At 39.7% G+C, this 68,128-nt stretch overlaps 1 protein-coding gene, 1 non-coding gene and 1 pseudogene across 2 annotated transcripts; 1 reads left to right on the forward strand and 2 right to left on the reverse strand.

The window, feature by feature from the left end:
- Positions 1 to 12,547: 12,547 nt before the first annotated feature.
- LOC117022357 (protein FAM136A-like) lies at positions 12,548 to 15,079 on the reverse strand (annotated as a pseudogene).
- A 2,122-nt stretch (positions 15,080 to 17,201) lies between these two features.
- Positions 17,202 to 59,129, reverse strand: SPATA18 (spermatogenesis associated 18). Its single transcript, XM_033106080.1, has 14 exons — positions 59,004 to 59,129; positions 58,525 to 58,873; positions 48,854 to 48,959; positions 48,621 to 48,736; positions 37,719 to 37,831; positions 33,189 to 33,284; positions 31,107 to 31,571; positions 29,107 to 29,419; positions 27,268 to 27,426; positions 26,244 to 26,419; positions 22,473 to 22,596; positions 20,579 to 20,662; positions 18,143 to 18,188; positions 17,202 to 17,844 (listed from the first exon to the last, which is right to left on the reverse strand). The coding sequence occupies exons 2-14, from the start codon at positions 58,609 to 58,611 to the stop codon at positions 17,837 to 17,839; spliced, it is 1,893 nt and encodes a 630-aa protein (XP_032961971.1). The 5' UTR covers positions 58,612 to 58,873; positions 59,004 to 59,129; the 3' UTR covers positions 17,202 to 17,836.
- Positions 27,908 to 28,014, forward strand: LOC117022689 (U6 spliceosomal RNA). The gene has a single exon (XR_004423093.1). It is a non-coding gene; the product is annotated as a U6 spliceosomal RNA (small nuclear RNA).
- Positions 59,130 to 68,128: the final 8,999 nt, after the last annotated feature.

A 68,128-nucleotide genomic window follows, 5' to 3' on the forward strand; every position in this document is an offset into this window, starting at 1 on the left:
TAGGCAGAAGAAGAAATCAGCAAACTTGAAGATAAGCTCCTTGAAATTATTGAGTCAGAGGAGCAAAAAGAAAAAATAAAGAAGAAAAGTGAAGATAGACTAAGGGGCTTATGGGGCACAATCAGGCAGGCAATATACACATTAAAGGAGTCCCAGAAGTAGGGGAGAGAGAGAGAGAGAGAGAGAGAGAGAGAGAGAGAGAGAGAGAGAGAGAGAGAGAGAGAGAGAGAGAGACCGGGAGTCTATTTGAAGAAATAATGGCTAAAACCTTCCCAAATATGAGGAGATAAATAGAAATAAAAGTTTCAAATGGTGTAAGAATTTAAACTAGAATAAATTCAGAGAGACCTACAACTACACACTTCGTAATCAAACTGTCTAAAGTCACAAACAGAGAATCTTGAAAATGACTTTACATGTAGTAAAGCTCCTATTAGATTATCAGTGGTTTTCTCAGCAGAGAGTTTGCAGGGAAGAAGGGAAAGGGATGATATACTCAAACAGCTGAAAGAATAAAACTGACAGCCAAGAAAACTATATTTGGGAAAACTGTCCCTCAAAATGAAGGAGGAATTAAGGCTTGCTGAGGTAAACAAAAGCTGAGGTAGTGCATCACCACTAAACCTGACCTACCAGAAATAGTGAAGGGATGAATGGACACCTTCCAAATGAAGCAAAAGGATGATAAATAGCAACATAAAACCATATAAAAGCATAAAATAATAGTTTATACTGGTAAATATATAGACCAGTATAAAATCCAATAATATTGTAATTTGGTGTGTAAGTCACTTTCAAATATTGTATAGGATTTAAAAATGAAACCATAAAGAGCAATTATAAAATATGTTAATATATAGAAAATATTTTTAAAAAGGTAATGTGTCACCAATAACATAAAGTAGAGGAAGGGAGGGGTAGATGAAAAGGAGTAGAGTTTCATATGCAATTGAAGTTGTTATCAGTTTAATGTAGATTATTATAACCTTAATATTTTCACTGGTTGCAATGATAACCAACAGAAAACATCTATAAAATACACATAAATGGAAATGGTAAACAAATCAAAATATATTAATAAAATTTTTTTAAAAAACACACAAAAATGGCAGCAGGAGAGGAAAAAAGAGACAAAGAAAGATACAAGACAAAAATATTAACCAAATGTTGATAGTAAGTACGGACTATCAGTAGTTACCTCAAAATAAATGGATTAAACACTCTAATTAAAAGACAAATTGGCAGAAAGTATTTAAAATTTCCAACTATATTCTATCTACAATAGACTCATTTTAGATCCAAGGACACATATAGCCTAAAAGTGAAAGGGTGCTCTGGGTGGTGAACACACAATGTAATTTATAGATGATGTGATACAGAATTGTACACCTGAAATCTATGTAATTTTACTAACAATTGTCACCCCAATAAATTAAAAAAAAATAATAATAATAATAAGTGAGCCCAAAAGCGGACTGCCCAGGCCTGCATCCCCTCCCCAGGGACCATCCAGGCTCATCCCCCTAGAGATAAATCAAGCTGTGCAAACACCCTTAGAAAGAGGATATAAGGCCCTAACCAGACTGATCTAGTTTTAATGCCTGTGCAAACTGCTGGAGCCTGTCCGTTGTTTGAACCCCAGCCTCATTATAATACAATTAAAATAAAATGAACATTATGGATTGCCCCCGTCCCATCGTGGGTTTTTCTATATGCAGTCTGGGTAAGAACATGTGCAGAAAGAAACTGTATAACCAACATATGTCAATCAAATGACCTCAGTCTACGTCACATCTCCTATAAGAAAATCTACCTACCCTTTCCTATATAAGAAAAAGCTAACGTGAAGTTAAGTGCACTTGTCTGCCCCCAGCAACTTCTCTGCCAGAGCCTTTCTTCTCAAATAAACTTTCTAATTTATAAAAAAAAAAAAAAAAAAAAAAAGTGAAAGGGTGGAAAAATACATTCTATGTAAACAGGAACCTAAAAAGAGTAAGAGTAGCCATACTTATATCAGACAAAATAGACTCTAAAACAAAAATTGTCACAAGAGAACAAAAAGGGTTATTACATAATGACAAAAAGCATGAATTCACTAAGAAGGCATAACAGTTAAAAATACACATGCATGGAGGTGGCTGGTTAGCTCAGTTGGTTAGAGCATAGTGCTAATAACACCAAGGTTGCCAGTTCGATCCTTGCATGGGCCACTGTGAGCTGTGCCCTCCTTAAAAAAAGAAATACATGCATTTAACGTTAGCTCTCATATATATATGTACAAAGCAATACAATACTAGCAGGAGACTTCAGTAGTTCACTTTCAGTAATGGGTAGAACAACCAGGCAAAATATCAGTAAGAGCACAGGGAATTTGAACAATATTATACCAACTAAATGTAACAGACATATATAAAACACTATGTAACAAGAGCAGAAAACACATTCTTCACAAGCACACTTAGAACATTCTCCAGGATGGACTACATATTAGGCCACAAAACAACTCTTAACAAATTTAAGAAGATTGAAAGTGTATAAAGTATCTTCTCCAACTACAATGGAATGCAATTAAAAATCAATAGCAGGAGGAAAATACAGAAAAATGTGGAAATTAAACAACTTACTCTTAACCAGTGAGTCAACGAAGAAAGCACATAGCAGAATCTTTCTTTTTTAAGGCTGAATAATATTCCATTTTGTATATATACTACAATTTCTTTATCTATTTATCTGTCAATAAACACTTAGGTTGTTTCCATATTTGTGTATAGTGAATAATGCTGTAATAAATATGACAGTACAGATATATCTTCAAGGTTTAATATCATTTCCTTTGAGTGTACACCCAGAAATGGGATTGCTGGATAATATGGTAGTTCGACTTTCATTTTTTTCAGAAACTTCCATACTGTTTTCCATAATGGCTGTACCAATTCACATTCCCATCAACAGTGTATGAGGGTTACCTTTGCTCCACATCCTCTCCAACATTAGTTATTTATTGTCTATTTTGATAATAGTTATTCTAACAGGTGTGAGATGATATATCATTATGTTTCTGATTTTTATTTCACTGATGATTAGTGATGTTGAGCACCTTTTCATATACATGCTGGACATTTATACTTCTTTTAAAAATGTCTATTCAGTTCCTTTGCCCATTTGTTGATTGGGTTTGGTTTTTGGCTATTGAGTTGTAGGAGTTCCATACATATTTTGCATATTTATCCCTTATCAGATATATGATTTCCAAATATTTTCTCCCATTTCATAGATTGCTTTTTCATTTTATTTATTCCTTTGCTGTTCAGAAACTTTTTAATTTAATGCAGTCCTACTTGTTTATTTTTGCTTTTATTGCCTGAGCTCTTAGTGTCAAATTAAAAAAAAAAATTCCCAAGGCCAATGTTAATGAGAATTTTTTCCTAATTTTTTTCTAGGACTTTTATGGTTCAGGCATTACATTTAAATATTTAATCTATTGTGAATTGATTTTGTGTATAGTGTAAGATAAGGGTCCAATTTCATTCTTGTGTGTGTGGATATCCATTTACCCAACAAAATGTATTGAAAAGCCTATCCTTTCTCCATTGTGACACTCTTATTGAAATTTCGTTGACTGTACATTTTGGGATTTATTTCTGGGCTCTCTTTTCTGCTACAATTGTTCTACATTTCTGTAGAGATCGAATATACAGCATGATGACTATTATTAATACTATATTGAATACTGGAAATTTTATAAAACAGTAAATTTCAGGTACTCTCATCACATAAAAATTATAACTATGTGTGGAGAGCATATGTTAATTAGCTTAACTGTAGTAATCATGTCACTATGTATACGTATCACCATTGGGTACTCTCTAAATACATAAAATATTTATTTAAAAAAATAAGAACTATTCAATCTAAAACATATTTGTTGTAAAATTGCAATAGACGATGGCTTGTAACTGAATGAAGGGAGTCTCTAATATGTTTTCGCACACAAGGGAGTACAGTCATTAATGGTGACAATGTGATAAAAATCATACAAACAGATATGCCTTGATATACAGAATTAAATACTATGTGTAAACTAATGTATGCAAAATTTAACTGAATATAAAATATGCAAGAAACTAAACAAAAGCTATGAGTGAAATCTGTTCAAGAACTCAAGCCTTTCAATACAGAAATGTTTACTAAGAAATTTATGACAATATAAAATAATTTTTCTCAAATATAAAATTAAATATGAGAAGCAGTCACACATGTCTAAATCTCTCCCACACAAAAAGACATATATATACAACAAAATAAAATTGTATGAACACACAATCAATACATAAAACATAGCACAATACAAACTTAATTTACAATAAATACTACTTTTAACCATCTGACATTGACCAATGTGAACACTAGGATTGTATTACATACGATAGAGTAACCACATTTCTTAGAATGTGGACCCTAGACTTAGGAAGATCTGCTTTCAAATACAGATTCCACCCCCTTAAAATTTGTAAATTTTTGACATTTTACTTAACCTCTCTTTGTCTCAATTTCTTTGTAAAATTGAAAAAGTACACATCTAACAGTATTATTAAGATTTAATAAGATTACATGTGCTTTAATGTTGTATCTATATATAGTGAGAGCAAATTAAATATATGTTTTTAAAAATGAGATTTAATATAAAGTAATTCTATGAAATTCTTATAGCATTAATTTTTAGCTAATAATAAAATCATCAACAATTTGTAGTAAAAGTGCATGAGCTTTGGATACAAAAAGGCTTACAGACTAAGTCTGGCTTTCTTCACTTACTGTCTTGGATAAATTAATTAGCCTATATGAGATTTAGTTTTCTCATATGCAAATTGTGAATAAAAGAATTTGCACTGAAAAAACTTTTGAGAAATTCAAAATGAAATAATTTAAAAACAAAAACTACCGGGAATGAATGGTCAGCCAATTTTTTTCTATAAAAAAAAAAATAATGTTGATAGTGGGAGAAATTGAGCAGCCTTTTCTCAGCGAATGGTCGATGATGGGATTAGCACACTATAATGCATATAAAACAGTGTTTAAGATGTCTTTGATAATTCTACGTGTGTGAGTTGAGCGTTATTTCAGTGAATGAATATAGTGCATATAATACAGTGTTTAAATACCCATGTATATAAGATGTTTCTGAGAATTAAACTTGCACGTAAAGTCGAGGAGTGTGTTATTTCAGTAAATGGATGTGACGACACTATACTTCTTAATAAATGGCCTTTAAAGACACATGTATAAGATATTTCTAAGAATGATATATGAAGAACTAGTTGAGAATAATGTATGTCAGTGAATGGATGTGGTAACAAACTGTAATGCATGTAAAAACAAAGTTTAAAATGCATGTATAGAAAACAATTCTAAGAATGCTACTGGATGGTAAAGTAGAAAAGAGTGCTTTTTTAGTGAACAATGTAATCACCACACCTTCAATATACAGTCATGTGCTGCTCAATCATGGGAGACATTCTGACAAATGTGTCGTAGGCAATTTTGTCATTGTGTGAACATCATAGAGCACACTTTCATAAAGCTAGGTGGTATATAGCCTACTACACACCTAGGCTATATGGTATACCACTGTCATATATATGGTTAGTCATTGACAAAAACGTTGTATGTGCTGCATGAATGTATATAAAATAATGTTTCAAAACATAAAATGTTTCTAACAATGTTACTTGGCATAAAAATTTGAGAATACTGTTGTTTGGGTAATTGGATGTAATCACCACACTGTTACACGGAGTATTGTCATGATGATGATTTATGGCACACTTTAAAACACACCTTCTATCAGCGGTAGCTCACACCCGACTGACTGCAGCAAACAAGCTGAAACTTGTCACACACTGTTACTAAGGTTTGATGCACCGCTTCCTGTATTGAAGACCCCTGCCTTTCCGTTGAATGGCACTTGGTAGCAGCACTTACCGTATTTTGTGATCACAATGGAAAGACTCCATGTCACACATTGCTTCTGGTATGGCAATTTCTGTCAAATATAAACCTTACGGTGTGTCCTCATCCACGTTATGCACCAGATCTGGCACCATACAACTTCTGGCTCTTCCCCAAAGTCAAAATGACCATGAAAGGTAAATGTTTTGAATCAATTCAGGAAATCGAGGCAACCACAACAGCGCAACAAAAGACACTCATGAAAAAGGACTTTCACAACTGCTTCAGAAAGTGACAAGAACAATGGGATAAGTGTGTTCGAAGAGAAGAGGAGTATTTTTAGGGGGATTAATGACAAAGTATCTTTTTCTGTAATAATTTTGTTTTACTTAAACATTCATCGTATTTGGTGATCACACCTCATATGTTGCATTGTGTGTTCACCACCAGAGTCAGTTCTCCTTCCATCACCGTATATTTGACCCTCTTCTCTCTTCTAACATCCTTTTCCCTTCTAACCCTCTGGTAACCACTAAACTGTTGTCTGTGCTCACGAGTTTTTTTAAAAAACCTCTCCTTGCTATATCCCCTCAGTGGTCAAATTTCCAAATTGGCCTGTATATTTCTGATAGCTCTTTCCTTTTCCCTCTTAGCTTTGGCCAATGAGAGCTAAATCACTTTTATATAAATCACTTGTTTATAAATGGGAACTTGTCAACAGCAGGAAGATTTCTATCTATGATATGGTAAAATGCTTTTGTTTGTTTGAGTTTTAAAATAAAGCCTATTTCCAAGGCAAATTTTGCTTTCCTGCATTGTTTTGCATTAATTGGAAAACAACTCGGATGTGAAAAAATATTTGGAAAAGAAAATGTTGCCTTGAGCAAATGATGTTTTCACAAATGTTTGCCATAAGTGCTTAACAGAGAGCTGTGCCCTCTACTGTTACTTTAGAAGTATCATCATGTAAAGTGAAATCTTAGAAAATTGAGTTCAAAATGTTTTCATTCAGGGAACTGCTTGACTTGCAAACATGTAAAACTCACCCTACCAGTGTCAACTGAGGGCATTCCTGCTGGGGTTGCAGTGGAAAGAGGTGATATACATACAGGAACAAAAGCACGTGAACGTGTCCCCATCACCTGCTCCCTCTGTACACCTACAACCCGCCCAGGACCTCCACGAAGCTAAGCAGGAGCCCCACTCCGAGGTGGAGACCCCGAGGGGGCCGTGGCTGGCAGAGGGGTCATGAGCACAGGCGGATGGTCTTGCTGGATGTCCAGACGTGACTGACCCTCCTGCCCCAATCTTCAGAACTCTGGGCTCCTGGGGTGCTCAGGGCCTGTAGACTGCTGCTTCCCCTCCCCACATGCAGGTCCCAGGTCTCCAGGTCTCCACTCCTCCCCCCACCCATCCCCAACAGCACCATTTCCTAGGCCCTGCCCTGCAGCAGCCACCCCCACATACTTCCCTCCCCCAGGCCTTCAGTCCTTGGTGGGCTCTGAGCCTGGCCCCCACTCCCACGCAATAACAGGAAGTGCTTCCTTCTGGGGTGGAAGGGAAGCTGGGAGACTAGAGTTGTGCCCTTTCCAGAACACCCCGTCTCCCAGCCCTCCCTGACTTGGCTTTGGAGTTGTTTCCATGGTAACAGGACCTGATGTATAGCATGCAGTATATATCTATTAGAAATAAAATGCTTGTGGCTAAAAAACACATGTATTGCAAATATTGTGTAAATACAGCCTGTGGATCTATACCTTGTTGCTTCCATAGCTACCCTGTGTAGCAGCAGCTCTGCGGCCATCGCTACATTCTGCCCCAGCGCCGCATAGTGGAGAGTGGGGTCGCCATCCGCGTCCTTCATGTCTGGATCCGCTCCATGTTTTAGCAGGATTGTTGCACACTCCTCTTCCGGACACAGCACCACCTGCCAGGATGATGCCATTAAATAAACGGTAAATTCTGGGAATTCAAAGTAAGCATTCCGCAAGTTTCCTCAATTAGTTAGAGTTTAATGAGATAAATTCATTTTTATTCTAAACAATTAAATCAAATCTGTCTTGTGTTGACATAGTTGGCTACTGCATACCTTCATCAGAGCTGTCCTGTTCTCGTTGTCAGGGCGGTTCAGCTCTTCCTGCCCCCAAAGAAAGGAGAATCTGCAAGACGGATCCTTTCAGGGACTTTGCTAAACCTTTGTGTTTGCACCTTATGCCTCCCTGTTTGGTCCCAGAAAGATGACTGGACAGTCAATGACAGGTAAGATTCCTCACAGAAGGAACAACTGAAGCCAGACGGACGCAGTCGTGGGGACCAACAGGAGAATCCACGGGATTCACAGAGGTGGGCACAGCCCCCCACCTTCCTCAGGCTAAGGAGAGCCTCAGCCTCTGTGGCTGCATTCCTTCCCAAAACCTGCAAGGAAAGTGATTCTATGAGGTGCTCTCCATCTATTCATATGCATATAGGTTTTGTCCCTTGGGGAAGTTGAGACTTATGGTCCAGCTGTCTGCAGGCAAGGGTGATTGACTCGAGGTTTTCTATTATGATGTATAGAATTTACAGATCTTGAGATTGACAAGCTTTATCTCCTTTGCTTCCCCACCTAACTAATAAAAGTTATTGCGCAGGCCCAACCAGGTGCCACAGCCCAGACGTTGTGGCTGCGGGTCCCTGGGCCTCCACATTTAAAATCTATTCATGGCTGCTGTCTTTTCTTAACCCTGCGCCGCCCCCCTCGCTCCCCACAACTCTCATCGCGCAGGACAGGACAGCTTTGTACTTACCTGCTTTTTGAATAAGGCCTGTGAAACTAGAAATCTCTTTCTCTTTTCAGTATATATGTTAAGAAAGAAAGGAAATTTGCTCCTTTTGCCTCAGGATTTCACCAATTTATTCAGTCTAGAATGGCCAGAAAAGATCCACCTTTCCAATCCTTTCTTTAGTTGGTATTATATTCATTTGTCAATTTGTGACAACTGGACCAGTATTATTACAGCTGATCCTTACACTTTTTTTGTGATCCATACACTTTTTTTGCAGCCACCTTAAATCTGTCATTTAAATCCTTCAACTGAGTTTAGATTTAGTTAATCTGTTCATGAATAACCACACTACTGACAGTTCATTTTTGGCAGTGTCACGACACTTGTCTGTCCAATGATTTTGCCAATATTTGAGTATTTAATCATATTTTTGTCCTCATAAAACTGCGTAAAATATATAAAAATGAATTTACCAACAACCAGAAGCATAGATCATACAAACATAATACAATTACTAAACTTAGACATCATTAGACATTCTGAGAAACATCCTTACTTACTACATCAAGTGAAATAATAAAATTAAAGAGAATATATAAAACATTAGAAAAATCATGGAGGGTTATACTTAAAAATCAAAGATAAATCAATCAGTAATAGCTTTGACAAATTTCTTGGGATGAAATCCTTATGTTACAACACATTAAGACTATTATTACATTTTTATGCTTTTCAGTTCCACATACATTTGAACCTAAAAACCTATGAACTGGTGAAAATTGCCCCTTAATAACTACCTAAGCTTGCCATCTAGTGGTAAAAGTACCTACTGTCTTTCCAGTCTATCATTTCAAAAGGAAAAAAATCCAACTTTTACTATTGCGTTTTTCTGAGTTTTCAGAAATGGATTCCAGCAGAGAAAGACTATTTGTGATGCTCTGGAGAATATTTTGGCCCTTTTGTCACAAGCACTGAGTACAAGCTTTCGGTAGTGCTTCTATACATTATGTACCTCCTAAGTAGTGTACATAGCTGTTTCCAAGTGCAGAAATTTTTCGATCTTTGAAATTTAGCAAGTTACGATTCTACATGACACAATATTTTACTCTAGATGAAGAGTACTTTTCAGATTATGGTCCCAGGGTTATGGCTATTGTTACTGAAACTCTTGACGAGTAAGATAAAGACGCTAGGCAAAAAGTGGAAAATGTCTGGCAGATTTTGAAAAGAATGACTATGTAGATAACATTCTTACAGAGTATTAGTTATGAGAATAAGTGCAATATATATAACAGACAAGATGTACATAACAAGAATGCTTTTATAAACAGTATTTCCAATTTTTATGGATTTTCCACTTTTTATGTATGGTATTAATATTTCATCATCATATGAAATCATTTCCAAAAAGTGTGAAATTCCCCTAATGGTATATAAACAGGCATTTATATATTTTGATCAGTATACTGCAATATTAGAAAACACTTTTTGAAGTGTCATTGTTGCATCAACAGCTATGTTCATTGTTTCCTTAGTGTTAATTCCTCATCCATTGTGTTCCCTGTGGGTAACTTTTGCCATTGCTTCTGTGATTGTGGGAGTAACCAGTTTCATAGCATTCTGGAGCGTCAGTCTTGATTCCATATCCATGATTAATCTTGCCATTTGTATAGGGTTTTCTTTCCATTTTTCTGCACACATTTCCTATGCATTTGTTTACAGTGCTAAGCCCTTGGTAAACCTAAAACAACTGAGGTATTGTGTATGCTAGGATACCCAGTGTTACAAAATGTAACTTCAACAGTAATCGGGTGTGTGTTTTATCTGCAGCTAATGCATACATCTTCAAGACATTTTTAAAGATTATGTTTCTTGTTATGGTATATGGGGCTACCTGTGGCTTGATTCTTATTCCAGTATTCTTAACTTTTTATTTTTTAAAGGTTTGTTTGAATATCCACTAGCAAATCAAGGACCAATTATAGAATTCCTGATTGCCCCAATTCGAACAGGTAAAAATGCACGATTAAGAATAGACCAATGGGGTGATCACTGCATAAATTATATAAATGTCTAACTACTATGCTGTATACCTGAAACTAATACAAAATAATACTGAATGTCAACTGTTACTGAAAATAAAATAAATAACTAGGAAAACAAAGAATAGTCAATAAACTAAAAACAGAGGCATTTTTTCCTTGGCTTTGAAATTCCATTTTAAAATGTTATTTAAAATATCCTGAGAAAAAATAATTAGTCTTACATTAAAATATCTTTACTAAATTAGGAAGTGTTGTCATCTTTATTATGATCTATACAACCAAGTATAAAGTACAACTTTCCAGTTATTTTTTCCCTTTATTTCATCAATACAAGTTTATGCCTGGAATTCAAGTATTTTATACTATAAATGCAACATCACTTTTATTGTACTTCCAATATGCATTATTATGCAAAAGTTCAACTTACATTTTCTTGCAATCTGGGGCTTTGCTATGCATTCTTTTAGAGGTGTATTTTGATGAACTAAAGTTTTTAAAGTTTTGAAATCTAATTTATTTTCTTCTTTTGAAAATCACAAAAAAAGTTCATCTCAGTATTTTTCTCAAAACTAATAGTTTTAACTTTACATTTGATCCATAGACCTCTGTTTGTCAGAAAGTATGGATAGAGATTCGTTTTATTCCCACAATAGTTATCTAGTTGTCCCAGCATCATTAGTGAAAAGACAATCCTTTCACTAATTAACTTGGAACAACTTGGCACCTCAAAGAATCAATTGACAATTTATATGTGGCTTTCTTTCTTCTTTTTTTTTTTTTTTATTGGGGAAGGGGAACAGGACTTTATTGGGGAACAGTGTGTACTTCCACTACTTTTTTTTTCCAAGTCAAGTTGCTGTCCTTTCAGTCTTAGTTGTGGAGGGCGCAGCTCAGCTCTAGGTCCTGTTGCCTTTGCTAGTTGCAGGGGGCGCAGCCCACCATCCCTTGCGGGACTCGAGCAATCTTGTGGTTGAGAGCCCACTGGCCCATGTGGGAATCCAACCCACAGCCTTCAGAGTTAGGAGCACGGAGCTCCAACAGCCTGAACCACCGGGCCAGCCCCTGTGGCTTTATTTCTAATCATTAATCCACTTGTCTATAAAAGCTAGCAGCACACTGCCTTGATTATTAAAGCTGTACAGTAATTCTTGATATTAGGTTGTGTAAGTTGTCCAACATTTTTCTTCTTTTCCAAATTGTTTTTGCTATTCTAGGTTCTTTGCAATTAAACATTATTTTTAGAATCACTTGCCAATTTATCAAAGAAGACTTCTGGGGTCATGATTGGAGTATGGTGAATCTATTGATTAATTTGGGGAAAATACCTATTTTAGCAAAATGGAATCTTCCAATATATGAATCTGGTATATCTCTCCATTTTTTTATGTCTTTTTTAACTTATCTCAAGTATATCTTTTATAGATTTTGACAGATTTACTTCTAAGTATTTTTATTTTTATGGCATTTAATTTTTTCTATTCTTTTGTTTTAATTTTTATTAAATTTATTGGGGTGACAGACATTTTAAATAATATTTTTAAAATTCTTTTTCTATTCTTTTCTAGTACATAAAAATACAGTTGATTTTGGTAACCTTACCTTACATAGTGTAACCTGATTAGGTTCATTTATTAGTTCTTGCAGAACTAAAAAATGTAGTTTCTTTATCTATGCAATTATATAAAGGTCACATAAAGGTTATTTATTTATTTATGGAGAAAAAAATTAAACCCTATTTATTTTTAAAAACCAGACCACTACGAAAATATATCATAGTCCTGAAACAGCAGGCAGGTTATATTATCATTTCAGGTAAGAAACTAGTAAAAAGACAACAAGGTCCTTATCAAAATGGCAAGGTGCTAGAGCTGGAGCAGGAACACTGCACGTTGCAAAGGCCCCAGGCAAAAGTGGTATTTGGAAATAGGGAGCTGGCCCTCTTTTGCTCTAAAGGAGCCGCAGCTCACCTGAGTTGCTTACTTTTTCTCCTTTGACCTTCCTGTTGCCAAGGGATCGTCTCAGTAGCACTGTATTAATTCAGTATTGCTAAGTAAGCAATACTGGATGTAGGTTCCATTCCTGAAAACGAAGATTTTTCCAACTCTATTTACTTCATAACCCTGTTAAGCAGCCAACAGTTCCTCTTTCAGTGTTCATTCCTGGGTACTGGTATGTAGCACGATCAAAATCCTCTTTCCCTTCAAGGGAGTGTCACTGCAAGACTGTCCTGTCCCTTTGCTGCAGGCAGCCTCATCATGGCAGCCAGTGAGAGGGAAGGTCTGCTTCCCATACTCAGTGTGACATCACCTCTCAGCTCTTTGGAGAACTCCAGGCTGAAAGATGCAATATGTGAGAATTTTAAGAAATGAACATTCACATCTGATGGCCAGAAATGGATATCCAAAGGAATCTTTCAAAGTTCTTATCTAAACTCTCTCTCCCAACTCCACATCTTAAATTAACTTCATGCCCTTGTATATAAGACAAAATCAATCAAAACAAAAGACCCAGAAACCTTTCTTTCCCTTTACATTAGTGACCTCATGGATTTTGTTTTACAGCTTATGGAAACTGGTGTGGTGATGCTTCTGGTAAACAGGAAGTCGGCAAAAACAGAAACACCTCTCCTCACACGCCAGCAGATCCTTGGCAGGTTAGAGGAGCCTGTCAGCCCTGTGGTACCTGTGGACTAAGAAGAATCTGGTACCTGAGGCTCCGGATTGGTACGAGGGAGATGCCTGCCGCCAGGATAAGCCCTTGCCACAAGAAATTTAGGCTCTCAAAAACTCTCCGACCCCAATTTTAGCACCAGTTTTTCCATTTCATTTTCTAGGATTAAAACATAAAGGAACCAGTGTCTCGAGTCAAGTGACATGTGCCTTAAACTTGCTGCCACCCTTAATTTCTTCACTTATAAACTTTGCTTAAAAGACCAAAATTCTCATTCTTCCGAAGTAGATTCCTGCCCTCAGCCTTGATGGCCAATGGCAAAGACTTCTGTTCCTGAGTGATTGAGAGTGACTCCTTCATCTTCCTGGTCATGGCTGGAATGAGGTTCATGTGGTCATCCACACATTTGGTCGCTGCTGCTTCATCTGAAGCTCTTTACTCCTGGCATCTATTGAATCTTTGGCTGTGTCGTTGCAATGCGGGGTGCACCGGGCAGGCGGTCCTGGAACTTCTCCAACCCACTGGCCCCTAGGGCTGGGGCCTGAGCCAGAGGCGCACTGCAGCGCTCAGGGCACTGGAGCACCTGCTGCATGGTCGCCTGGCTGTCCTCACAGCAGCGGGCGCTGCACCGCAACATGAGGCCCTGCCTCTTCCGGATGTTCTCTCTCTCTAGACTCTTCACTGTGGAGTCCACCGCCTCCTGCACACGGAGCTGCTGCAGCTCCGCCATGGAGCCCCCTCGCTGCACCCCGCTCCTCCGGGGCCACCATGGACTCCATGCACAGGCTCCCGTAAAGGCCATTTTATTTCTTCCTATATAATCTTTCTTATTTGCCTTATTGTACTGGCTTGGACTGTCCAGAAAAATGTCGGAAAACATACTAAGAACAGACATCACTGCCTTGTTCACAACTCTACGGTAAACATGTTCAATATCTCATCAAGTATAATAATCACTTGAAGGTATTTCACAGCTGGTTCTATCAGGTTGAGGAAGCTCCGTTGTACTCCTAATTAGCTGAGCTAATTTAGGTATTGAATTTTGTCACGTAATTTTTGTCCATCTTTTAACATCATCATGTCCTTTTTCTATTTTAATCTGACTGTGGTAATTTATGTTGAATGATTTTTTTATTATTACACCAACCTGGCATCCCGAGGATGACTCACATTTGATCATGTCATATGATGATTTTCAATATTGCTCTGTTTTGTGACTATTTTGTCAATATTTGTTCCTGTGATCATGAGAGATATGGGTCTGTACTTCCATTTACTTGTAACGTCTTCCTCAAGTTTTGATATCAGGGTTATGTTGCCTTCAGGAAATGAGCTGGTCAATAATCCTCCTCTTCTATTTTCTGAAATTTATGATGTATAATTAATATCATTTCTTCATTTTTCCCTTAAATATTTTTGCAGAATTCACCAGTGAAATCATCGGGGCCTTCAGTTTTTCTGGGAAGGCTTTGTATTTCAAATTCATTTTCTTTAACAAATGTAAGACCATTCAGATGTCATGTTTCTTACTGGGTTAGTTGACGTATGTTTTTCTCTTACAAGGAGTTTACTCATTTTTCTAAGTGTCCAACTGATTATTTTTTATCATCATTTTAAAGCCTCTAGTGAGGTTCCCTGTGCAATTTTTGGTATTGGTCATTTGTATTTCTTGATCAAAGGATTATCGATTTTATTATATTTTTCCAAGAACCAAATTTTATTAATTTTTATTAATTTTTCTCTATTTTTTCTCTATTCACTAATTTGTAGACTTTTACTTTTTATTTCTTCTTGTTTTCTACTTTGACTTTAATTTTCTTTCCATTTTCAAGCTTTTTAATGTGGCAGTTCAAGCCATGGATTTAAACATTTATTCGTTTCTCTGAAAGACTTCAACGTTATACATTTTGTTTTAAATGCAGTTTTAACTACACCCAGAAATGTTCATACGATGTGTGTTCATTACCATTTATTTCAAAATAAGTTCCTATTTCCCTTGTGATTTCTTCTTTGACGAGGGCTCAAACAATGCCTTTACTTCCCCTTTCTTTTTAAAGAATACTTTAACTGGGCATAGAATTCTATGTTGACATGGTTATTTTCTTTCAGCACTTTGAAAATGTCATTCCATCGTCTTCTTGATGCAATGCTTGGATTAGAATTCAGCCTTCCCTGTTACGTAGTTCTTCTCTATAAAATCTGCCTTTTTTTTTTTTTGTTTGTTTGTCTAGGTACTTTTAAGATTTTCTTCATTATTGATTTTTCAGGAATTTGACTATGATGTGGTTGTGTATGTGTTTTCCATTCAACCTTCTCACGTATCTTTGAACTTTAAGACATGTTTGGAAATATTTTAGCCTTTATTTCTTCAAATGTTTTTCTGCCAAATTGTCTGTCTTCTCTCCTTCTGGTGTTCCAATTACAAAAAGGTTCTTATTTTTAGTTGGTTTATAAAATGGTAATATTCTTCAAGTTTGCATTTAATCATTAATGGATTTGAATTTGTTTATACCTTTCATCCATTGACAGACACCCAGGCTGCCTCCATATCTTGGCCATTGAAAACAATATTTTAATGAATATATGGATGCACATGTCCCCTCAAAGTAGCTTTTTTGGTTTTTTCAGATAAATACCCAGAAGTGGGATCAGCCACTCCCTGTGACTGGCAGGGCACTACCTGGAAAGAGCTACAAAGTGATCCATGGTGTGTTGTTGCCTGTGCTAGACCTGGAGGCATGTGGGAGAGGCCACCCTGCAAACCAAGGATGGCTGCCAACAGTACCAGGTACAGGGTAGCTCCAGAAAAAAGCCAGGACACTCTGAGGCTGTTGTCAGCTGCTGGTTCCCCTAAAGTTCAGCCACATAAAGCCTCCTGTAGTAGGGAGTTGGGTGTGTCAGGGTCTCAGTGAATCACCAGAGTGGAGCAAGCAGAGATCACCAGACCAATTGAGATTCAGATTTGGCCACGAGCATGGTGGGGGGAGGGCTCAACACAGAAAAGAAGCTGCCTGCCTGCCAGCTGCATGGGAAGAAAACCCCACACAGGGGAAATGGCAATTGTCCCTCCAGTCCTCACGCAGAAGCCACACATCTCAGTCTATCCCTGTATGTCTCTGACGCCGCTGGAGTCACTGTCCCTCCACCAGAGCCCAGATTGAGTGCCTTTGAACAAGTGAGTCTGTGTATGAGCCTTTTAAGAGGATCTCTGGGTTTCCTGCAGACTTCCATCCCACCCAGATGGTCAGAATCCCCACTGTTTTTCCCAGCCAGATGTCAGGGCTCCTTTCTCAGCACCAGTACTCTAAGCTGGGGTGCCTGGTATGGGACTGGAGTCCCTTGCTCCTCCAGGGGGAACCCCTGTGGCTAAGATATCCCTCCTAATGTTCAACCACTACAGGAAAGTTTGGGGCCAGGACGTTTCATGTCTCTGCCCCTCCTACCAGTCTCGATGTGGTTTCTTCTTTATATCCTTAGTTATAAAACTTCTGTTCAGTTAGACTACAGATGGTTTTCCAGGTTGACTGTTCTATACTTTAGGTGTAATTTCGATGTGTTCACAGGATGAGGCAAGCACAGCATTGATCTACTCCACCATCTTGGATCTCTTCCCATGTAGCTTTTATATATATAACATGTACATTAAAACCATGTGAAACATTCCCAGGAGATAAACACTAGGTAATTAACATTTATCTCAAAGCTGGCTTCTATCCAAATCATTGCTCTGCATTTATGAAGCAAGAAAATTCTCTTAAGTAAGTAGCTTTGACATACAGCACTCAGTTAAACCAAACTGGGTACTCAAAGTGGAAAAAGAGAGCCAAGGCTATGAACTACAGTCTCTTAAATCATCACCATCTACATTTAGCCTGAAGTCAATGTGACTGCTAGGAGTTCCCCAACCTGAGATTAGGGCTGTCTTCCCAAACTTAAGAGAAAATGAAAACAGCAATATTGTTTTCAAGTTAAAGCTAATACCAGCAATTATAATACTTGTGATCAATTTATAAACTAAAATGACTCCTGTTGTCTTTTGGACTCAGTATGGTAAAGGTTTTCTTTTTTTGTTCATATAGTTCCTAGAAAAGGGCCTAGTACTTCAGGATGAAAATCCTGAACCCGTGTAATGGACTCTGCTTCAAATGAATATGATCCTAAACACCTGGGCAAGAGTTTTTATCAAATTAATGGAATTTGTATCTATAAAATGAAATAAAATGCAAAATAGCTGAAGTTACAAATGCGCTATGCCAAAACATTTAACTCTATTTGTGGAGTGATACACAGAATTGCCTTTTCACATTATCTTAAGTGAGGTCTGAGGCAGACACTGCAGGCAGATGGAGGCGCTGGGGAGGTTGGCTGTTGCAAATGTGCCGCGGCAAAGGAACATATCTGGTGGTTTTAAAACCCTAAGGAGAAAAATAAACAGTTCATTATTATGGTCACTCTCTTAGAATTTCTTGGGGGAGGACCTAAATAAAGCAAGGTAGTTAATCTAAGTTTACATCAATAAAATCTCTCCATTTAAGCTCCTCCTATGTCACTCATGGCACCTGCTCAGGTACCATCCACCCAGAAATGAAAGGTATGAGGTGGAGGTAAACGCTGTCCCCGAGGAAGCAAAACATTCGTTTTGCTGCACAGTGCTGAGTACTAAATATAGCATTAAAACACAGAAAATTGTTCCATCTAACTCATCCCACTTACTTGGCAATCCATATCTTACTGGAGAAGGACTTCGGCTTTGAGATATCTGGAAAATATAAAAGTGTAATGTGAATCACACAGTAGATGGAACTCGATGCGTGAATCCTTTTGATGCTTTTTTGTAAAACCAGCTAAATAGTTGTTTTGAGACACTTTAGAACTATGCTTTTCACCCCTAAGGTTGAGCACTGCAATTCCTTTTTAACTTCCTGAAGTAAATGGGCACTTAACTTAGATTATATTATTAAGTAAAATCTGGGTTCAGTGGCCTAGTTTTTGTTGCTTTTGTTATTGTTATTTAATGATTGCTAAAGACTTTGAGATTGGATGCTCAGTGGCCATACCGAATTAAAAGCTTTCCAGAAAATTATTCCTATTATTAACTAGTTAAAGCTTAAATGATCAAATACTGCCTGGCAGATCCTTTATATGAATTATCTCATGTGTCCAAAATGCTGCCTTATTAAAAAAGGTCACTGGGCAGCCAGAAAAAAAAAAAATCATTGTTCAAATCTCACCTTTGCTTTCACTAAGCAAAAACCACCACCTGCGCCTCCAAACCTGTGACAGCTCACAAATAACTGACTGCGGGCATCATTCTTGCTTGGAGCTTTCAAACACTTCAGATAAGTAGACACTAGCAAAGATGGAAGCTGCTCTGGATGAGAGACTTCAGATAAGCCAAAAAAATATTTGGACTAACCAAAAATATTTGTCTTTTATTTTATAGGTGTGCCAGTCTTGTTGTAAGGAGACAATGGTGGGAAGGGACAGAACTTCGTAGCAGTTTCACATTTGAGGCTATATTTTATTCTCATCTAAAGTTTAGATTACTTTGTGCTCTCAAGGCACCAAGTGGGAGAGAGGAGGTGGTTCAGACACGTGTAGGGGTTTATTGCAGAGGGACGGTGCCCATTGATAGCCTTCCAGTGAGCCTCCAGAGGTAAAATTCACCTTGGCTGTAAGCACAATAGGGTCTACATTGCTCTTTCTTCTAACATGCCATTTCCTCTTAGAATGAGGAGAATCTTCCAGTCTAAAACGCTCAAGATTTCCTTTTTATTCATCAGTCCACTAAATGCACTCTCCTTTTGCTTTTACCTACTGTAAATATTATCCATGAATAAAGACAAGTAAGTTATATTAACATCTAAAAGCAAAAGAACTGTGTTAGATGCAAGTCGTTTCCATTGCCGGGCCATTTGCTTCATGTGGCTTTTCCTCCCCAATTTCCCAGCTCACTGAAATTCTGCCAGATCAAGCTGAACCCCGTCCTCACTAACATCCAGGAGGAAGCTCTACCTACTCTGTGCTGCTTTGTGCCTCATTTATAGATTGTATCATATACCACATTCAGTTACTTTGCTTACATCACACTAAATTTCCTATATTGAAACCCATTCAGGGAAGAGACCATGTTTTAGCCATTTTTATGTGCCGATCATGCCATAAATCTAGCGTTCATCAGATATGGGGGGGTGGAAGTTTGATAAAGGAGCATGCTAGAGTACCAACAGATGCTCACAAAAATCAGTAAGAAAGGTGAGTCTTATTAACTGCAGGGGTTTTGGTTTTTCTTTTGCCAAGGGGGTTTTAGACGTTTTTGGGTTAAAGCTGCATTGCTAGAGATAATTTCAGAGAAGTGGAGTGTTCCCAGATGTGGTTCTCCTTCTCCATCAGTCTACCTAAAACAAGGTTGAACGAATAGTTTAAATTTTTTATTGGAAGAAACAGCACTTTGTTAGCCTATCTGGTGTCCACATGTTTGGTCCAGCCCAGTATTCAAACAGCATTGACTAAATAGTATTTGTCAAATAAATGAACATTATTGAACCATTAATAATATTAATGGGGTGAATCAATAATATTTTCAGTGGTGAATCATTAATAATATTTTCAGTTTTTAGAGGTACTTTTACTATTATTTTTTTATTTGACAGAGTATTAGTAATCCTTCCAAGAACTAATATGCAAAGAGAATAATACTAATCTTATTCTTCCACATTAGAAGTTAGGAGGAAAATTAATCCCTGCAATGCTCACTATACAATATTGAAAGCCAGACCATTTGAGCAATTTCTCCAAATCATACAGTAAGTTCCAGAGGAAGCTGGGACCTACTCCGAGGTCAGTTGACCAAGGTGTCCTATTCTCTGTTCAGAAGACTGATACCTAATACCCCATTTTCATTCATAAAACTGTGAAATAAGTAAAGTCTATTAGTCTTTCAACTAAATCAGAAAAAAACTACCTCTACCTCCTTCTTTCTAGAATGATAAATTCCTCCTCCCAAGGTAATATAAAAATCATTTTGGGGTGATTGCAACAGGTTCTCTTTCTACCTATAAATTTATAATCATCTCTTTTATAGGCGACTGTTGAAGAAAAAAATGTCAACCGTAGGATGATTTTGTGTAAAAATAACTAGATATGTACCGTGCTTAAACCAATATGGCTACGGAGGCAGACGGGACTTAAACTCCTGCTTCGACTTCGACTTACGGACCTCATCGAATTCCACTACGAAGAGAGAGAAAGAAAAACAGTCAATAGTCCGTGAAAGCACACATGGCTTAAAACTGTATGCATATCCCACAGACCTAGGTTTTGCTGATATGATTACACTTGCCTGCTCATTAGCATAAGGTACTCTCCCTTCATTTCCTATAGTTGCCCAATATTTGACAACACCTTTAGAGTATTTCTAAAACAGAAATCCCATTACAATGAACTTGAGGATATTCAAACTCTTGGTGCTAGTAGAATTTTGTTTTGATGAGTAAGTTGTTAGAAATTCCATTAAGTTTGCAAGTGTTAGAGAATGTAAGCTCCGCGTGGGCAGGGATTTGTGTCTGTTTTGCTCATTGCTGGATCTTCAGCCCCTACACACAGTGCTTGGGTCATAAATAACTATTGAATAAATAACTATTGTTGAATGAAATGAATTCATGAACGAGTGACTGATTCACCAATGCTGCCCATCTACTCTCCAACTAAGTTAATAAGAAAAAAATCATATTCACTGTAATGAGATTTCATTAGTAATTTAAAAATTTAAAAATTTCTTTAAAAATTTCCCTTCATTTAACCCTTTCATTTTCCAAGTTCTTCCTTTTAGGGTATTCTTGTTTTGTTTTAGGAATTTACACTTGGGCAAATGTTGGTGATATGCTTGATGGGACAGAAGGAAATTAAAAGGCAATTGCTAGAACATAAGAATAGTCACTATTTCCTCTCCCTCCCTTCCCAATTGCACTGCAGACCATCTACAGTAAGAGTTTCTTAACAGAAGGTGATTATTATAGGGGCAAGAAGCATGTTTTATGAATTTATTCACTGTAGAGCCTGTGTTGTTGTCAGATCAACACAATCCAATTTCTATGAGCTAAACTTGCATAGCACAAAATATTTTATTGAGATACAACTAGCTGCAGTGGGCTGCTTAAGCTGCAAAAACCTTATTCTTAAATTCTTTTAAAATGCACCACTCCCTTTCTCCACTATATAGATGAAAAGCTGCCATGACACACGTCCCCTATTCTCTAGTTCAAAGAGAACAGGAACTGAGACCACACAGGTGTTGGCTTTGCTCTGGACCGAGGAGCTTCACTTCAGGAGTTACTTAACTCTAGGAATGGCAGGGTCAAAACTCCCTAATGTTCACTATACAGAATATGCAAGCACCCATGGCCAGCAGTTCCAACACCCAATCCCACCACAACACACACTCACACACTTGCATACCTAAGACTATTTTGAAGGCTGCCCAATTATTTAGCATATTCTACAACCAATGTATACAGGAAGCAACCTTCCAAAGGTGATTGGCTCCTCTCTCCCCAAGTCCTCTGCCCTCTTTTTCTCCATCCCTCCCCTCTCTACACATCATACCAAGGAGAGAACAACAGGGCACGTTCGTTGGTTTCCAAAAATAGAGAATTGTCAGTAAAAATTTGGCAACTGTTTCCTGAAAGTGAATTAATTACTTTCAAATGCTTGGAGTTACAAAAGGCCTCCAATAAGGTGACTTCAAAGGGCTTAGCACTTATAATAGCATAATATTGCTAAGATGGAGGAGGTAAATATGATTAGTTCCATCTTATAAATAAATGAAACAAAGAAATTACTACCAGGAAATTATGAAGAATCATGAATGAATCAAAGAAAAGAATTTGTTCTTTCCCTGCTTATCCCTTTCCTCTCCTTTGTATGAAATTTTATCAAACAACTCTTTATAAACTTCTTTTATAGAATCTCTGGGTTTATAAATGTTCTCGAACTTGTGAATCAAACACTTGGGATGAATTTTCACTATGCAAGACATCCGTACAAAAGCCCCTCTCTTGGTGACAGCCTCTCCCTTCATGATGACAGTGTCATTCTCCATGAGCGCAGGCCACACATGATAGAAGACCAAGGGGGCAGTGAAATCGGAGTCATAGCTGCGACGGTACCTGTTTTAAACACACAAAAGAAGGAGAAAGAGAAGGTAAGCAATTATGTGGCATAACTGGGCAGGGGGACATCAGAGTAAATTTTCGTTTTGGTTAAGCTCAGATCTAGATAAATATGGATCCTTGTGCTATTATTAAAGAGATGGTTGTGGGCTCTTAGAATAAGAACCAGTGATAACGAGGACCTGACAGGGACTCACTGAGAACATGTCAGACTAATCTTGTCCTTCTCTTCTCAGGATTACAAGAGATTGCAATTCAGGGAAATGTTAGAGACTATGTGAAGTCCTATAGGCTTCCTACAAGATTTCTCATGTATATTTGCAGACAAAATAAGTATAAGTAGGTGATTAACTTAAATAGGGGGGTTGGAAACTGATTCAGTGATCACTTCCAAAGTGGGATAATTAGTGGGTCAATGAGAATATGAATGAAGGTGCAAAGGCCTCTCTGTCTCAATCCTGTGATAAACCAACACATTCAGCAATGATTTGCATAAAATATAGAAAAATCGTTCAAAGGTGGGGAGTGGGTAGGAACAAAAAACAGATGACAGTAACTGGTTGGAACAATAAGCTGAATCTAATCAGATCCAACGTAATGCAGATACCTATGGTGTCCTGCAATTGAGTCTAAAAAGCATTTAACTGCACAGATAAAAGTGATAAATGGCTTAATCACAGCACAAGTAAAAATTTAATAACAGATTTTAGTTGAACTCAAAATGAGTGAACAGTGTTATATGGCTGGAAAAAAGAAAAAAGTATTACAAATTAGCTGAAATAATAGAGAATAAGAATGGAAATCATGTTAGTCCCTCTAGGCTGGTCATTTTAAAGCAGGGGACGCCATGCAATGTGAACACTTTCTTAAAAAGGAATGCCCAAAAGAGCATGGAGAACAGGCCAAGGAATCCCATCCATTTGTCAGGAAGTCTCAAACCCCCTTCATAGGAAAAAACCTGAAGCCAGAGGTCAGAAGGAGGAGAATTTGAGTAATGCTTTTACGTGTGTGAAAGGCTGCCAAAGTAAAAAAGAGAGAATGAAAAGGAAAAGCATTAGACTTATTTTGTGAAATCCTAGAAGCAGAGCCAAATCCAACTGTTCCTAGCAACTCCAGTTTCCACTCCACAGCCACAAAGGAGCACAGGTCACAGAGAGCCCCAAGAGGCTGCATGTTCCCTCTGATTAAGGCACGGAAGCAGAAGGCCTGCCAGAGGTCTGGGAAATGTGCAGATTCCATAAACTGAAATGGGTGAATATTTCCGAGTGGAACCATGAATGCTCTAAGGAAAAAGGAATTTAAAAAAGAGGCATGCAGATATTGTGTGTTCTGTAAGAGACTCAAAAAGATCCAACAGCAGTGTAATGTTCTAATATTCAGCTCTTCCACGAGGGGATGCATGCTGGCAGCAGTCATCTGAAAGAAACTAGAAGCTGGGAGGTGGCAAGAAAATGACATGCTACAAGGCAATTGGAAATGCCATCGTTGTGATTTGTATAAGCAAAATAAAGCTATATGGTCTCCATCGTCACAAGCTGGTAGGAATAGGGGACTGCCACCAACCCCTAACTCTACAACCTGAGCAAAGACCCAGAGCTAACGTTTCCTGAGAGCACGCTACATGCCAGGCGGCGTCCTTAAGTACTTTACCTGAATGATCTCAATGGACTTTCTATAGCCCTAGGAAATAGGTATTATTATTGCTTCCATTTGACAGAAGAAATTAAGGAACAGGAAAATTAAGTAAAATTTAAGTAAAACTGTAGCTGCCTAAGCCTGTACAGCTGATTCATGGTGGAGACAGGATTAGAACCCAGGCAGTTTGACACCAGAGCCTGTTCTTAACCATCAGCGTGGCCTCCTCCAGGATAATCTCCAGCGATCTCATACAATTTCAGTAAAATGTTCTAAATTAAAGTTCTTCTAATTTATAAAGGAAACATTTACCATGTAAAAGTTGGTAGAAATCTAGTGTTCCTAGATAAAAGAGTCTGGAGCAGTGATTTCCAAATGTTAGTGTGCAGAAGGAATACCTGGGCGCTTGTTAAGTTACAGATTCCTCAGCCCCACCCCAGGCCTATACTGCAAAACTGTCATGAAGTGTGATCCAGGAATCTGCATTTCTAACAAGTACTTGAGTAATTCTGATGCAGGTGACCCATGCACCACATTTTCAGAAATCTGGCCTAAAAATGCAATAAAAATCAACAAAAGCAAAAAATCCCAAACAATCTGATTGAAAAATGGGCAAGGAATCAATCTTTTTCCAAAGAGGACATACAGGTGGCCAACAGGTTCACGAAAAGGTGCAGGTGCTCAACATACTAATCATCAGTGAAATGCAAATCAAAACCACAACCTCATACCTGTTAGAATGGCTGTTATTAAAAAGACAAGAAATAATAAGTATTGGCAAGGATATGAGAGAAAGGAAACCCTTGTGCACTGTTGGTGGGAATGTAAATTGGTGCAGCCACTATGGAAAACTATATACAGGTTCCTCAAAAATTTTAAAATAGAACGACCATATGATCTAGCAATTCCACTTCTGGGTAATTATCCAAATAAATCCAAAATACTAATTCAAAAAGATATCTGCACCCCTATGCTCATTGCAGCATTATTTACAATAGCCAAGATATGGAAACAACCTAAGTGTCCATTGATGGATGAATGGACAAAGGAAGATGTGATATATATATATATATATATAAAATATATATATATATATAATATATTATATATATAATGTGTATATATATATATATATATCAAACAACGTATATAATGGAATATTACTTAGCCATAAAAAAATAATGAAATCTTTCATTTGTGACAACATGGATGGACCTAGAGGGTATTAACTAAGAGTTATAAAACAGAGAAAGATAAATACCATATGATCTCACTTATAAGCAGAATCAAAAATCAAACAAAAATCAAGCTCATAAATACAGAGAACAGATTGATGGTTGCCAGAGGCATGAGGGGGTGGGCAAAAAAATGGGTTAAGGAGGTCAAAAGGTACAAACTTCCAGCTATAAAATAAACAAGTCCTAAAGATGTAATGTACAATATGGTGACTATAGTTAAGAATACTGTACTGCGTGTTTGAAAGTTGCTAAGAGAGTAGAGTTTAAAAGTTCTCATCACAAGAAAAAAATTTTTGTGATTATGTATGGTGACAGATGTTAACAAGACTTACTGTGGTGATCATTTCAAAATATATACAAACATCACATCATTATGTTGTATACGTAAAACTAATATGATGCTATATGTCAATGCTACCTCAATAAGAAATAAATTTTTAAACAATAAAAAGTAATACACACTTGTATTTATATAGCACCTTTCTTTTAAAAAGGTCCAGAGAGGATCCAGGTACTCATTAGTTCTCCCCAAGACCAATATGTTGAATGGAAATCATATTATCCCTCCTGAATCACGTTTGGCTGAGAAAGAAAATGACCCCAGGAGAGGGCCCTGCCCTGTAGTACCGGGAAGTACATGGCAGGGCCTGGAAATCAGGTCGTGTTTGTTGATTTCCCCACCCAGAGTCCTTTTCCCTAAATTGTTCCCAGGGAATAGACACAAGGTCACTTATTTATAGAGAATCCCTTATCTTCTGCTATGTCTCTTACATGGAATCATTAAAAACCTCTCCATCGGCCCCAAATGCAATATCTAAGGGTGGCTCTAAAGTCTGCATTGCAAAGGCAATGCAGCATATCTCCTGGATGAAGTTACTGAGGATGCAAAAGTCAACTTCCTGAGGTAATGAAATCTTGGGGTTGATATTCATGGCTCGGATCACATCCTGGAAAACAAAAAGATGGCATCACCTTGTTACCAACCTGTGACATGAAACTGACAATCCTAAGGATATTATGACTGATGGAAGGTGAGAAAAGAGCATGTGAGTAAAAGCAACTTACAGTAGAGAAGGAGTACATGTGCTAAAAGGAGAAAGCCTCACTGATAGGGAAGGAGGAGAGATGACAGAGTACAAATGACATACTAAAGAGAGTCTCAAAAAAAAACAAAAAAAGCCTTAGTAGCTTTTATTTATTCTTTCCTTATTCTGGGCAAGTTATATGATATGCCAACACAGAACTCTGACTTGTTCATAATCTGTAATAAAAATAATAAATAATAATAATAATAATGGCTTGCTTTTATTGAGAGTCTACTCTGTGCCAAGTCTTGTGCTAAGCAAATTACCCTTTTCCTTTCATTTAATCCTCTCAAGAACTCAATAAGGTCATGACCATTGCTGCTCCCATGTAAAGATTTAAAAACTAAAGCACAGAGAGGTTAAGTAAATGTGCAAGGTCACACAGCTAGTAAGTTGCAGAGCCAGGATGCAAATCCACACCTATCTTTCCCAAAATAATTTCTCTTAAGCACTATGATATTCTATCTTGCAGTCTTAAGAGCCTATTGAAAGAATAGAACTATAAAGTTCAGAATACTTTTCCCCATAAAATGTCTAAGAAAGAAATAGCCAGTGATGACTGGTTCTACAAAGTAAATTGGGTGCTGCTCATTTCTGCTCTTCTATTACATAGAAGCAACACTAAGCACTGAATGGACTTCTGAGTCATTAGTATTTGGTATAAACATCATCAGCAGCAAACTGTCCCCAAAAAGAGACTCAACACTTACGTTTACACTGCTTTGGGAATCATATAGATCAAGATGACAAAGGATATAATCCAAAACAGCATCCTCACAGTCATTCGTCCCCGCATAAGACGGTGTCAACGATTTCTTCACACGGGTCTTGAAATGTCTGAATGCCATTTTAGCTATATGAAATGCCTCCTGCACATAAAAATATCAGCAAATTTGTTTGGTGAGAGAAGGGGGGCAAAGGTGTGCAGAGCAAGAAATGAAGAAAGAACACCCATCAAAAATTCAACATCACATGGATCTTCTAATAACTAAACACAGTTGGTCAAAACTAATTTTAATCTGGGAGAACATACACATCTCAATTTTGAAAAGTACACAAATGCGTATATGACTATCCATGTTCTTTGATTTCAAGACGCTGGACCATCATTCTGGTAATCCTGAGTGCAGGAAGCAGGTTTGTACAGAGGTTCAAGGAAATAGATCATCTTTATGATTACATAAATACTGGAAAGGTGCTAGTCGTTGCTATGCTGTCACAGTAATACCATACTACTGGTGGAGAAATGAGAGAAAATGATCAACCTAGGGTTTATGCAGTACATAGACACACATCAAAGGTCTGTCTGGCATGTTATCTGGCATATAAATAATTCAAGAATTATGTATGGTGCTCGCTTCGGCAGCACATATACTAAAATTGGAATGATACGGAGAAGATTAGCATGGCCCCTACGCAAGGATGACACACAAATTCGTGAAGCGTTCCATATTTTGCTTTTGTGATATCAGTGGGTGGAGGAACTGAGACAAAATAAAGGAAGTGCTTTACAGGATCGAAGTTGCTTCCCGTCTCAAACCCCATCCCCAACTCCTGTTAAAAAAAAAAAAAATTATGTATGAAATGCCTGTTATGTAGTTGGCATTGGGAAAACTTAGGTATGCGTGAAAGACATGGTCTCTATGCTTATAGAACTTTAACCAACTCAGAAAGTGATTCTTAATTATAAAACCAGGGGTGTGCAAACTTTTTCTGTAAAAAGCTGGATAATATATATTTTAGGCTGTAGACATAGGCTCTTTCTCTTTTTTTTACTACCCTTTAAAAATGTAAAACCCTTCTTATATTCTTAATTCTCTGGTGGTATTTTTCTTAGAAATACAGGCCAGGGACAGCTATGGCCCACAGGTGCTAGTTTGCTGACCTCTGATATAAATGAATAAATACAGCATAAAGTTCAGTAGATTCTGATTATTCTGCTCCCACACCAATGTTCTGTTCTATTGTTTTAACATTTAGCTGTTCTCATAAGGAACTCAGCATCTCAATCTGGTACTCAAGGAACAAACGCATTTGCTTTGGGATTTAGGATTATATATGAGCACTTTTTAATCTGCCATACTCAAGTAGCTGATATGTTGGCAGCTTTAGCAACTACTCTTAGTTAAATAAACGGAAGAGTTAACACAATCACGGCCTTCTGATATTTCTAAGAACTGAAGGAAAACAATCAAATGATAGCCATTAGCAATAATATATCCACTGGTGCACCTGTGTCCATTTAGAAGATTCAGTGCAAAACAACTTAGTATGTACCCATCTGAGATAGTCCTACAGCTATGAATACTTCAACAAATGTCTGGTCAGTATCGATATTAATATATATGAATAGTTATTGATTGTGAAAAATTACTCATTCTAAACACATGGAAGGAAGAAAGGAAGAAAGGAGGGCGGGAGGGAAATCCCACCCTCTTGCAGGGACCTCAAGCTCTACTAGACTTTTTAAGCTGTGCTGTTTAGTTAACCAAAACTTGTGTCCCCGCTGCGCCCAAGGACCTCTGGAGCGCAGCTGGAGTGTCACATACCACTGTGGCGATGTAAATGATACGCTGCACCGTCTCGGCTTCGTCAATGCAGCGCCGCAACAGGCACTGGGCATCCAGGCGGGCCTGGGAATACGCATTGTTAAACCGCGACAGGAGGGCAGCCCTGCGCGCTGCACTGGATAGTCGGGCGCGACTCGGAGACGGGGTCCTGATCTTCACCATTGCGGTGGAGGGGCTGCCTGCCCGGCTGTGTCTGGGACTGCGGCTGCGGCTGTGGCTGCGGCTGTGGCTGCGGCTGCGGCTGCGGCTGCGGCCGCGAGAGGCAGGGCTAGGAGAACGGCTCCTGGCAAACCTGTGGATAAGCAAGAATCAGCAGGGAGGCACTCTGATTCACTTCTCTGTCCTTCCTGGACTCTGCTGCTCCTCCCCACATAAACTGCAAAGGATACTAAGGAGCCACGCGCCCCTGCAGGCGGGGATTGCGCCCTTGCAGGCGGGGAACGCAGCTGCCTTCCTGACCTCTCCACTAGGCCTGTCAGAGGCACTGTGAATCCACGAGGCCTCAGACGTGACCACAACCACGAAACGAGACTCGCTATTTATTTGCATGGTGAATTAGAATTGGTAAAACCCTTTCACTCATTGAGCACCTCAACAACGTATCCTTTAAGCAGCCCTGTGAAGCCAGCGTTGATTGTTGGCCATTTTACAGATGAGGAACTTGAACCTCAGGAAAGTTAATTGGCTGTCGTAGAGTGACACAGATAGCAAGAGCCAGACTTAAAAAAGAAGTCAGATTTTCAGCATTTCGTGCCCCAACACCTCAGTAGGCGTTATGGTATAAGAGCTCACACCACATGAGCCTTATGTGAAAGAAGATTTATGTTGCAGTCCCAGCTTCTCCATGTCACAGCAGTGACAGCGTCTGCAATCATTTCTCATCTCCAGAGCCTCAGCTTTCACCCACATAATTTTTGTTCTACTTTGAGGTAGGGGTGGAGGTTGGAAGACCAGGTGAGCTAATACATGTGAAAGTACTTGGCGAATTGGAAAGCACCATATCAGTGAAACATATGTGACTACCAAGTACAACCTAAATTATCAGACTAGCTAGCCCAAAGGAAATGGGCCTCCTGAAAAGGGAAGTTTTGTAGAAGAAACTATGGGGCAAAAGGCAGTGCAACATGGACTCTAAGTGGGGGACAGCGTGGGGAGGAGAGGTGGGGAAGCCCTCATTTATGGCGTTTGCCAGTTTCTAGGGTGCAACAAATACTCCACCCATGACCGATTTCAAGCTATCCATGTGATGTCACAGAACGCAGAGTTAGGCAAAAATGCACAGAATCCACTCCTAGGAGCCAGTACAAGGCGGTAGCAGCACAACACTGGCGGAGTGAGTCCCAAAAATGAAAGACTTACTGCCATTTAGGGGAATAGGGTGCGGTGGTGACTTTGATAGCCAGAACCAGGGCATGGGGGGAGGCAGGGAACGTTAGAACAAGGAAAATGCAGCAACTCCAAACAGAAACATACTGCTTTGTCCTCACTTAACACTAACTGAATGACGTGTCCTAACGTTCTGTCCATCGCTAGAAAGGAATTTCACAAGAACACGTACCTACACAGCTATCAAACACAGGGAGCTATAAAAAGGAACTACCCTCCAGTAGAATGACAGCTGGTCATCCCTGGAGGGAGGGAGGACCCAGAGACCTTCATATCATGGAACATTCATTCTTGCATTATAGGCCCACTCAAATCTGGTTTCAAGCCAAAGAATTTCCCTTTCTCATACGTCTCAGTTTCATTCCTTAAGCCTCGTCGTCAGCCTCAGATCAGTTAGTGCCTAAGTCCTGGGGATCCAAGAAGTGTTTTCTCACCCTGGAAGGGTACAGTCAGAGAAAGCCCTTTACGATTCAAAGCTTCCCATATTGTTGGGATTTGGGTTCAAGCATGTCATTTTACTTTGTTTTCCAAGCCAGGCTTGTATCACTAACGAAAGGAAGTTAAAGGAAAAGGTCTGTGAGAATGTGTCAGACCTTCCTTGGAGTGCAGATTTTTCAGCACACAGAGCAGCGATCTCGTCCTTCAGCGTTCGGATCTGTTTCTCATAATTGCATATCACTTCTGCGCTGGGCTTTTCAGCGCCGCGCTTGTCGGAGGCCCGCCGCTCGGATCTCCTCTGCTCCCAGCGCCTAGGCTCGGGGCTTCTGTACTCCCAGCTTCTCTGCTCCGAGCGCGTAGGCTCCAAGCTTCTCTGATCCGGGACCCTAGGCTCCAAGGCCCTCTGTTCCGAGCGCGTAGGCTCCAAGCTTCTCTGATCCGGGACCCTAGGCTCCAAGGCCCTCTGTTCCGAGCGCGTAGGCTCCAAGCTTCTCTGATCTGGGACCCTAGGCTCCGTGCCCCTCTGCTCCGAGCGCGTAGGCTCCAAGGTCTTACGCGCGGAGCCTCTTAGCTCTGAGTTCCTGTTGCGGGCCTCCTCATGGGCTTGAAGAGTTTTAAGCCTGAACAGCAAAAACGAAAAAAACAAAACATTTTTTTAAGGAAAGAAAGAAAAGAGAAGGAGGAAGGGAGGAAAAAGCAATAAACAACAATGGGTATACTTAACAACAGTGGCTACTCTGATGGAAATACGTAGGAATTAGCAATTAGAAATACGTAGGAAGTAGACTTGCCAGAGTCAGGGAGCCACTCCATGTCTGCAGTTTGCATGGGAAGAGGCTCTTGAAGAGAAGAGAGGCATGCAGATCTCTAGCAAAAGCAGAACGGGCCTATAGTCATACTGCTCTATATTGGACCGATCTTAACTGCACAAAACTCTGGAAACATTTGGCCTCCAAAACGTAGTCCAGAGCTGGGCAAAAACATAATCTGCTATCCTCACTAGCTCTTCCATTCTCTAAACAGATGGAATATGGGGAAAACTACAATGGAAATTGAATAACATCCTCAGTACTAGGTGGAAGTGTGGACCTATGAAAATAATGTATTACAAATAAACAAAGCTTTGGAAATAAAATTGGCAACTTTATAAAGATACAAAGAGGCATGGCCATCATAAAACAGGAGCAATAGTCATAAGAAGAGGACATGCTGTAATGAAAAGACAATGGTGTAAGATGAAAAAGGTAAGGGGTAAAATTGAGAAGGATGTTAGAAGCTAAAAATGCAACTGCAGAATTAAAAGTTGCGCTACAAACATTAAAGAACAGAATTGGTGCTATTGGAGATCACTGAGTAGTATGATCAATGTATTTGAGAAGGTATATCTCTTAGTATTACTGCTAATACTAATAAATTAAAGTGATGCAAGGGGAGATAGAAGTGAAAAATAAAATGGTGTTCCAAGCTAAAATTTGTGGGTATTTTTGAAGAAATCAGAACAATTAAAACGTGTGAAGGCAATAGAATTATATATATACAATGTATATATATATATATATATATATATATATATATATATATATATACACATATATGTATTTTAATATACTTTCCACTTGCTCTTTTTGGGGAGAAAAAAATCAAAATTAAGATCAAGGAAGGTATAATCTTAAAGGATCAGTGTCTTTTTCCCCTTCTAGAAATTTACCTAGAAAGAATAATCTGAAGTTTAAACGGATTTGCCACAAAATTATCACAACGTTATTTCCAGTGTTGAAAACTGCTATCAAAATAATCAATATTAGGGAAACACCCAAATGATGGAACATGATACACCTATTTAAAACTAAGTTCTGCATTTTTTTCTTAGTAATAGAGAAAAACAATGTTAAGTGAAAAAATGGGATCCAAAATTATAAATTCATACTTATTTTGTAGTTTTAACCCTATTTTTAATGTATGAATTGGAAGATATGTCAAATGGTAACAGTAACTGGTTCTGGAATTACAAGAAGGTTTTTAGTTTCCTTTATACTATGTTATACTTTGAAACTTTTCTCTAGTAGATAGGTAATGTTTTTGTAGTAAGAAAAATATATAAAACACCAATAAAAATATTGCTGCCTTTCCTCTTTGATTGTGAACAGATTCTTTCATATTTTGATGGAACACCAAAAAAGCTAAATTCAAAGATTAATCAGCAGGCTGCAAATAATCCTGCCATTTCTTTTCCTTACTGATTTCTCAGCTGATTTATTTCCTCCTCTGCAGCCAAAAGGGACATGGACGATCTGTCCTTGGTTTCTTCAAGAGTCTTTTCAGTTTCAGCCAGACTGTAAGAGAAATCAGTAACTAAAGACAGATTCTCCAAAATTGGCAGATTTTCTAAACCAAGGCATAGGTTTGCTCAGGAACTTTTGGCGTATGATATAAATTCAATATAAACAAGCTCACTTTATGAGACATCTGCATTCAATTAGATGATTTGCAAATAGTATAGAGCACTTGTATGCAAAAACATACTAGCATCCTTTCTCAATGTCAAACACAAAGAAATTACAAAGCTACTAGCTCTAAAAGACTGTAATAATTACTAATATTAAAATGTAAAGGACAAAGAAACTTGTTCAATTACTCCTTCTGACGACCCTAATTCATCTGTTCTAACTACACCAAATTCCCAGATTGCCTCACTCTATAAAAATCTTCATTTTTCTGCAATATACTATCACCTATTCTCTTTATTTTGTACAGTAGAGCAGCATTTGACTTAATTTTCCCAGGCCTCCTAAATGTAAAAAAAATTATTTACCCATTCTGTAGAGAAAGCCCTCCACAATTACACCTGACTACCAAGCATTTCATGTCTTGTTGCCTCTGATTTCCACCACTTGTTAAGCACAAGTTTCCCAAATTTTCCATGTAGCTCAGTCATTGTTAGTTAAGGACTGTCTCCATTGTAGGCAAGTCATAATAAATCATACTATTTCTTGAAGTCTATCTAAATTTAAAAGGAAAAGGGAGTGTGATGGATGACATTGGATGAAGACCAATCAATGGTTCTCAATTACGATGTCCTAGTGCAGGGAGAGATCACGGGCTGGCAAAGGTTTCCTGACTTAGCTCTCCCTACTTCCTTAGAACGTCCAGGCTCTTTCATCACAGCAGTCCTGAGGCGAAGAGGGTGCAACTGTCTTCTAAACTCACACCAGTCTTCCTCATCCTGCCAATGCCACTCCACATACCATCCTCGACTCTCTCAAGCCAAGCTTGTCTCCCCTTCTCCTGAGCTCCTCCAACACTCGGTTCACGTTTATTGACTCATTACAAACACACTGTGAACTACTTGAAGGCAAAAATTGTATTTTATTCATCTCGTTACCCCCCGAAATGAACAAAATGTCTAAAGTCTAAAACAAAGCCATAGTAGCAATAACTTCACAATAGGCCTACTAGAGACTGGAAGGAAATTGCTGTGATCTTATTCAAATGTGAATATGTTATAGGTTTTAAAAAGTATATATGGGAAAATGAACATTTTTATCAAGAGAAAACTGTAGAAAATTAAAAGAAGAAATAGACTAAGAAAGAAAGGAGACTATGAACAGGAATAAAGTAGTTTTTTTTTGTTTTCTCTCAGAGAGACATGGTATTCACGTGTGAGCACATATACATGCAAGCAAACATGTATGCTAATTTGGTGCCCTTGGATGACATACAGAGAGAAGAAAGGGAGGCACTTCATGTGCCAGGAATTGTTTTAAGCAGGTTAATATTTATTTAAATTTATTACAGAGTTATTCATTCATTGAGCAAATTCTTGAGAATTTACTATGTGCCAGGTATGATGCTGGGTGCTGGAGATACAACAAGTGTCAAAACAGCAATACAAGACAGTAACCCTTTGGAGTCCAGTGGATCATAAATATACAAACAAATTTTTCAAAGTTGCAAATTAGCGTCAGTGCTATTCTTAGATCATTGTGAAGGAGAATTAAAGGAGGGGGCAAGAAAGACCTTTTGATGTATAGTGGTCACAGACAGACTCTGAAAAGTCTCATTTAAGCTGAGATCTGGAGGATAATAAAGAGCCAACAATGCAAAAAGCCAGCGAAGACTTCCATTTTCCTGAAAGAGCACAAGCAAAGGCCTTCAAGTGAAGCAGTAGACAGTGGAGTAGGCGAGGGGAACCTGGCAGGAGACGAGGGTGGAGCGAGAGGTCAGGCCAGATCAGGCAAGGTCATGAGAGCCCTGGGAAGGAGTTTAGAATTGTTTTCTAGGAGGCGACTAGCAGCTGTTCAGCAGGGGAGTGACTTGATACAACAGATATATATCTATATTTGCTTTGTGGAAAATGGATTTTAGTAGAGCAAGAATGGAAACAGGGAAGCTAATTGGAAAGCAATGGGTTGAGGCAAGAGGTATCAGGGCAATGGCAGTAGAATAGAAAGAAAGGGACAAATGTGGGAGATGCTTAGGGGACAGATTCAACTGCATATTCTAGTAGATTGGATATAGGAAATGAGGGAAAGCGAGATACCTAACCAGAATCCAGGCATAAAATCTAGTGGTCTTCCCTCATCTAGGGCTCATCAAACCTGGGCATACCTGTCCCCATCCAGCACTGTATTGAAATTCACACCTTTGGAACTGAGTCACAACCAAACATGGGAACCTCCTTGGGTGGACCATTCATTCCACAGCAGGCAGCATCCTGGCTTTAGAGACAAGTAGGCAGAGTAAGAGAGGGAGCCTAGAGCTGGCTGCCCTAGAATGTAGGGAACAGCCTCCTTCATTTGTGATGCCTTATATAAAAACAGAATATGAACCATAGGTGGATTCAAAACAAAACAAAATTAGGATATTCAGGGAAAAGCAACAAGCACCTTCCTATGTGCAACTTTCAAATGGAGGGCAGGACGAGGGATATGTGTATATAGATAAAGAGAACACACACACACAAATGATAAAGCAAATAGGGCCAAAGTGTATGAAAGGGTATGTGGATGTTCTTAGTATCATTCTTGCAAAGTTTCTGTATTTGCAATAATTTCCAAATAACAAGTTTTAACAAATGCATGCAGTCATAGTTTCTTGGTCCACAGTGCCCCTCATAGGTAACTACAGAGCCATAGTGACAGAGAGGGAGGTAGGGATTCCTGGCTCCTATTGGTGCTGATAGACGTCAAGAGCCAGCAAAGACTCAAAGCCCTGCCTCACAACTAGAGGCAAATGGAGTGACCTGGTCATCAGCAAAAGTGACCAGCAAATGTCCACGGAGACCTAACCAGACAAAACATATCTCACCACCCTTCAGCACAAGACACCAGTGCCCAGGTGTAACTGAGGACAGCAAGAACCCAGCGGGCAGTACAAGACCAAAAGGTCCTCTCCTCCAGCGCCAGGAGAGCATGCAAGCACCCCTCGACCCCTAGATGTCAGTCTAAGGAAGGAGGAGGGCAATGACACCCCTTGACAGGGGAAACACAGGCCCTAATAGAAGTTTGAGCTTGGAATTAACTGAATATTTACATAAAAGGAACTAGAATAAACCAGAAAAGAAGTGGCAAATTTAAGGATCCTCCTCACCCCACTCCAAACCAGCTGACATTAGTTGAAATAAGTTGCAGAAATTTAGAGGAATTATGCTCTTCGTACATTACATTTGTAAACTTTGCTGCAGCTATAAAACTGCTTATTGATGATAGTTCCAATCAAAATAATGAATGGGAGTGTGTGGAGGTAACTCTGTGTGTGCATGCAAATACACACAAAGAAAAATGTCTGGAGTAAAATATACCAGAATATTAACAGGGATAAGATTAACAGAGTGATTTGCATTTTGATACTTTGTTGTATGCATTTTGAGAAAGAAATTTGTATTTTCTAATCAGGCAGAACTAAATCGTTCGAGATGGTTTCCTTAGAAGGAAATCTCAACAGAGAACAAGGCAGAACGCCACACCCTATTCCATCACAAGTCTTAACTAGTTAAGAAAGCATTCCTCGCTGTCCCATATACGTCAGCAGTGGAGCGATGCTGTGGTAGGGGTAACACCTTATTGCTGTATTTGTGTTAGGTCCGTTGAATGCAGTTTCATACACACACGTCTATCTTCCTCAAGTACAAGCCAAAGTTTGGGATTTTCTTGGCAGTGATTCCTTAAACTTGTTAGCCTGGCTTTGCACATAGCATGCATCTGATATCTGTTGCTGTCTGGCATTGCTTCACTTTTTAAAAATACATTTTTATATCTAATCGTTATTCCAATATCTTGAATTGCTCATTCTGTAAAGAGTTTTATCTCGCAGTCCCGCTCCCTAAATGACAGATAAATGCAGCCTGCTTCATCTTGCTTTTGCTCTTTCTCTTAATTTTTCTTATTACCTGATCTTACACCCTCCTTAACTCTACCTTTCTGCATCCTGAATAGATTTTCATGTAACAATAGTCCTCTATTTATAAATATGGCTGATAATGAGCTTATGGAAAAGAAGGAGTTCCGGGAATGGAGCCAAGGGGAGCAGGGTCTTGGGAATCATGACGTAATATAGAAATCCTGTCCCCAGCTTCAAAGACACTGACTCCCAACTCACACACACACGCACACACACACACACACATACACACACACACACACACACACACTCACATTACTTATTAGCAAATGCCTACATTTTACATGAGCCATTATTCTTTCAAACTTAAAAATTAAATGAAGAACAAACAATTTTTTTTGGAAAAAGATAACTTGCATTCCTCTTACTCGTCTTGACCCTGATTGACTTGATTAGGAGATGTGTTCAGCTCAGAGACTAATTGTTGTATAGCCCAATTCCGAACACCAGGCTCTTTCTGTTTCTCCTTATCCAACGTGTCCTGCAATGATACACACAGGGAAAACTCATCTGAATATGTAAAAAACATAGACAGATTGCAAAAACATTAAGCTGAGCAAAAGAAATCAAGCCCATAATGTATAGTTCCATTTACATGCAGTTCTAATGCAGGCAAAATTAATCTAGACTGATAAAATCAGAAGAGTGGTTGCCCTGGGAATGGAGGGAGGTGGTTGGAAAGTGGCAAAGGAATGCTCTGGAGTGATAAAAATGTTCTATATTTTAATAGGGGTGTGAGTTACACAGATATATGCATTTGTTGAAGTCATCCAACTGTGGATGTTATTGTGGGTAAATATACTTCAATGTTTTTTTAAAAAAAGACATTGAAATATCATCCTATATCTCTACACCCAGAATAACATGCATAGGGGGTGAAAAGCTAAGAAGCACATGAAAATCCCCAGGGAAAAAAACTGGTTAAAGATAACTGACATCTGGAAATGAGCAAGATGACAGAATAGGTCATCACTATGCCTGCCACCTCCCATGATCTCATAAAATTACAATTATTGAACAATCAACCTTGAGAATCATCTGAAGATTAGCTGAACAGAACTCCTATAACTAAGGTTATAAAGAAGAGACCACATCGAGATTGGTGGGAGGGGCGGAGATATAAAACAAGTTGATCCCAAACCCACAGGTAGTGGCTGAGAACCGGGAGGAAGGTCCCCCCTTAACAGTGAGGCGTGCCAGCCCCACACTGAGCTCATGAGCCCAGGGGTCCTGTGCCAGGAAGAGGAGTCCCCACAACATCTGGCTGTGAAAATCAGTGAGGATTCCCTCCGTACCTCACGGTGAGACAGAAGGTGGCTGGAAACCCAGATGTCCACGTAAAGGACCTGCAAACTGAGTCACTCGCTTGCAGGCACTCACCCGGGGCTCCAGCGGAAGGACGATGACTCAAGAGGCACCAGAAATATAGCAGGAAAGACTGAGTAGTATGGCTTCAGATTAAGGCATAGAGGGATAACCACCATTATCCCTGAATGGAGCCCACTTCACATGTAACCTACACGAGAGCACCATCTTTCCTGTGTTGAGCCCACCCCCATAGGGCCAAATCTGAGATAGAGTAGGTCTGGTAAAATCCACTTATGCATGCACCACCTTGGTGACTCCCTTGGACCCCACCCAACTAGTGTGAAATCACTGAGGCACCTTCAGCTCCTGGGCATTTGGCCCTGCCCCACAAGCTGCTGGAGTCTTGTACAGCAGCAGGCAGCCCACTGCAGCCTGGGAAGATTTCAATGGTAAGTAGTCAGCCTAGCTTGTGTTGCAGCCTTTCTGGGGTGGCTCCCAGGGTTCTGTGGGCCTGAGGCAAACGACGGCTGGCCACATTGTTCTCAGGGTATCTTGTGGAGTGGCCACAGGCTCAGTCTGGCGCAAGAACTAAATCTGCATTAACTTTGTGAAAACCACTGGCCATACCTGGTGAATCCCTGGAACCCAGTCCCACACAACTCAGGCAGCATCCTGAGGGCATTGTCAACACTGGGTCAACCAGCCCAGCCTGTCCACTTAAGGAAACTCTTTCAGGCACTGAGCCTTATGAGCATCTGGCAATAGGTCTAAGGGACCTGGGGCTTTTGCTAAGCTGCTCCAGGTCTGACACAGGTGGCAGCCAACCTCTGTTCACAGTAAGGCCACCCCCACATGCCTCCAGGTCCAACACAGGCAGCAAACAAACACATATAGCTTTCAGGTCCTATAGGGTAGCCCCTGATCACAGGCAAGACTGAAATTGGCTGGCATGTGACCCCTCCTAAGAGGCACAAAAAACAATATATCCAGAAGCCATCCTCAGACCACCCCGGAGCACTACCTGATTAGCCCCACAAGCGGCACATCCAAAGGGTAGTATTAATAGGCACAACAGCCCACTCGAGAGAATCCCTTTCTGAGGGCTCAGCCCCCACCTCCCAACTCCCTTACCTCCGCACAGCTGCTCATACTCTATGGGTATAGCCAGTCCTCACAGCCAGTCAGCCTGAGAGTCAATCCCACCCAGTAACATGCCAAAAGCAATTAAGGCTCCACTATAACAGGAGAATACACACAAGGGACACTCCTGGAACACATGTACAGGTGATCAGAGAGACTGTGCCACTGGACCACACAGGACACCTACTACAGAAGGCCACCGAGCAAAGACTGAGAGACATAAGAGATAGATACCTAATACATAGAAGCAAACACAGAGAGGCAGACAGAATGAGGAAACAAAGAAACATGTGCCAAGGAAAAGAACAAAAGAAAACTCCAGAAAATAAGCTCAATGAAATGGAGGCAACCAACCTATCAGAGACAGATGTTAAAACACTAGTTATAAGAATACTTAAAGAACTCAGTGAGAACTTGAACAAAGAGATAGTAAGCATAAAGAAGAACATACAAACCAAAAGAAGAACCAGTCAGAAGTGAGGGATACAATAACTGGAATGAAGAATGTACTACAAAAAAATCAATAGCAGATTAGATGAAGCAGATAATAGAATCATGGGTATAGGGTCAAGATGGTGGAGTAAGTAAATGCTGTGCTCACCTCCTCTCAGGACCATATCCATTACAGCTAAACCATTGAACAATCATTATTGAGAATCGCCTGAAGCCTAGCTGATCTACAACTATGGACATACAAAAGAAGCCACCTCAAGACTGATAGGAGGGGCAAAGATGTGGAATGGGCCAGTCCCAAACTCATGTGTGATCATTAAAAATCACACGAGGGATTTAAAAATCACACAAGGGAGGGATCTCTCGGCTGCAACTAAGGAGTGAGGGATCCCAGCCCTCAGGGTTTCAGTGCTGGGGAGAAAAGTCCCCATAACTTCTGGCTGTGGAAACCAGCAAAGATTATGGCTGAGTGAGATGGAGGGCAGCTGAACTCCCAGGCACTCCCCTAAAAGGGATCACACATGGACTTACTCATTGACAGACTCACTTGCTCTGAGCTCCAGCACTAGGGCAGCAGCTCAAAAGGCACCATACAGGGAGGAACTGAATTGTCCAGCTTCAGGGTGAGCACTAGAGGAGCAGCTTTCTCCCAGATGGAGGAGCTGGCAGAAGCCATTGTATCTTTGTCCAGCCCTCCCCGTCCCTGCGTGCAGACACAGGCAGACACTATAGCTGAGTCTCCATCAAACTGGCTATCACATTTCATCTGCCTTGCCCTAGTGATCCCGAGACCCCACCCTACCCAACTTTTGGGCACACCCAAGCAACGTCCAGTGGCTTTTCCATGTAAACAGCCTGCATTGGCTCATGCTGCAGGCTTTCTTTAAAATCTCTCAAAGGTTCACAAAACCCAAACAAGCAGCAGCTGGCTTACATGTGTCCCATACCTCTGGCTAAACACCCCTAAGCCTGGTACTAGCTACAGCTGGCATTAGTTCAGGGCTTGGCCTCTCAACGCACCTCCAAGTACTGTGCAGGTGGGGGCCATCACTGGATTGCTTTGTGGCTCATGCCAGGTGGACCTGGGTAGGGCACTAACTGCCACTGAACTTGGCCTGCAGCAGGTACCTGCCCAGGAGGCCCTGGGGATGGCAGGCCCAGTAGGCAGCTTTGGACTAGCCTAGAGTATCACCCAGCCACCTCCAAAGATGACATACAGAAAGGCCAGAATAGGCAGGCACCAAAGCCCCACTAAAGTGATCCATGCTCTGTATGGTCACCTCTGCACAACAGCTCTTCCACTGTAGTCACAGCCAGTCCTCACAACCAATCAGCCTGAGGATCAATCCCTCCCACTGATGTGCAAACAGCAATGAAGTCTCAACTACAACAGGAGAGCACACACAACGCACACAAGGAATACACCTGGCTCTGATGACCAGGGAGACTACACCACTGGGTCACACTGTACACCTACTACATAAGGCCACTCTACTAAGACTGGGAGGTATAGCAGCCCTACAAAAAAAAACAAAAGCACAGGGAGGCAGCCAAAATGGGACACAAAGAAACACGTCCCAAATAAAAGAACAGAACAAACCTCCAGACAAAGAACTAAACAAAATGGAGACAAGTAATCTACCAGATGCAGAGTTCAAAACACTGGTTATAAAGATGCTCAATGGTCTCAGGGAGAATTTCAATAAAGTGATAGGAAACATAAAAATGGAGATTGAAAACATAAAAAAGAACTAGTCAGAAACAAAGACTACAATAATGGAAATGAAGAATACATTAGAGGGAATCAACAATAGATTAGATGAAGCAGAGGATCGAGTCAAATATTTAGAAGATAAGGTAGCAGAAAACACCCAAACAGCAAAAAGAATCCAAAAAATTAGGAGAGTTTAAGGGATTTCTGGGACAACAACAAGAATACCAACATTCGTATCATAAGGGTACCAGAAGGAGAAGAGAGAGAGCAAGGAATTCAAAACTTATTTGAAGAAATGATGACTGAAAATTTCCCTAATCTGGCAAAGGAAATAGATATACAAGGCCAGAAAGCAGAGATTCCCAAACAAGATGAACCTAAACAGACCCACATCAAGACACATTATAATTAAAATGCCAAGGTTAAAGACAAAAAGAGAATCCTAAAAGCAGCAAGAGAAAGACAATGAGTAGACTCCCATAAGGCTGTCAGTTGATTTCTCAATAGAAACTTTGAAGGCCAGGAGGGTGTGGCAGGAAATATTCAGTGATGAAAAACAAGGGCCTACAACCAAGACTACTCTACCCAGCAAAGCTATCATTTAAAATTGAAGGAGAGATAAAGAGCTTCCCGAACAAGAAAAAGCTAAAGGAATTCATTACCACCAAGCCAGTATTACAAGAAATATTAAAAGGACTTCTTTAAGCAGAAGAAAGAAGAATAAAAACAAACAAATGAAGATCAAAAATTTGAATAATAAAATGGCAATAATTATGTACGTAGCAATAATCACTTTAAATGTAAATGGATTAAATGTTCCAATCAAAAGACATAGGGTGGCTGAATGGATAAGAAAACAAGACCCATACATATGCTGCCTACAAGAGACCCACCTGAGATCAAAAGACACACATAGACTGCAAGTGAAGGAATGGAAAAAGATATTTCAAGCAAATGGAAACAAACCAAAAAACAACAAACAAACAAACAAAAAAACAGTGTAGTAATACTTATACAACACAAAATAAACCTTAAAACAAAGACTATAATAAGAGACAAAGAAGGATATTACATAATTATAAAAGAATCAATCCAACAAGAGGACATAACACTAGTAAACATCTGTGCACCCAACATAGGAGTGCCTAAATATATAAAACAAATATTGACCAACCTAAAGTGAGAGATCAACAGTAACACAATTATAGTAGGGGACTTTATCACCCCATTGACACCAGTAGCCAGATCTTTTAGACAGAAAATCAACACAGAAATAGTGGTCTTAAATGACACACTAGACCAGATGGATTTAATTGATATTTTTAGAGCATTTCATTCCAAAGCAGCAAAATATACATTCTTTTCAAGTGCACATGGAACATTTTCCAAGATAGCCCACATCTTAGGTCACAAAATAAGCCTCAATAAATTTAAGGAGACTGAAATTATATCAAGTGTCTTCTCTGACCACAACTAAAATATAAACCTAGAAATCAACTACAAAAAAAAAAAAAAGAAAGAAAGAAAGAAAGAAAAACACACAAACATATGGAGGCTAAATAACATGCTACTAAACAATGAATGGGTTAAAAATGCCATTAAGAAAGAATTCGAAAGATACCTTGAGACAAACAAAAATGAAAACACAATGACCCAAAAATCTATGGGAGACAGCAAAAGCAGTACTAAGAGGGAAATTCATAGCAATGCAGACCTACTTAAAGAAACAAGAGAAATCTCAAATAAAAAGTCTAACTTTACATCTACAGTTCTGGAAAAAGAACAGCAAACAAAGCCCAAAGTGAGTATAAGGAAGAAAATAATAAAGAACAGAGCAGAAATAAACAAAATAGAGGCTAAAAATAAATAAATAAATACAAAAGATCAATGAAACCAAGAGCTGGTTCTTTGAAAAGATAAATAAAATTGATAAACCTTTAACCAGACTCATCAAGAAAAAAAGAGAAAGGACCCAAATAAATAAAATCAGAAATGAAAAAGTGACAACTGACACCACAGAAATACAAAAAAAAATATTTTAAATATTATGAGAAATCATATGCCAAAAAATTGGACAATCTGGAAGAAATGGATAAATTCTTAGAAGCATACAATCTGCCAAAGCTGAAATAAGAAGAACAAAAAATTTGCACCAACCAATTATGACTAATTAAATTGAATCAGTAATCAACAAGCTCCTAACAAACAAAAATCCTGGACCAGATGTCTTCACAGGTGAATTTTACCAATCATTCAAAGAAAAATTAACACTGATTCTTCTCAAACTAGTCAAAAAATTTTTAAGAGGAGAGGAGGCTCCCAAGCTCATTCTACAAAGCCACCATTACCCTGATTCTAAAACTAAAGACATTACAAAAATGAAAATTACAGGCTGATATCCCTGATGAACACAGATGCAAAAATCATCAACAAAATATTAGCAAACAGAATTCATTACATTGCAATACATTAAAAAGCTCCAATACCACAATCAAGTGGAATTTATTCCTGGTATGCAAGGTTGGTTTAATATCTGCAAATCAATTAATGTGATACACCACATAAACAAAATGAAAAATAAAAATCATATGGTATAACAATTGATGCAGAAAAAGCACTTGACAAAATTCAGCATCAATCTATGATAAAAACTCTCAGCAAAGTGAGAATAGAAGGAACATATCTCAACATAATAAAGGCCATGTATGACAGACCCACAGCTAACATCATACTCAATGGGGAAAAGCTAACAGCATTCCCCTTAAGAACAGGAACAAGACAAAAATGTCCACTTTCACCACTTCTATTCAACATAGTACTCAAAGTCTTAGCCACAGCTATCAGACAAGAAAAAGAAATAAAAGGCATCCAAATGGGAAAGGTAGAAATAAAAGTGTCATTATTTGAAGATGACAACATACTATATAGAGAGAATCCCAAAGCACCAACAAAAAACTATTAGAACTGATAAATGAATTTAGTAAAGCAGCAGCATACAAAATTAACTTTCAGAAATCGGTTGCATTTTTATACACCAATAATGAACTATCAGAAAGAGAAATTAAGAAAACAATCCCATTTCCAATTGCATCAAAAAATAAAATACCTAGGAATAAATTTAACCAAGGAAGTAAAAGACCTATACTCAGAAAATTATAAGACATTGATGAGAGAAATTAAAGAAGATACAAATAAATGAAAGCATATACCATGCTCATGGATAGGAAGAATTAATATGGTTAAAATGTCCATACCACCCAAAGCAATCTATAAAGTCAGTGTAATCTCTATCAAATACCAATGGCATTTTTCACGGAACTAGAACAAATAATCCTAAAATTGATATTGAACCATAAAAGACCCCAAATAGCCACAGCAATCTTCAGAAAGAAGAACAAAGCTGAAGGTTTCATGCTACCTGATATCAAACTATACTACAAGGTCATAGTAATCAAAACAGTATAGTATTGGCATAAAAACAGACAAATTGGTCAATGGGACAGAATAGAGAGCCCAGAAATAAATCCATGCCTATATTGTCACTTAATCTATGACAAAGGAAGCAAAAATATACATTGGGGTAAAGACAATCTATTCAATAAATGGTGTTGGGAAAACTGGACAGATACATGCAAAAAAATGAAACTGGACCATCTTCTTACTCCATATACAAGAATAAATTCAAAATGGATTAAAGACTTAAATGTAAGACCTGCACACATAAAACTCCTAGAAAAAAACATAGGCAGTAGACTCTCAGACATTACCCTTAGTAACATGTTTAGTGAGGTATCTTCTTGGGCAAGGGAAACAAAAGAAAAATAAACAAATGGGACTATATCAAATGAAAAAGTTTTTGCACAGCAAATAAAAATATCAAAACAAAAAGACATCCTACTGAATGGAAGAAGATATTTGCCAATGATACATCTGATAAGGGGTTAATATCCAAAATTTATTTTAAAAACTCATATAACTCAACACCAAAAAAAGTTCCACAAAAATTCCAATTAAAAATGGGCATAGGACCTGAATAGACATTTCTCCAAAGAGGACATACAGATGGCCAATAGATATACAAGGTCTGACAATTAAGTTCACCAACTTGTTGCAACAATGTTGCTAACCTTTTTTGATACCAGAGGGATTATTCATTACAAATTGGTACCAACTGGACAAACAGTTAACCAAGTTTACTAGTTGGAAGTGCTGAAAAGGCTGCGTGAAAAAGTTAGGTGACCTGAACTTTTCATCAACAATTCATGGCTCTTGCATCACAACAATGCACCAGCTCACACAGCACTGTCTGTGAAGGAGTTTTTGGCCAGTAAATAAATAACTGTATTGGAACACCCTCCCTACTCACCGGATCTGGCCCCCAGAGACTTCTTTCTCTACCCAAAGATAAAGTAAATATTGAAAGGAAGATATTTTGATGACATTCAGGACATCAAGGGTAATACGATGACAGCTCTGATGGCCATTCCAGAAAGAGTTCCAAATGGATTTGAAGGGTGGACTAGGCAATGGCATCAGTGCATGGCTTTCCAAGGAGAGTACTTTGAAGGTACTGTAGTCATTCAGCAATGAGATATGTAGCACCTTTTCTAGGATGAGTGTGAGAACTTAATTGTCTGACCTCATATGAAAAGATGCTCAACATCACTAATCATCAGAGAAATGCAAATTAAAACCGTGATGGGATACCACCTCTCAGAATGGCATCATCCATAAATCAACAAACAACAAGTGGTGGAGAGGATGTGGAAAAAAGAGATTGCAAATTGGTACAGCCACTAAGGAAAACAGTATGGAGTTTCCTCAAAAATTAAAAATTAGAACTACCTATGACCCAGCAATTCTGCTCCTGGGTATTTATCCAAAGAAATCTAAAACACTAATTTGAAAAGATATATGCACCCCTATGTGCACTGCAGGGCTATTTACAATAGCCAAGATATGGAAACAACCAAAACGCCTATTAGTAGATGATTGGATAAAGAAATTGTGGTACCTATATACAACGGAGTATTACTCTGCCATAATAAAGAATGAAATCTTACCATTTGTGACAACATGCTTAGTGAAATAAATCAGACTGATAAAGAGAAATACCATTAATCTCTCTTATATGTGGAATCTAAAGAACAATATAAACAAACAAAACAGATCCATAGATACAGAGAACAAACTGATGGTTACTAGAGGGGAGAGAAGCTGCAGGGCAGGGTAAGACAGGTGAAGGAATTAAGGAGTACAAATTGATAGTTACAGGAGAGTCATGGGGATGTAAAGTACAGTATGGGGAATATAGTCAATAGTATTGTAAAAACTGTGTAGTGTCAGATGGGTAGTAGACTTATTGGGGGGAAGACCTCAAAAATTATATAAATGTCCAACCACTAGGCTGTACACCAGAAACTAATATAAAATCATATTGAATGTCAACTATAATTTTAAAAAATAGTCATGGGGATATGTAGTGCCACATGGAGAATATTGTCAGTAATGTTCTAATAACTATGCACATTGTCAGATGGGTAGTAGTCTTGTTTGGGTTACTACTCTGTGAGTTATATAAATGTCTGACTACTTTATCGTTTTGTGTGCCTGAAACTAATAAAAATAAAATAAAATACAATTCTCCTGTGATTGCAGGCAATTGACTGACCAAATAAATAAATAAATAAATACCAAATAAAAGTATCGAAAAGAGAAAAAGACAACTAATGTCTAATAGAGTACTTATCACATGTAAGTTGTTTTGCATGCTTATCACTTTAATTCTCATAATAACTCTATTAGACCAGCAAAAGCATTGTCCCCATTCAACAAATAAGGACACTATGACGTAAAAGTTTAGACAACCTGCCAAGGACCACAGAAGAGGAACTAGAATTCTGTCCAGTGATCTCCAAACTGGAATCCTTTAGCCACTACCTCATAAGGCCTGGCTCAACATGCTTTAATTTTAGAAAGGAACTTATGTAAATACATATAAACGTTTCAAATCCAGGTTACTAATGTTTTGCTTACCCAGCCATAACGATGTCAATGCCTTAAGCAAGCTATATGTTCTCTTTCCGGTCTGGCCTTCAACTGTTATAACACTGACACTGTCCCATGGGAACCACCAATGTCAAAAACACATTGTGATTCCCTTTGTCAGTCTACCAGAACTGAGTGTTCTTCTTATCTCGTAAGTTTCCAGTTAGTTTTATTTCACTCTTTCAGAATACCGAGTTTCCCCCATCTAATGATCTCTTTCCCTTCTGAGCACCCGTGGTACCCTAACTATCTGGGTGACTGATTTGTCATTTAAAAGTTACTATTTAATGTCTAGTGTGAGCCAAGCAATGTCCCAGGTGTAGGTCATCACCAGGCCCTTGTCATAGCGGAGGAAGCAGAGGCTCATTGATTTGCCTGAAGTCACACCACTAGTGAGTAGGCAAAGCTGAGATTTGAATGCAGGCCTGTCTTAAGGGAAAACTCAGTCCGCTGTGCCCCATACTACTGTAAACAGAAACTCACCTTTCATACCTATGTCCCAACTCCCTAAGTAGAGTTGAGCCCCTCAGTAGGCCAAAACCATATCCTCCATGTTTGAGTTCCCAGAGCCTGCTGAAAGTCAAGGGGAATCCTTTAGCATCCTTACCTGTGGAAAGGGGGCCTTGCTGCTAACAGGTTTTCCCAGGGAAGCACAAGTAAAGGAGGCCTCCAGCCAAGGCAAAAGGCGTGATTTGATTACTTCCAAACTATCATTACGTCCTCCTAAAAGAATCCACAAATCAGGTCAATGAGAGAAATCCAACCACACCAACTCAAAGAGCACAAAGAAAAGAAAGAAAAGAAAGGAGAGCCGCATGGGCAAGTTCTGGCCATTCTCACCTTCTTGAGCTGTTGCAGTGAGGATTCCAAAGAGTTGTCCTTGCACTTTGGCAACTTGTTCGATGAATTCAAGGCAAACATTTAAGTTTTGATCACATGAATTTTTCTGCAAAGCCAAAATGGTAGACATCAGTAGACATATTACCCTTTCCTCCTGGGCACACAGCTAGAACGTTTTCCTCAGGCTTCCCTAGCAGTTTGTGCAGCCATGTAACTGAGCTGTGGTCTATGGGATGGGAAGTGATGTGTGCCGTTTCCAGGTGTGACCAGAAGAAAACCTTCTGAGCGATTCTCTTCTTTCTCTCTCTTTCCTCATCAGCCAGCCAAATGCAGAGGACCCAGCAGAGGACCCCAAGGGCATAAGGGATGGTGGAGCCACAAGATTTGGAAAGCTGTTCATTGAACATTCCAATGACTGTTACCTAATAGAGGAAGCTTTTTGTGGATGTTAAACCATTGAGATTTGGGGGTCATTTTAATAGCAATAACCCTGACTCCTACTCAATGGAATTCTACAAAAAGTCCTTTTATAAAGTGAATAGAGCCTTTGTAACACAATACACATCATTGCTTCCTAATTTACCTGCTTTGTTGGTTCTTGTCCTCTACCTAAGTTCAATGTGTGCATAAAGAACACTACTTGTTACCAGTAAGAAGGTACTGCTGGGTGGAGGATACAATGGTGAAAACGACAAAAACGATGGTCCAGGCCACATGGTACATGCAGACTAGTGCGGGAGACGGGAGCGTAGACAGTTACCTGCTGTGGAATGTAAGTCTTACTGTAGGGCGAGCACAAGGTCTACTCACGAGCCATTGTCACAGAAAGTCAGGGAAGACTTCCGAGAGGTGAGAAGAAATTAGGCAGACTTGGGGAAAGGGTGATTCAAGTGGCTGTGGAACCGTCTAAGCAATAAGAGCAGAACATGAAGAAACCAAGAGGTAGGGCTTTTAGCTATTATCCTGCTTTTGTCGTCTCCTGGTGAACGTTTAATGTTTCCTAATTAGCTAAACTTCTAATTGATTCTAACACTAAAGGAAAGAACACAACTACAAGCAACAAACAAATCAAATGGGTGTAAAAACGCATAGACTAATGTGTCATCTCAAGCCATAATAAGACACTAGCCGTGGGTGCCTCCTGGACACTACGAGACTTGAGACAGGAAGTGGGGTACAAGGAGGATAGAAACGAGAATGAAGAGGAAAAGTTTAGATGATCTCCATGCAAGAGTTTATAAGTTTACAAAATGCACATCTATGTCATCAAGGGAAATGGTTCAAACAGGCAGTGAGCTCCCTGTGGACGGAGGCTGGGCCTGCCCTGTTCACACTTGTATTCCCAGCCCTGCATTCTAGCGTCTCTATATATGCAAACTCAATAATATGTATTGGATGGATGAATAAACATGAGACAATTCAGTCGTTTTGGACTTGTTACGCACCTCCTAAGTGCCGGGCGCTATTAATGCTTTCCATATATCCCCAGTTAATCCCCACAATAGTATGCTAGGAGCTACGAGTGCCGTTGTTATCATCCCCGTCTTCAGATGAGAAAACTGAGATGCAGAAAGGTGAAATAACTAGCCCAAGGTTACTTAGCAAGTAAAATATCAGAACTGCGACTAGAACCCAAGCTGCCTCGTGTAGAGCCCATGCTCTTACCCACTGAACTGTACTGACTTTTAGATGGTGATTAGTGCTGGGAGTAGAGGGAGGACTAGCCGATGTGACAAAGAATGAATGGGAGGGCAGCCTGGGAAGGCCTCCTCCTCATGTAAGTTGTTTCCCACGCTTATCACAGAGCTAAGCCCTGGATGCAGAGACTAGAGAAAGAGCGTGCTGGGCTGTGGGAACAGCAGGGGCAAAGCGCTATGGCAGGAAGGAGTTTGGCCACCTTGTGAACCAAAAGTGGGTGCATGTGGCCGAAGCCCAGAAGGTCAGAGAGGTTGGCAGGACAGATCCTGGAAGGAGTTTGGATGGAATGACTTATCATAACCTAGGGGGCAACTGCAGGTTTACTTTCCTTGCCTGGTAAGTAGTACCTGGTGACCAGCTCTGTTGTAACGCTTATTTCTGGTGTAGCCATTTGTTTCTCTGTCTTAGCCTCTCTGCTTCTCCTAAGAAGACGATGAGATTTTTACAATTGACTGTGTTTTTCATGTTTGTATCCATTGCCACTAGTATCCATAGCAAATGGAAGGGCCCAACAACGTTTGATGGACGAATGATGAGTGACTTAACAGCATGATATCGACATGATCAGAGCACTGGGAACCCACAGCCAGAACAGCGCCCTGCATTCCTTCCTTGTGAACCAGCAGCCCTTGCCCTTGCTCTTTAACTCCTGCACTTACCACACTGACCTTCAGCTCCCCTGTTGCAGCCTTTTGCCCCCTGGCTAGACCGGGCCATGTGCTACGTGGACAGAGAATGGGCACGGGAGCCCAGCAAACCTGAATGAGTGTCTCAGTTCTGCCACGTGCCACAAGTTCTGTGTGATCCTGGCTCTTAGGAGGTATCCAAAGTGAGTGAACTGTCTCATGTTTGTTTATTCATCCATCCAATACATATTATTGAGTTTGCATACATAGAGAAGCTAGAATACAGGGCTGCGAATGCAGGAGTGAACAGGGCAGGCACAAAATAATGCGTACCAGCACCTCAGAGAAAGGAGGTGTCCAATATTTGGTCCCTATGAGGTGGTATGTGGTAGTGAAAGGAGCAATGTGCTTCGGAATAAAGCAGACCTTGGTTCAAATCTGCTTCTCCACTAATTAGCTGCATTCCCTTAGAAAAGAAATTTCAAATATGAAATTGCCTCTGTTTACTCGTATTTAGGAAGTGGTTGATCTCACGAGCTAACTTAGGTACAGAGCAGAGAAAGGACATAATAATTAGCAGTATTACTGTGGTGTTACTATATGCCCCTAGGCCTTGCCCGGTATCTGGTACAAAGTAGGCGCCTAAAGGAATGTTTGTCAAATGGTTGTATACACAACTTAAATAACAGAAGAGAATATACTGTCAGACAGTTCCTGTTCCCAGGACATGTCACAACATGCTGCAACTTCTAACACAAAGCATCGCACAAGACACTCAGGCTTCAATAGGGTCACGTTACTCTACCAAACGTGAACTCACACATAATAAAATGAAGAGATGAACTAATTATACTGCCTCCTCATTCCAAAGCACTGACTTCCAAAGTTCATTCATTCACAAACCACTGAATTCCTATTATATGTAAGGCCTTGGGCTGGCAGCTCAGGACACAAAGCCACATTAGAGAAATTAAGAATAAAAAATAAGTTGCCTGCTGTCATTGAGCTCACTAGCTGGGGAAGTGGAATGGAGAATGGGAAATACACAGGGGTTGAATATTACCTTAGAGTTTATTAAGTGCTCTAGGTGGGTAGTGAGCTGTGGAAGGGACAAAGCACATTCCGGTAAAGGGTGAGGGGTAAGCGGTTAGGGCATCACAACAGAGGAACAGCAGGTACCGAGGCAAGAAGCAGCAAGGTACATTATAGGGGAAAGCAGAACACAGGGTCCAGAGACCAAATAATGAAAAATTTAATTTGCCACATGAGGGACTCTGGGCTTTATCCCATCATTAAAAGATTGAATGGGGCAAGTAGATGAGGATGGGTATGACATGGTCAGATTCGCTTTGCATTTTAGGAAAATCAGTCTGGCGGAAGGAGACCAGATAGAGTTTGGATAGAGAGTGAGTCTGGCTGAGATGCTGGGGGCTGTGGAGACGTCAAGTGTCCCCTAAAGCTCCTATCTAGGCTCCAAATCACAGCTGCGTCAGCCAAGGTCCCACTGAGGCATTACTTGAGGATGAAGCTGGGAAGTTCGGAACCAAGTACGAGGTGTGAGCAGGATGATGCTGTTTGGGGACACTCAGTGTCTGGAGGACCTTCCGATGGAGATTTCCAGTCATGATACCTAACAGTTATTGGCACCTACTCTGTGCCAGCCAGGCACTGTGCTAAGGGCTTTAAATACACTTTCCTTTAATCCTCAAAAGAACCCTGCAAACTGGATGCCATTCATCATCCCGACTTCACAAATGAGCAAACAAAGGTCTTAAGTTTTTTGGAAGAGACAGTGTTTGAGCTGGAACCTAAACCCATTCCTGCGGCCTCTGACACTAAAGCCGAGTTCTCAACCGTGATGTTTTACCAAAAACAGCTGGAAAATCAATCTAGCTCTCAGAAGAGAGGTGGGATGAGGGATGTGGTTCTGGAAGCCTTCAGCAGATGGACTGAGTGGAAGCCATATGTGTAGATGAGATCATTAGGGAGAGTACAGAGTGGGGAGAGGGCTGAGGGCCAGGCAGAGGGCAATTCTGTTAATTCAGAAGTGGGCTGAGGAGGAAGGGCCAGTGAATGGAAACCAAAACAAGAGTGGTAAGAACTAAGAGGACAGCCAGGAAGAAAGATGAAGAAGAACCAGGAAGGCAAAGAAGAAGATAGATGGTTTACTCTCTGCTTCACTCGTGCATTTATGCTCTCAACAAATCCCTCTGGAGGGAGCTACTGGGCGCTGCAGGCGAGGGACACAATGATGAAGGCGTCAGTCTCTTGCCCTCAAGGAATTTATAGTCTAAGACAAACATGTCAATAAATGCAAAACCAGGTACTATTTGCTATCATAAAGGTAGGACGAGATTTCAGTGGTGAGGCTCAAAGGAGGACGTGGTAAGAAGCCAGGAAGATTCAGGAAAGCCTTCACCTGAGGAGCTTGGTGGGCTCCTACTCCAAGAAATTCTAGTTCTTTGAGCGTGGGGCCTGGGTGCTGGAAAATTTTTTGAAGCTTTCTAGATGATTTTTATGTGCAACCAAGATTGAGAACCACGGCATTAGTGGGAAGTGAGATCAATTTAGTAGGGCTCAACCAGCCCCCCACCAAGAAAAATTAAGAGATAACAGAGTATATCACAATTACTAAAGACTCGTGAAAACTTTGCTTCAGTTACATATGCAAAAGGGTGTATGTGTGTTATGTTGTGGAGTAAAATGCATTGATTTCTGTGGGTAAGTTTTTAAAGCACTGCCTCAGGGATAGTGCTTTGCTCTGTGTTGAAAATCACTGGTCTGGGAAATGAGGAGCCAAAAAAGGTCACCCCTCAAACAGCTATATCAAAGTTGAATTGGAGGTGGGCAAGGAGCAAGGCAGGGAAATCAATAGAAATATGCCATGTTCTAGATGTGGAACTTAAACAAATAACCTTCAGACTTAGTCTACGGCTTTGAGCACATGGGAAAGCAAGAGGTAACAGAAAGGAGTAGAATATTCGGGAATATAACTACCAACATTATTAGCATATACAGAACTTGTTCTTTTAAAGCTACCCACCCCTGTGCAACAGAGATGGGCAACTAGCCTCCTTTTGTAACCACGATGGCTGTAAAGATACTGTGAGTCCTGCTAGGGACAGAATTCTCTGGACAGCAAGAAGCTACTATACCTGAGTCTCCTTCTTGGCTGCAACAGGTATTTTTGCAACAAAATTCACTTGAGATCTGCCCTAAACATACCCTAGAAGTTGGTTTTCCTGCACATGTAATAAATGATGCGAGCTTGAATAAGAGCAATAGTAGCTAGAGGGAAAAGGTGAGAGGCTTTTGACAGATATTGAAGAGGCAGAGTCCTCACGGCTTGATGAATCCATTTGTGAGGCAGAATGGGGAGGGAAGGGCCCAGGTTTCTGACTTGGGCCACAGGGGCAATTGTGATGCTATTGCCCAACCAGAGGCCACAAGCGGAGAGCCAACAAGACTGGAGAGAGGATAACTAGTCCTGTGTGGTTCGTGCTGGTTAGAGGAGGTGGAGCTTCCATGTGGAGCTGTCTGGAAGGCAGGTGGGCACTCACATCCGGAGCGATGGAGAATGGCCCATGCTGCAGATAGATTTGGAACTCACCAGCATCTGGGATGCAGCTAAAGCCATAAAATTTGATAAGATGTGCCAATTGCTGCAGAGAAATAAAGGAGATAGGGACTAGGAAAAAAAGAGATTGGACTTGACTGACCACCAGGTGGCCTCTAGTGAATGTTAGGAGACCTGTTCTACTAAAATGATAGGGGGAGGGGTACTCAGTGTACTTCCAGATTGTTCCATGATGAGCAACAAATAGGAGTTGAAGAAGCTAAGGCAATGAGGACAGAAGAACAGATTCCTCTTTCAAGAAGTGTCATAGTGTGGGGAAAGAGCAACAGGACAGAAACATTGTTCCCATCCCTTCAATGTCACCACTCTCTTGCCCAAGCAAAAGCTCCTGACCCATTGAGCCTAAATGTTGCCTAGTTTCCAAGGTCCTTAATTTCCTCCAGCGACTCTCTCCACTCCAGTCATTATCATGCTCTGCCATTGCATATATCATGTGTGCACCAGAATGACCACCAATCCTTTAGTGCCTTTCACTTCAGAATCTTTGACCTTGTTTACTAAATGCGCCAGCATCGTTTACAAGAGGCTGATTCATATAATGTCTTGCCTAAAGTATCTTCCAGCCCTGTCCATTCTCCCTAGAATTCCCAATGTCCCCATCATGCAACAGCTAGAGAAAACTTTCCAAAACACAGCCCAAACACATGTCCTCTCTGCACAACGCTTTTAGTTTCTCCCCACCGTCCTCCGGATCAAGTCCAAACTCCTTAACACAGCATCCGAGGCCCTCCACCCTCTGGCTCCACCCCACCCCACCGTCTCAGCCTCATCTCATTTCCACTCCTAACCTTTTCACACCTCCTAGCTTTCTGCACATGCTATTTCCTCTACCCTTTGCTCTCTTCTCCAATTGGAAGTTCATCGTTATGATGCACTTGACATTTCTATTCCCAGCACCTAGCGCAAACAGGTGCATTGTAAATTCTGAAAAAAACACTTGTTGAATAAATTCATAAATGCACTGCAAAAAGTATAGAGTGCCTCACCCAAACCTTTACACATAGCAGAAGCTCAGTAACCATTTGTTGAGTGAATTATTAAGCTCTTAACGATGGGTTCAGTTCTTGGTTGAACAAGAAGGGATGCTCTGTGGCTCTTTCACCAACATTCTTAAAAACCACAAAAAAGGGAAACGATTCTGCAAGTTAGGTGTTTACATGAAGCTGTCTCTGAACATCCAGTGGGATCCAAGTTTTAAAGGCCAAGTAATGCAATAATCCAGCATCTATTTAATAACTAAAAGAAAATGAGTCGGCAATGTTTGCTGTTGTTTTTATGATTTGTTTCAATAGCCACCATATTGGACAGTGCAGATACAAAACATGTCCGTCGTCACAGAAAGTTCTATTGGACAGCTTTGCTCTAGAAAGAACAAGAAGGCCAAGAATTACTAGGGCAGATTGAGCAAGGAAGAGAGTAATAGATGAGGTCACAAAGTTTAAAAAAACTCCAATTGCATAGGAGCTTGATGGCCATTTTAGGAACTGTGACTCATTCTGAGTGAGATAAAAGTCTGCAGCGTTTTGCTAGAGGAGTAATTTGATCTGACTTGACATTTCGAAGAATCATTTTGGGTTATTTGCGTAATAATCTAGATGAAAGATGATTGAAAGTGGACAAGGGTGGCAGCAGTGGAAGTAATGAAAAGCGCTCAGGTTCTATATAAATTTAGAAGCTGATACCAACAGATTATGCTGGTGAAAAGAACATGGAGTGGTTCTTAAGACAAATTAGGAAAAAGGTTGGTATTTAGGGCATAGGAGAGGCTAATGTTGGTTTTGACTTTGAGATGACAGCACAATTGGAAATGTCTAATGATCAATTGGAGAAGTGAGAACAGGCCCTGAATATAGATATGAGATTCATCAGCCCACTTATAAGAGCTGAAGCAGGAATGGAGGTAGAAGGTAAGATTTCTAAAGTCTGGCCCTTGAAGAACAGTCACAAGAGGGAGTGGATTAAGGCAAGGGGACAAATAACAAATATAGAGTCTTAGAAGAATGGAGATGTCAACAGTCAAATACGACAGAGATGTCAGAGAGTTGAAGAAAATGATGGGCACATAATTTGGAAAGGCACTGGTCTCTGAGAGTGCAGTCCTTACCTCGTGTATGTGGGTGGGTAGGGGGCAGAGCTAGGTTGAAATGGTTTCATTGAGAACAGAGGAATGGGATGGACCACTGTTAATGAGAAGAGAAAGTACAATAAACTTGGGCATTTCTCAGTACTTACAGGTAGTCTAAAACAATCATTTAATTTGGTCCAGTTAAATGCTAGTGTCATTTGTGTTAAATGTTGTCTTGTGGCAAACTAAATAGTCTTTTTAACATTCAGAGTTTATTTAGGCCACAGGGCAATAAAACAAAATTTTTTTTAATTGAGATTGTCTTAAGAAGGGTAAATACATGTATCAAGATTTGTTATTCTCAACCTTCTGAGTCCAAGTAGCAAGTAGGCACTTTTAAAGGTGGTGGGGGAAACACAAGGCTTTTGTGATAAAGAGGAAAATTGTAATTTTCCTGCAATCTTGACAGAGAAGGAATAGTCAGTGCTGATTCTTTAAAAGTGGGCAAAGGAGGCAAACACTAGGAAGGAAGGCTAAGGAGAAAGCAGTGGCTCTTCTTTGAGCTCCCTTCCACCTCAGGTGTCCTGGTTAAGGGTGAATGGGAAAGTCCGAGGGACTCAGGACAGCAGGCAGTTCCATTTCTCCTGGTAGGATTTCAGAAACAAGCTGATCTAGACTCAAAAAACTGAGATCAGAAAAGGAACTTTATGTATCATATAGCCCAGACTCTCCCATTTAACAGAGAAGGCACTGAGACCCAGAGAGGTTAAATAAATGGCCCCAGGTCATACAGCTAGTTCTACACAGAGCCAGATCCTAGAATCTAGGAGGGCAGATTCCAGGTCCCCAGCTCTGTCTACGTCACCGTCACCGTTCTACTTGCTACGTGGACTCTCCTATTTAAGACGGACTGACCGAATTTAAAGCAAATTCAGCACTGGAGTTCTGCCTTCTGGAGGTGGGGAGAAGTAATGGGAGCCGGAGTGGGACTGGGGATTAAGAAGACTTGAAGAGGCTGGCTTCTTACAAATGCCCTGGCAACAGGCCTTCTGAAATCTGCCTTGGTGTTTTAACTGTGCCAGCATACCAGTGAAACCGCAACGTTGGCAAGTGTCCGTTTCACTCACTCCGCTCTGGGTAATAATTCCTGGGTGTATTGTAAAATCTGTCCTGATACAACCTCTGAGTATCCCCAAGAGAAGGAGATTTATGGAGAAGAAGGAGGAGGGTTATAATTCGAGTTGGGGGTAGTGGGGTGGGTTGCTGGCGGAGAGAATGGGAGGGAGAGCGGCAGGCTTGACCAGACCCAGGCCAGATAGTAGGTCTTTCCCGTTGCTACGCCCACCAGCGTCCTTGGTTACCACTAAAGTGATTGCGCTCTCTACTGCTCCACTCCGAGTCCCGCGCTCCGCCGGCCGCGCCACCCCAGCGCCGCCTCGCGCGGTGGAGAGCAAAGGGCGCTGGCAGACACGTGCCTGTCCTTCCATCCCCGCGATCCCAGTCTGAGGCTGGGTCCCTGCTCGGAATCACAACCGCCGCGGCTTTGCAAAGCAGCCACCTGGATGCCAGCCCTAAGAAACCTCCTCCGAGGGCTGTACAGGCACTAGAGGGAGGGCGACCCCGGGGGTCTTCCACCCTGACTCACGTTGTAGTCCCTCAGCCAGAGCTCTAGCTTGTCCAGCATCGATCGTAAGGATTCGCTGGAGACTAGTTTCCTCAGGTTTTCCGCCATCGCTCGCTTTTCCGCTCGGCCCCGCTCTCTAAACTGGAGATGTGAAGGGGACGAGTCGGTGGCCTAAGCAGGACTTCGGGTGATATGGCAGGAAGGGTGTTATCTTCCTGAGGGGCTCAGAGCGCGGCGGATATTTCCATCCTCCCCCGCGGGTCAGACCTGGCAGGGTTTGGCAAGCCAGGGAGGAGGTGCCCTGAGCCACCGCTGCCGCGCCTCCTCTGCTGCCCCGCAGTCTCCTGACTCCCGGGCGGCTGCCCAGAGCCTGGACAGAAATACCCAGGCGATTATTAAACAAACCTTGACGTGGGGGGGGCGGCTGCTAAGGACGCGCGCCACCGGCGTCGTAGCAACGCCCGGATCGCCACTCAGCCCCCATTGCGCCCTCCACTCACCTGGAGCCCAGAATCCTCAGGGTTCCTGGGCACCCGCCAGGGAGCGCAGTGTTGCTGCTCCTAAAGCTGCAGCTGCTGGCCCAAGGCGAGGGCGCCTCCTACCACAGAGACTCCAGGCTGGGCCAGGGGCTGGAGGAAACCAAGACTACAGACGGCGGCTGCAGGAGACAGGCCCGCAGTGTGGAATAAGGGCGGGCGGGGAGAGGCAGGCAGGGGGTCAGCTGGAGACCTCTTGTCTAGAAAAGCAACGATTATTTCTCTATAGAAGTTTTTGGTTAGGAAAGCATGTTTGGCGCCTCCTTTATTCTTGCACTTCTCAGGCCTTTAATCTTTCATTTGTAATACCTAGGGCTTATGTATATGAAACTTGCTTTAACTAAAGTTTCAATTCTTCCAACTTCTATCATTTCCTTTGTTCCTTGGCCCACTGGGTGGGTGCCCAAGTCAATAGATTTTAGTTCCAGGATGTTCACAAATTAAAATGAATCCCTCAGGATTAGACAAGATTTGTTAGTATATTTTTAGAATCATTGAGTACTTTAAAGTTTCATTTAATTCTGTATTCTCTGAGACTTTCTGAAAGTTCAGACCTGTTTTGACACTATTTCAAAAGGATGTATTAAACCACAATAATAGTTTGAAATGAAACCATTTCAACCATCGTTAAGCACTTTAGAAGCCCTTATTTTATATGCCATCAAATGATGTACTGGTAGCAAATCATCCTTATCTAGTCATTAAAACAGTAGGGTGGAGCAGGGCCTCAGCTCACTTTACTAGTTTAATTCAGTTTCTTTTCTTTAGGGACTTGAAAATATATGAACATTGTATATGTCCAAGTACTATAAAATTCAGAACTTGACCACCTCTTGTTTTTATTTCTCTTAAATACAGTGGTTTGACTGTCCTGTAATAAAAATCAGAGGCTCATTTTTGGAACCTGTGCTCCTACTATTTTCTGTAGACCACAAAATGACTATAAAGGTACATAATACATGTTATTCTATCATAGTAGGATAACAATTCCTAATGTAAAAAACTAAAATTCATTAGACACCTTTTTCCTAAAAATATAAAGAAAGAGGAAGGGAATTGGGGGAGGGAACCTCACAGGTTTCTTAATTTGGAGACAATAATTGCATATTTCAACAGGCAATTGGAATCTTTGAACAGACCTATTTATGTATTTATGAAAACCAAGTTGGAATATTTAGTCAAATTAGGAGTTAAATCTTCTTCCTTGCTGTGGCATTTTAACCTCTAATCCCTGGTTTCATGATCTGTAAACAAGGGATAATAATTCTTCATAGAATTATTATGAGACTGATAAGAATTCTTGTGAAGTACTTAGTACAGTGCTTGGCATACACTGTAGTAAATGCTTCTCAAATGCTATCATCACTATTACTATGCATATAGACCACAGTATTATATTTAATAGAGAAAATTAGGTTGGAAGCAATCTAAATCTCCAACAATAGGGCATTGTTGGAGCAAATCAAAGAAATGTTGCACAATAAAAGTCCTGTCACTGAAGACTATCTAGTTTCTAGGAATTCTCAATGTGTAATGTGAAGTGAAAGAAAGCAGGACACTAAATTATGTATATTGTTTTATATTATGCATTATGAACGCAAGGTATGATTACGGGTGATTTTAATTTGCTGCTTTATACTTTTCAGATTTTCCAAATTTCTACCATGAACACGACAGCTTTTATAAAAGCTTATTCAGAAACAAAACTACCCAAAAACTTGACCAGCCTCAGACATGCGTTAGCCAAAATACCAATATTTAAGCTGACTCAAAACAGAATATGCTTTGACCAAATGTTCATATTACTAATTTAGTAGTTAGAGTCTTAGGATAGAATAGATCTTTGCAATCCCTTTAGACGATGTTATGTGATGTTATTTGTCTCTACAGAGTTCTAGCAGCACAACTAGATTCAAGACCCTAAGGCCTATAGTCATTTCGTGTACTTCTTGGTTTCCCTAGAACTCTGGTGTGTGTTTGTGCATAGTAAGAACTTTTTATTAATAACAAAGAAGCATAGTACTCAATGACTCAGAAGAAAGGAAATGTTTTACATATTTATTCATTATTTACCCCCTACTATTTCCAAAAAAGGATCTGAGATGGCTTACAGTAAAAGACTTGAATTAGGATGGTGCAAAAGTAATTGCAGTTTAAAAGGTTAAAAATAATTGCAAAAACTGCAGTAACTTTTGCACCAACCTATAGATAATATCATTTACATTAGAAATATTTTTAATGAAAAAAGTAAATATGCCCCAATTTTAAGCCTATGTACTAAGACTGAGCATTATTTTACATTTATTTCTGAACTTTGTGGAAGCTCAGATAGAAAGGAAAAAGAGTTGTGATTATTAATTTTTTTAAATATATATACCAGTTCTTTGAATAGAAAAGCATTTTTCTGGTACTAATACTAAAATATATTTATCCTTTTCCAAAGAGTATAGAACAACAGAGATGAAGATGTCTTTAATAACCCCCCTTTTAAAATAAAATATAGAAATGATCTTGATATGATTGTTTCTTGCAGTCACCTTTGATCAATGCCCAGGGGGTTATACTAGAACACATGTCATCAAAGAGAGGGCCAAGCAATTGACACCCATTTTTCAGCTCTGGTGATGTTACTTACTACAAACTTAGAAATTCCATACCTGTAGGAATAAGTGGACAGTCTCATAAGTGCCCTTAATGATGATCCCCTCTCCAGAGCTTTTAAGGGTGCTGGATAGCAACCAATTAAACAAGAGCTAGAGCGTGGTGTGAAAATAGTCTGTTTCTGATCACAGAAGAATCTGTGTGCTTTTAATGACAAGCTTGTAGTCAACAAGGTAAAGGTTCTGTTCAAAGAGTTAAATGAGTTCCATGATCTCTTGTAGTTGTGACATTCTTTAATGCTAGTTGGTTTTGCTTTTGTTTTTTAACATATTGGTTAAGGTTCAGGTTGAGCAAATCTTGCTCTTTGTTTCAATTTTTGGTTCACAGTTCAGTTCAGGACAAGCCTTGATTCTGAGAGCATTAGCAAATCACCAAAAGTTGAACATTTTTCTTAAGTAAAATTTATTCTGCAGGCTTGCTGGAATAACTAATATTCCTAACCTCCAGAAAATAAACAAGGGATTTCTCTATAGTTGCACTTTTAATTAATTTAAACCCAACTCAAACTGACAAAAATCTTCCTAACTGCCACAACCACTCAGAGCTCATCACTCTCTTCTTTATGTTTTCTCTTTTTAACTTCCAGACGTGTTAATATTGTTGCAATTATCACAGGATATTATACTTGTCTGTCTCCTATGTAAGCTTGTGAGTTTCCTGAAGAAAAGAGGCTTATTTAGTTTTATATCTCCAGCACAGCAACTGGTATGTTCTATACCCTCTATATAAATTTGTTGAACTGAACTGTTAACACAAAGGGAAAAGGAAGGAAGGAAAGAAGCGAGGAGAGAAGGAGGAAGGAAGGGAGGGAGGAAGGAGATGATTGGCTGCTTTGTATCTAATGTCATAATCCCTTTGAGTTTGAAGAAAGCAAATTTAATAGTGAGTTTGTTGTTCTATGGTATCATAATTCTGTCACGCAGCCAGAAGCCATTTGTTCTAGAGAAATGTAATGTGTCAAACATCTGGATGGAATACACTTTCTGAAAGTCCTACATTTTGCCTACTCTGAATTTTACCTGCATTGGTATTGGAGAGATTTTTATTTGTGATTTTATGAAGCCAACAAAAGATTAACAGAATCCACTCAGTGAAATGGAGAGCTGTGTATGTAGTTCTGTGCTACTCCAAACATAAATCTATTCAATAAGCTATAATGATATACGGTGGGATCTTCATCATAATTTCCAGTTCTTCCTCACTAAGGACAACTGCAAACCCTTAGTTAGTGTGGCTGAAGACTAATCTGTTCTGCTCTGGCCTGGATGCTTTTTCAGGCACCCCGAATCCTCTTCTGTGTGTGCCATGCTATTCTTGTCCTACAGCTGTCTGTATTAGGACCTTGCGCCTTTGGTTCAGGGCCTATATTACAATTTGAAGAAAATCTTTTAGCCTTTGCTGACTCACGTGCATGATGTTTCCTTTAAACTGTTTTTATTGGTGGCATTGCCAAGCATTTTGTCTCCACTTGTAGGTAGCAAAACGCTAATTTATCTATTTACTCAGTGTTCTCTAACCTGAGTGCTCTGTGTTCTCATTTTATCAGCTTCATTTGGTCCTTTCTGTTCTCTGCCACACTGGAAGGGAAAAGATTTAAAAAAAAAAAAAAATCCACTGGAGAAAGAACAATGTGGGGGTTAGGGGTGCCCACCCCCTGCGCAGTTGAAAATACAAGTATAACTTTTGACTCCCCAAAAACTTAACTACTGTTAATCGGAAGACTTACTGATAACATAAATAGTCAATTAACACATGTTTTGTACATTATATGTATTACATACTATAGTCTTACAACAAAGTAAGCTTGAGAGAAGAAAATGTTAAGAAGAAAATCATAAGAGAAAATACGTTTACAGTACTGTACGTATTGATTTTTTAAAATCTGTGTGTAAGTGGACCTGTGCAGTTCAAACCCATGTTGTTCAAGGGTCAACTGTAATTGCTAGGGATCTGAGCTGAAGACAGTTTCCCCTTCTGGATAGAAGCAGAGATGCTGTTTTCTGTGTAATACCAATAAGCATTCCCTGCTCAGAGCAACAGTTCAGAATTTTTCTGTAAAATTATTTCATGCTCTGTATTAATTAAACTAGAAAAACATAAGAAATTTTTAATACCGTGTTTCCCCGAAAATAAGACTTAGCCAGACCATCAGCTCTAATGCGTCTTTTGGAGCAAAAATATATTATATTAAAATTAGACTGGGTCTTATATAATATAAGACCAGGTATAATATAATATAATATAATATAATATAATATAATATAATATAATATAATATAATATAACCGGGTCTTACATTAATTTTTGCTCCAAAAGATGCATTAGAGCTGATGGTCCAGCTAGGTCTTATTTTTGGGGAAACACGATATATCGCAACTGTATCACCTTAGCACGTAAATAAACTACAGGACATTTATAGCAAACAGATTAGAAGGAAAAAAAACACAATTTACTATGATTTTTGAGAGCCACAAGATACCCCTCCTATCTTAACCCAGGTTTCCATCATTATAGTTAGTTCAAAAAAGAAGACACCCTTGCCCTCAATCTTTTCAGCTCTGCTAGCTAAATACATGGCAAATACTTGACTTTATGAAAATGGTCATTGAAGGAGTAAGCTAATGAAGCTACTGCAAAGGCACAGTGGGCATGATCTACACTGTAAGATACCCTTAAGCACCCCGAGAGGGACATGGGACAGCATGAGGTCAGTTCTAAGGTAAAGGGTATTGAAATAGAGATTTTCAGATTTGATAAACATTTACTGAATTTCTAGTATGACAGAAACATCTGCTTTAATAAGAAGGCAAAATTAGACTCAGTCCCTGCTCCCACAATCTACTCAGGAGAGAGATAGACAACCATAGTTCAGTGTGACAAATTACATTAAATATAAAATTCTATGGAAACACTGACCCTTCCCTTACCTCCTCCTCCATGCCCCTGAAGAAAGGATCAGGGCAAGTTGTGGAAGAAAGTGACATTTAGAGCCAGCTCTGGAAGTATTTAGAGCCAGCTCTGGAAGTATGGAGAGGAGTTCCTCAGAGGAGGAAGAGAAGAGAAAATGGAACAGGACAGACTAGCAAAGAGGCATAAAATTACATGGAGAGGCAGGGACTGACGAATGCTACTCCATTGTGACAGTAGTACCAGAGAAAAGACTGAAAAGATAGTTCTGGGTTCGGCTACAATGAGTCTTGTATATCAAGCTAAAGAAAGTGATTTTTATTTTGTAGGCCATGGAGAAGCAGCAAAGGGCTGTACATAAGTAAATAGCATGTTCTGGTCTTTTTTTATGTCACATAGGAGGTCCTAGAGGCTAACTTTGGAGGGGGCAGAACTAGACCCAGAAAGAACATTTAGGAGACACAGAGATGAGAGCTAATGAGGTTCTTCTCTGGGGTAATCCATGGTGAGAGCATTAAAGGGGACACATGTCAGAAACACTTAGGTACTAGTAATATTTTTTACCTAATGGAAAAAATTAACCCAATATTCACTCATTAAAGTTACTAGGTACATATTATATACTTGGTTGCTAATGTGTTCAGGATTTGGAGCAACACAGAGCTGTTAACACATTGCCCCTACTTTATAATGAGCTTACAGTTTACCTGGGAGTAAATTATATGTGCATGAAAGGTGAAATAACACAAGATAATGTGTTATTAAGTATCAAATGTTCATCATAGGAAATGGTGCAATAACAATTAAAGAGAGAGAGAGAGAGAGAGAGAGAGAGAGAGAGAGAGAGAGAGCGCGCGCGCGCGCAATAATGATTGGCTGTAATTGACAGGAGGAGGTGGGGCTGAAGGTGGTCCTTAAAGACCGGTGAGATTTGGAGGTATGAATTCACAGACAAGAGAAATGGGCAAGTAAATAAATGTCAGCGTAGTGGGATAAATGTGACAATAGAGACATGTTTGAAGATCACAGAGAAGAGCACAGAAATCAGAAATTTGTGATGGGGAGAAAGGCTTCCTAGCAGAGAGGTCATTTGAGCTAACTTTTAGCAGATTTAGAAGAACAGGTAGATAAAAAAGATAAATATCCACATATGCAAAGGCAGAGATTTTAAGAACTTGATGCATTCTGGCAAGTAGATGGGAACTGCAAATGTTGCACGTGGCTAGAGTAAAAATGAGTTTGTGGGAGAGGCAGTAAAGGAGGCTAAAAAGAGGTAGATGGGAACCAGGAAGTAAAGGACCTTATGTGCTAAAGAAGGAGTGTAATTTTTATAATGGAAAGTACTGGAGGATTTTAAGCTTCTGCATGAAGAGTGACATGATGGGGTTTGTATTTTAGATCACACTAGAAATGATTTCAAAGTTTCTGAATAAATGGCGATATCCGGGAATTTACGAAGAGCAGATTTGGGGGAAAGATTTTGAGTTCAATTTTTGGCTGTTTTGAGCTTGAATTTGTGAATTCGTTTTTTTAAGGGCTGTTGTTATCAAATTACCACAATCTTGGTGGCTTTAAAGAACAAAAATTTATTATCTTATAGCCTGGAGGCTAGAAGTCAGAATCAGCAGGGTCTGTTCTTTCTGGAAGCCCTGAAGGAGAATCTGTTCCATGCCTCAATCCTAGCTTCAGGTGATAGTCTTGACTTTCCTCAGTTGTAGACACATCACTCCAGTCTCTTGCCTCTGTCACATCATCTTCTCTGTGCCTCTGTCTTCTCTTCTTTTACAAGACACCAGACATTAACTTTAGAGCCTATTCCAGGGTGATCTGATTTGAGATCCTTAACTTAATTATACCTGCAAAGACCCTAGTTCCAAATAACATCACATTCACAGGTACCAGGGATTAGGACTTGGATATATCTTTTTTGGGGGGAAGACACTATTCAACCCACTATAAAGCGAGTGAATCTGATTAGTACTTCATGATCTGATTCAAACTCTAGGCTTGGTTTGTATTTCTAAATGCTAATATATTTACAACAGGGAAAAGGAAATGCAGAATTAAAGACTGTGTTACATGGTAGAAAGAGCAAAGACTTTAATCAGGTGGACCTATGTTCAGTTCCGGTTCTTTATTAGTTAAAAACCTGGTTAACCTCTATGAGTCTCGATTTCTTCATTTATAAAATGGGGATAATATGGCCTATCTCATAAAACTGCTGGGAGAATTAAAAAGAGATTGCCAGGTACACAGTAGACTCTAAATATCATTATTTCAGGGGGAAAAATGCTTGAAGATAATACATTTGGAAATGACCACATTAAAGATGTGATCATGTGAGTGTATTGGATCTCTCTTTAAAGGCTATAGCAATTGGTATCAAGGAAAATAGTGAGGTGTCCTGTCAGGGAGGTGGAGATCAGCAATGAGGATTCCAAAAAAAGGTGATCTTTCAGAGAGTCAAAGGGACATCTGGCATCAGGAAAATGAGTTATCAGTTATCTTACCACCTAAGTGGGAGAGAAGTTGGCAAAGTCAAGGCAGGACTCTAGTCTTAGAAACTGGGATATCAGGCAAATTTCTAAGACAATAAGCGTCAATACTATGCTAAGCATTGGAGGTAAAACGACAAGTAAGACGTGGACCTTCCAGATAGAGTTCACCGTCTTTTAGATGACATCAGACAGGTTAACAAGACAAAACACAATAATATAAAGTGCTAAAAAAGAGTAGGAGCAGCATTAAGGGAAAGACCAGCTAACACTGCCCATGGGAGCCTGGGGAACCTTTAAAGAGAATGTGACATTTTAGTGGATTCTTGGAGGATAAAAAATATGAGAACTTTCCAAGCAGAGGAATAAGAGGCAAAGCACAGGAAAGACTAGAGTGACTGAACTGGAGACAGGAACTGAAGATCAGTCAAAGGCCCAGGGATCTAAATCAAGAAAGGGGATCAGAGCCGGACTGTTCACAGAATCTTACTGCTGATTCACAAAGCCCTGGGCTGTAACTTACAGCCTTCCTGCCTAAAATGCACGTTTGTCCTAGAGATCCAGGCAGGAGTGGGCCTAGACATTTAATTCAGGTTGTTGTAGTGTTTGGAAAAGAATATACACAGAAATTAATGAACAGTTAGGTACTGCCATTAGCCAAAATCAGGGTAGAGAAGGGAAATGTGTATGAGAGATTTATTATGGGTCAGATTGTCTATTTAAACCTCACAGCAATCCTCTGATGTAAAGCAGGCAGTTAGTGAAATAATGGCTCCAGTCATTAAAAAGCAATACTGACCTAGTTCCTAGAAAAAGAAAGGTTACTTGGTACATTTGGGTGGCTTCCTGGTGTGCAGTAAGTATCTGTGAAATTAGGTTTCCCAGGATACACACGGACAACACTATCTCCAATACTAAATGGTAAACCCACCCCCACTGCCACAGAAAAAGGCATCAAACTTCAGAGGCCCTCCAGAGTTAAGAAGCATCCCGTACGTAAAGTGACGGTGTGTCTTCCTTGAGGAC

This window comes from Rhinolophus ferrumequinum, chromosome 5 (assembly GCF_004115265.2).
Source record: "Rhinolophus ferrumequinum isolate MPI-CBG mRhiFer1 chromosome 5, mRhiFer1_v1.p, whole genome shotgun sequence".
Lineage (NCBI taxonomy): Eukaryota > Metazoa > Chordata > Mammalia > Chiroptera > Rhinolophidae > Rhinolophus > Rhinolophus ferrumequinum.

Excerpts from the sequence above, each read along its gene's own strand:
- SPATA18 (XM_033106080.1), bottom strand. The coding sequence starts at position 58,611 with ATGGCGGAAAACCTGAGGAAACTAGTCTCCAGCGAATCCTTACGATCG. Across the intron at positions 29,420-31,106 it reads AAATCTGCACTCCAAGGAAG|GTTTGCCAGGAGCCGTTCTC; the intron begins GTCTGACACATT and ends GCTTATCCACAG. Across the intron at positions 18,189-20,578 it reads GCCATATTGGTTTAAGCACG|ATATCTCAAAGCCGAAGTCC; the intron begins GTACATATCTAG and ends TATATTTTCCAG.